At 47.5% G+C, this 72,089-nt stretch overlaps 4 non-coding genes across 4 annotated transcripts; all 4 read left to right on the forward strand.

Moving 5' to 3' along the window:
* The first annotated feature begins 13,596 nt into the window (after positions 1–13,596).
* On the forward strand, positions 13,597–13,794 carry LOC142255503 (U2 spliceosomal RNA). Its single transcript, XR_012727429.1, has one exon. It is a non-coding gene; the product is annotated as a U2 spliceosomal RNA (small nuclear RNA).
* A 5,991-nt stretch (positions 13,795–19,785) lies between these two features.
* Positions 19,786–19,985, forward strand: LOC142255502 (U2 spliceosomal RNA). Its single transcript, XR_012727428.1, has one exon. It is a non-coding gene; the product is annotated as a U2 spliceosomal RNA (small nuclear RNA).
* Positions 19,986–28,182: 8,197 nt separating this feature from the next.
* Positions 28,183–28,382, forward strand: LOC142255499 (U2 spliceosomal RNA). Its single transcript, XR_012727425.1, has one exon. It is a non-coding gene; the product is annotated as a U2 spliceosomal RNA (small nuclear RNA).
* Positions 28,383–52,874: 24,492 nt separating this feature from the next.
* Positions 52,875–53,074, forward strand: LOC142255500 (U2 spliceosomal RNA). The gene has a single exon (XR_012727426.1). It is a non-coding gene; the product is annotated as a U2 spliceosomal RNA (small nuclear RNA).
* The last annotated feature ends 19,015 nt before the right edge of the window (positions 53,075–72,089 follow it).

A 72,089-nucleotide genomic window follows, 5' to 3' on the forward strand; every position in this document is an offset into this window, starting at 1 on the left:
CGAATGTGTTCAGATTGCTTTTATATTGCATTTGGCACATGGTGACGATTATCTCGAGAGTGCAAAGTAGCCAAATGAAACTTTTACTGGATTTCCACTTACTTTATCAAATCTCATCTCCACCACACAGGACAAGTTTGCATCTGTTATAGTTTTGGAGAAAATTGTGGTCATTTTTATTTATGCGCGAATGTGTTCAGATTGCTTTTATATTGCATTTGGCACATGGTGACGATTATCTCGAGAGTGCAAAGTAGCCAAATGAAACTTTTACTGGATTTCCACTTACTTTATCAAATCTCATCTCCACCACACAGGACAAGTTTGCATCTGTTATAGTTTTGGAGAAAATTGTGGTCATTTCATTTATGCGCGAATGTGTTCAGATTGCTTTTCTATTGCATTTGGCACATGGTGACGATTATCTCGAGAGTGCAAAGTAGCCAAATGAAACTTTTACTGGATTTCCACTTACTTTATTAAATCTCATCTCCACCACACAGGACAAGTTTGAATCTGTTATAGTTTTGGAGAAAATTGTGGTCATTTCATTTATGCGCGAATGTGTTCAGATTGCTTTTCTATTGCATTTGGCACATGGTGACGATTATCTCGAGAGTGCAAAGTAGCCAAATGAAACTTTTACTGGATTTCCACTTACTTTATCAAATCTCATCTCCACCACACAGGACAAGTTTGCATCTGTTATAGTTTTGGAGAAAATTGTGGTCATTTCATTTTTGCGCGAATGTGTTCAGATTGCTTTTATATTGCATTTGGCACATGGTGACGATTATCTCGAGAGTGCAAAGTAGCCAAATGAAACTTTTACTGGATTTCCACTTACTTTATCAAATCTCATCTCCACCACACAGGACAAGTTTGCATCTGTTATAGTTTTGGAGAAAATTGTGGTCATTTTTATTTATGCACGAATGTGTTCAGATTGCTTTTCTATTGCATTTGGCACATGGTGACGATTATCTCGAGAGTGCAAAGTAGCCAAATGAAACTTTTACTGGATTTCCACTTACTTTATTAAATCTCATCTCCACCACACAGGACAAGTTTGAATCTGTTATAGTTTTGGAGAAAATTGTGGTCATTTCATTTATGCGCGAATGTGTTCAGATTGCTTTTCTATTGCATTTGGCACATGGTGACGATTATCTCGAGAGTGCAAAGTAGCCAAATGAAACTTTTACTGGATTTCCACTTACTTTATCAAATCTCATCTCCACCACACAGGACAAGTTTGCATCTGTTATAGTTTTGGAGAAAATTGTGGTCATTTCATTTTTGCGCGAATGTGTTCAGATTGCTTTTATATTGCATTTGGCACATGGTGACGATTATCTCGAGAGTGCAAAGTAGCCAAATGAAACTTTTACTGGATTTCCACTTACTTTATCAAATCTCATCTCCACCACACAGGACAAGTTTGCATCTGTTATAGTTTTGGAGAAAATTGTGGTCATTTTTATTTATGCACGAATGTGTTCAGATTGCTTTTCTATTGCATTTGGCACATGGTGACGATTATCTCGAGAGTGCAAAGTAGCCAAATGAAACTTTTACTGGATTTCCACTTACTTTATCAAATCTCATCTCCACCACACAGGACAAGTTTGCATCTGTTATAGTTTTGGAGAAAATTGTGGTCATTTTTATTTATGCACGAATGTGTTCAGATTGCTTTTCTATTGCATTTGGCACATGGTGACGATTATCTCGAGAGTGCAAAGTAGCCAAATGAAACTTTTACTGGATTTCCACTTACTTTATCAAATCTCATCTCCACCACACAGGACAAGTTTGTATCTGTTATAGTTTTGGAGAAAATTGTGGTCATTTCATTTATGCGCGAATGTGTTCAGATTGCTTTTCTATTGCATTTGGCACATGGTGACGATTATCTCGAGAGTGCAAAGTAGCCAAATGAAACTTTTACTGGATTTCCACGTACTTTATCAAATCTCATCTCGACCACACAGGACAAGTTTGCATCTGTTATAGTTTTGGAGAAAATTGTGGTCATTTCATTTATGCGCGAATGTGTTCAGATTGCTTTTCTATTGCATTTGGCACATGGTGACGATTATCTCGAGAGTGCAAAGTAGCCAAATGAAACTTTTACTGGATTTCCACTTAGTTTATCAAATCTCATCTCCACCACACAGGACAAGTTTGCATCTGTTATAATTTTGGAGAAAATTGTGGTCATTTTATTTATGCGCGAATGTGTTCAGATTGCTTTTCTATTGCATTTGGCACATGGTGACGATTATCTCGAGAGTGCAAAGTAGCCAAATGAAACTTTTACTGGATTTCCACGTACTTTATCAAATCTCATCTCCACCACACTGGACAAGTTTGCATCTGTTATAGTTTTGGAGAAAATTGTGGTCATTTCATTTATGCGCGAATGTGTTCAGATTGCTTTTCTATTGCATTTGGCACATGGTGACGATTATCTCGAGAGTGCAAAGTAGCCAAATGAAACTTTTAATGGATTTCCACTTACTTTATCAAATCTCATCTCCACCACACAGGACAAGTTTGCATCTGTTATAGATTTGGAGAAAATTGTGGTCATTTCATTTTTGCGCGAATCTGTTCAGATTGCTTTTATATTGCATTTGGCACATGGAGACGATTATCTCGAGAGTGCAAAGTAGCCAAATGAAACTTTTACTGGATTTCCACTTACTTTATCAAATCTCATCTCCACCACACAGGACAAGTTTGCATCTGTTATAGTTTTGGAGAAAATTGTGGTCATTTCATTTATGCGCGAATGTGTTCAGATTGCTTTTCTATTGCATTTGGCACATGTTGACGATTATCTCGAGAGTGCAAAGTAGCCAAATGAAACTTTTACTGGATTTCCACTTACTTTATCAAATCTCTTCTCCACCACACAGGACAAGTTTGCATCTGCTATAGTTTTGGAGAAAATTGTGGTCATTTCATTTATGCGCGAATGTCTTCAGATTGCTTTTCTATTGCATTTGGCACATGTTGACGATTATCTCGAGAGTGCAAAGTAGCCAAATGAAACTTTTACTGGATTTCCACTTACTTTATCAAATCTCTTCTCCACCACACAGGACAAGTTTGCATCTGCTATAGTTTTGGAGAAAATTGTGGTCATTTCATTTATGCGCGAATGTCTTCAGATTGCTTTTCTATTGCATTTGGCACATGGTGACGATTATCTCGAGAGTGCAAAGTAGCCAAATGAAACTTTTACTGGATTTCCACTTACTTTATCAAATCTCATCTCCACCACGCAGGACAAGTTTGCATCTGCTATAGTTTTGGAGAAAATTGTGGTCATTTCATTTATGCGCGAATGTGTTCAGATTGCTTTTATATTGCATTTGGCACATGGTGACGATTATCTCGAGAGTGCAAAGTAGCCAACTGAAACTTTTACTGGATTTCCACTTACTTTATCAAATCTCATCTCCACCACACAGGACAAGTTTGCATCTGTTATAGTTTTGGAGAAAATTGTGGTCATTTCATTTATGCGCGAATGTGTTCAGATTGCTTTTATATTGTATTTGGCACATGGTGACGATTATCTCGAGAGTGCAAAGTAGCCAAATGAAACTTTTACTGGATTTCCACTTACTTTATCAAATCTCATCTCCACCACACAGGACAAGTTTGCGTCTGTTATAGTTTTGGAGAAAATTGTAGTCATTTCATTTATGCGCGAATGTGTTCAGATTGCTTTTCTATTGCATTTGGCACATGGTGACAATTATCTCGAGAGTGCAAAGTAGCCAAATGAAACTTTTACTGGATTTCCACGTACTTTATCAAATCTCATCTCCACCACACAGGACAAGTTTGCATCTGTTATAGTTTTGGAAAAAATTGTGGTCATTTCATTTATGCGCGAATGTGTTCAGATTGCTTTTCTATTGCATTTTGCACATGGTGACGATTATCTCGAGAGTGCAAAGTAGCCAAATGAAACTTTTACTGGATTTCCACTTAGTTTATCAAATCTCATCTCCACCACACAGGACAAGTTTGCATCTGTTATAATTTTGGAGAAAATTGTGGTCATTTTATTTATGCGCGAATGTGTTCAGATTGCTTTTCTATTGCATTTGGCACATAGTGACGATTATCTCGAGAGTGCAAAGTAGCCAAATGAAACTTTTACTGGATTTCCACGTACTTTATCAAATCTCATCTCCACCACACAGGACAAGTTTGCATCTGTTATAGTTTTGGAGAAAATTGTGGTCATTTCATTTATGCGCGAATGTGTTCAGATTGCTTTTCTATTGCATTTGGCACATGGTGACGATTATCTCGAGAGTGCAAAGTAGCCAAATGAAACTTTTACTGGATTTCCACTTACTTTATCAAATCTCATCTCCACCACACAGGACAAGTTTGCATCTGTTATAGATTTGGAAAAAATTGTGGTCATTTCATTTTTGCGCGAATCTGTTCAGATTGCTTTTATATTGCATTTGGCACATGGGGACGATTATCTCGAGAGTGCAAAGTAGCCAAATGAAACTTTTACTGGATTTCCACTTACTTTATCAAATCTCATCTCCACCACACAGGACAAGTTTGCATCTGTTATAGTTTTGGAGAAAATTGTGGTCATTTTTATTTATGCGCGAATGTGTTCAGATTGCATTTATATTGCATTTGGCACATGGTGACGATTATCTCGAGAGTGCAAAGTAGCCAAATGAAACTTTTACTGGATTTCCACTTACTTTATCAAATCTCATCTCCACCACACAGAACAAGTTTGCATCTGTTATAGTTTTGGAGAAAATTGTGGTCATTTTATTTATGCGCGAATGTGTTCAGATTGCTTTTTTATTGCATTTGGCACATGGTGACGATTATCTCGAGAGTGCAAAGTAGCCAAATGAAACTTTTACTGGATTTCCACGTACTTTATCAAATCTCATCTCCACCACACAGGACAAGTTTGCATCTGTTATAGTTTTGGAGAAAATTGTGGTCATTTCATTTATGCGCGAATGTGTTCAGATTGCTTTTCTATTGTATTTGGCACATGGTGACGATTATCTCGAGAGTGCAAAGTAGCCAAATGAAACTTTTACTGGATTTCCACTTACTTTATCAAATCTCATCTCCACCACACAGGACAAGTTTGCATCTGTTATAGTTTTGGAGAAAATTGTGGTCATTTCATTTTTGCGCGAATGTGTTCAGATTGCTTTTATATTGCATTTGGCACATGGTGACGATTATCTCGAGAGTGCAAAGTTGCCAAATGAAACTTTTACTGGATTTCCACTTACTTTATCAAATCTCATCTCCACCACACAGGACAAGTTTGCATCTGTTATAGTTTTGGAGAAAATTGTGGTCATTTTTATTTATGCACGAATGTGTTCAGATTGCATTTATATTGCATTTGGCACATGGTGACGATTATCTCGAGAGTGCAAAGTAGCCAAATGAAACTTTTACTGGATTTCCACTTACTTTATCAAATCTCATCTCCACCAAACAGAACAAGTTTGCATCTGTTATAGTTTTGGAGAAAATTGTGGTCATTTCATTTATGCGCGAATGTGTTCAGATTGCTTTTCTATTGCATTTGGCACATGGTGACGATTATCTCGAGAGTGCAAAGTAGCCAAATGAAACTTTTACTGGATTTCCACTTACTTTATCAAATCTCATCTCCACCACACAGGACAAGTTTGTATCTGTTATAGTTTTGGAGAAAATTGTGGTCATTTCATTTATGCGCGAATGTGTTCAGATTGCTTTTCTATTGCATTTGGCACATGGTGACGATTATCTCGAGAGTGCAAAGTAGCCAAATGAAACTTTTACTGGATTTCCACTTACTTTATCAAATCTCATCTCCACCACACAGGACAAGTTTGCATCTGTTATAGTTTTGGAGAAAATTGTGGTCATTTCATTTATGCGCGAATGTGTTCAGATTGCTTTTCTATTGCATTTGGCACATGGTGACGATTACCTCGAGAGTGCAAAGTAGCCAAATGAAACTTTTACTGGATTTCCACTTACTTTATCAAATCTCATCTCCACCACACAAGACAAGTTTGCATCTGTTATAGTTTTGGAGAAAATTGTGGTCATTTGATTTATGCGCGAATGTGTTCAGATTGCTTTTATATTGCATTTGGCACATGGTGACGATTATCTCGAGAGTGCAAAGTAGCCAAATGAAACTTTTACTGGATTTCCACTTACTTTATCAAATCTCATCTCCACCACACAGGACAAGTTTGCATCTGTTATAGTTTTGGAGAAAATTGTGGTCATTTTTATTTATGCGCGAATGTGTTCAGATTGCTTTTATATTGCATTTGGCACATGGTGACGATTATCTCGAGAGTGCAAAGTAGCCAAATGAAACTTTTACTGGATTTCCACTTACTTTATCAAATCTCATCTCCACCACACAGGACAAGTTTGCATCTGTTATAGTTTTGGAGAAAATTGTGGTCATTTCATTTATGCGCGAATGTGTTCAGATTGCTTTTCTATTGCATTTGGCACATGGTGACGATTATCTCGAGAGTGCAAAGTAGCCAAATGAAACTTTTACTGGATTTCCACTTACTTTATTAAATCTCATCTCCACCACACAGGACAAGTTTGAATCTGTTATAGTTTTGGAGAAAATTGTGGTCATTTCATTTATGCGCGAATGTGTTCAGATTGCTTTTCTATTGCATTTGGCACATGGTGACGATTATCTCGAGAGTGCAAAGTAGCCAAATGAAACTTTTACTGGATTTCCACTTACTTTATCAAATCTCATCTCCACCACACAGGACAAGTTTGCATCTGTTATAGTTTTGGAGAAAATTGTGGTCATTTCATTTATGCGCGAATGTGTTCAGATTGCTTTTCTATTGCATTTGGCACATGGTGACGATTACCTCGAGAGTGCAAAGTAGCCAAATGAAACTTTTACTGGATTTCCACTTACTTTATCAAATCTCATCTCCACCACACAAGACAAGTTTGCATCTGTTATAGTTTTGGAGAAAATTGTGGTCATTTTTATTTATGCGCGAATGTGTTCAGATTGCTTTTATATTGCATTTGGCACATGGTGACGATTATCTCGAGAGTGCAAAGTAGCCAAATGAAACTTTTACTGGATTTCCACTTATTTTATCAAATCTCATCTCCACCACACAGGACAAGTTTGCATCTGTTATAGTTTTGGAGAAAATTGTGGTCATTTCATTTATGCGCGAATGTGTTCAGATTGCTTTTCTATTGCATTTGGCACATGGTGACGATTATCTCGAGAGTGCAAAGTAGCCAAATGAAACTTTTACTGGATTTCCACTTACTTTATTAAATCTCATCTCCACCACACAGGACAAGTTTGAATCTGTTATAGTTTTGGAGAAAATTGTGGTCATTTCATTTATGCGCGAATGTGTTCAGATTGCTTTTCTATTGCATTTGGCACATGGTGACGATTATCTCGAGAGTGCAAAGTAGCCAAATTAAACTTTTACTGGATTTCCACTTACTTTATCAAATCTCATCTCCACCACACAGGACAAGTTTGCATCTGTTATAGTTTTGGAGAAAATTGTGGTCATTTCATTTATGCGCGAATGTGTTCAGATTGCTTTTATATTGCATTTGGCACATGGTGACGATTATCTCGAGAGTGCAAAGTAGCCAAATGAAACTTTTACTGGATTTCCACTTACTTTATCAAATCTCATCTCCACCACACAGGACAAGTTTGCATCTGTTATAGTTTTGGTTATAGTTTTGGAGAAAATTGTGGTCATTTCATTTATGCGCGAATGTGTTCAGATTGCTTTTATATTGCATTTGGCACATGGTGACGATTATCTCGAGAGTGCAAAGTAGCCAAATGAAACTTTTACTGGATTTCCACTTACTTTATCAAATCTCATCTCCACCACACAGGACAAGTTTGCATCTGTTATAGTTTTGGAGAAAATTGTGGTCATTTCATTTATGCGCGAATGTGTTCAGATTGCTTTTATATTGCATTTGGCACATGGTGACGATTATCTCGAGAGTGCAAAGTAGCCAAATGAAACTTTTACTGGATTTCCACTTACTTTATCAAATCTCATCTCCACCACACAGGACAAGTTTGCATCTGTTATAGTTTTGGAGAAAATTGTGGTCATTTCATTTATGCGCAAATGTGTTCAGATTGCTTTTATATTGCATTTGGCACATGGTGACGATTATCTCGAGAGTGCAAAGTAGCCAAATGAAACTTTTACTGGATTTCCATTTACTTTATCAAATCTCATCTCCACCACACAGGACAAGTTTGCATCTGTTATAGTTTTGGAGAAAATTGTGGTCATTTCATTTATGCGCGAATGTGTTCAGATTGCTTTTATATTGCATTTGGCACATGGTGACGATTATCTCGAGAGTGCAAAGTAGCCAAATGAAACTTTTACTGGATTTCCACTTACTTTATCAAATCTCATCTCCACCACACAGTACAAGTTTGCATCTGTTATAGTTTTGGAGAAAATTGTGGTCATTTCATTTATGCGCGAATGTGTTCAGATTGCTTAATATGAAGTACAGACTTGAATCATAGGGCCGTGCATGGACATAATAGACATAATTCTAGTAGGCAGGACAGGTAATAAGGAGCACAAGGGATATGCTAAAATGTGTTGTGTGACAAAACAGACACAGGAAAGGACAGGATAACAGGTGTAGGGACCAACAAGGTGAGACAAGGGGTATCAGGATAAGGTCAAGTAGGTATGAATGTAGTAATGGGGCAGGCATAGGGAATTGTATGTGAATCTGAATTACAATAAGTCACTAAGGAATGGAATATGTGCGTGTGTGCCTAATGTAAACTAATATTGTACTGGCAAAATTATAGATGGAAAGGGAGAAGGGGAGGGGGGAGAGGGGAGGCTGTAATTGACTACAAGGGTATGAGTTATGAGTGATCATAGGGATAGAGTTACATAAGTGTAAAAACCTATGGAGGACCGGATGTGTAAGCGCATACCTTATACAAACCTATAGAGTGCTGACGGGTGAGAGTGTGATGTTAGATATAAGACATCCTATAGTGAATAGTAAGCCGTAATCAAATGCAACAGGGATATTTCACATGACTATGGGAACCTGGAAGGTAAAGAAAGGGGAGAAAAAACTGTTAGACAAGGTAATCAGACATAAGGTAACCAGTTGATCAGACATGACAAACATGACAAATAAAAAACAAGGAAAAATGGAACTCCATACATAGTGGAGCCATATATAGTGTGAACACGAAAAAGAACCGGGCGTTAGAAAAAATGTGCACGGCCCAATGAATCAAGTCTGTTCTTCATATTCATGGTTTAAGCCCTTGGGTTCCAACGTGCCCAGAGTATATATCCAGAAAGATTCCCTTTCTTTGAGCGTCCTAATTTTATCGCCTCCTCATCTCCACTCAACTTGACCAACTCTGCTATGTCCCGTGCAGTATCTTGTTCTCAGTCTTCTCGCGGGCGGAGGAGGTGCGCTGCGCTCACCCACTGCTCGGGTCCGGCTGCTACTGCTACTGCTGCTCGGTGGTGGCTCGAGCGGTGGGCCGGATCCCGGGGCCTCGAGCGGCGCTCCTCGCCCGTAAGTGAAAAGGGGGTTTGATTGTGGGATTTGGATATTGTCTGTGATGCCACCCACGGTTGTGGTGAGATTAGTGACACCACCGCTGCCTGCTCTGGACGGGGATCCAGGGAGCGATGACAGGGAGCAGCTTGGATGTTATTTCTCCCCTCCGTGGGTAGGGGGTTGGTTGTCCCGGGGCCCGGTGATGGGGTAGGGATGGATGACAGGCGGGTTGCGGGGCCTGGTAAGGTGCAGGGTCGCAGGGGCAGCGCTGTGCCGCACGGCACGGTGGTACTCACTCAGCCAATGATGAGGGCACAGTTTTCGGTAAAACACACGGCTGGATGGACGGGTCCCACAGGCGGCTGCGGTGTTGTTTCTCCTGGCAAGTTGATGGTGACTGCCTTTCCCTGCACCTACGTAGTGTAACGGTTCCGATGGGTTCCCACCGGTAACCCGCTCCCCGTCTTGGATTTGAGCTGGAGGAGCCCCTTTTGCCCGCAGGCTCTGGCCCTGGAAACGGTAGCCTTGGCGGTGGCTGTGTCTCCCTTTCACGGTTGGACTGTTGCCTTCTGTTGGGACTTCGCTGCTGGGAAACCCAGGAGGTTCCCTTCGCTAATGGATTTGACAAATTCACGGCGACTCCTAGCCTTGTCAGGGTCCGTAAACCCCTGCCGGGTGGTGCTGGCTTCTCTTTGCATACCGGTCCAGTACCGCCGGGCCACCACCCGTCCACGGTCCTTACAGTCTGCTCCAATAGGCCACTCCTGCAGACGGTCACCACCGTCTGCCAACCTTTCTGTTCCGTCCGGGCCACACACCCGGACCAACTTTAGTCTGCTCTACTACCACTTCCTTGCTCTCACTTTCTCCTCCAAAGCTTATCTGACTGTTTTCCCGCCTCCAGGACTGTGAACTCCTCGGTGGGTGGAGACCAACCGCCTGGCTCCACCCCCTGGTGTGGACATCAGCCCCTGGAGGAAGGCAACAAGGGTTTTTGTCTGACTTTGGTGTGCCTGACCGGGAGTGTGGGGTGTGTTGGTGTTGTTCTCTGTGGCCCCTGGCTTGTCCAGGGCGCCACATTCCCCCTTGGTAAAATGCAGACCGCCCGCGGGTGCCCGTCCATCACCGGTTTTATTTTCACAAACTGGAAAAGATAAAACGGTAACACATTACAAATATTATAACATCTTCCCACATCGGGAGGTACTCTTACCTTAACGTTTTGTAACAGTAATGGCTTCCGCTCTCTCCCACCCAAGATACCTGGCCCTGATGCTGCCCCTTCCCTGATCTCTGCCTTCTTCCTTTCTCTTTCTGCAATCACCGGGCCCAGCGGTGTCGGCTCCCTATCCCAGTACGCTGCTGCTGCGAGCTCCGGCGCACGGGTCGGGCCCCGCGAGACCTTCTGGACACTGCCCACCGCTGGCGTTCTGGGTGGAAGGTCTCGCGGTGACTTGGCCTGGGGTGCTGCCTTGCAGCGGCAACCCGGCGCAACCTCAGCCGAGGTGTGGGGAATGGGCATAGGGGTCTTCCTCCGCTAGGCCTTCGGCACGGAGCGGTCTGTCGGCTCCGGCTCGGGGAGTTTCTCGGGGGATGCCTCCGGCTCAGGCTTCTGCACCTTCCAGGGCAGCTGAAGTACAGACTTGATTCATTAGGCCGTGCACATTTTTTCTAACGCCCGGTTCTTTTTTGTGTTCACACTATATGTGGTTCCACTATGTATGGAGTTCCATTCGTCCTTGTTTTTTATTTGTGATGTTTGTCATGTCTGATCAACTGGTTACAATAGTCACGTGAAATATCCCTGCTGCAATTGATTACGGCACACTATTCACTATAGGATGTCTCCATTGAAGCCCCATTACAGCCAATAATCACCCGCCAACCGCTGGAACTCGTTGCTCTAGATCATGTCAAATTCACACCAAGCAGGAATGGATACACGTATGCACTTACGATGGTGGACAACTACTCGAGATTTATGGTTGCGGTACAAGTCAAAGATCTAATGGCCCATACTGCAGCGAAGGTCTTCCAAGCACACTTATGCAGAAATCATGGCTACCCAGAGAGAGTCCTCACAGATCAAGGCCCTGCCTTTGAAGCCTCCTTTTTTATACACCCTAAAATCTGGCTTGCTTTAGAATAAACAACAACATCATAAAGGTATAGCAGTACCGTTTCAAAGTTTCGGTGTCCCAAGCAGCATTGCATCAGTCTCTGGAAGGTTCCTGGCAAATTGCACAGCTCGAAGGGCATGCTTTTGAACTCGCAGAGACCCATCGGGGTGGCAAAGGCGGTCTTCTCCCGGTCTGCCTCAGCAACGGACACTTGCCAATAGCGACTAGAGAGATCAAGGGAAGAAAAATAATTTGCAGTTCTCAATGCAGCTAGCTATTCCTCAATACAGGGGAGTGGTGCTGTCCTTCTTCTTTAACAGGACCAACGGAGCTGCCCAGAGGCTACAACTGTCACGGATAACCCCAGCCTCCATCATGTTGCTCAACATGTCCTTTGTACACTGGTAATGTGCAGGTAGTATTGGCTTATATCTCTCTTTGATGGGTGGGTGTGCACTTGTGGGGATGTAGTGTTTGACCCCTTTTATTCTTCAAAAGTCTAGCGGATGTTTGCTGAAGACTTGCTCGTATTCTTGCACTAGCCTGTAGACCCCCTTCTTGTGATGTGAAGGTGTGGAGTCAGTGCCTACGTGTAATTCCTTACACCACTCCTCTGGCTGACTTGGTGAGCTGTCACTGAATGGGTGGGCTGAAGCAATGGTGGATGCTGCTGTTTGGACGGCATGTGTAGCTACTGTGAACAGCTTATCAATGGTGGCAAATCGGGGCAGCTTAATCTCTTGCTCTCCGCAGTTCAACACTCTCATGGGCACTCTTCCCTTCCGTATTAATGAATAAAACTATGATGTAAATAGCATATAGATGCCCCACAAATGCAGATAAAGGTAGGTTATGGGAAAAGGGGGAAGAGAGAAACAGGAAAATAGTGGAATAAAGTATACCTTCCAGGTGGGAGAGGAAATGGCAGCACAGCCAGTGGAGGTGAAGCAAGGGGAGCCTGCAACTAAAGAGTTGAGAGCGTTATCACATGGTGACTGAGCCTGATTGTAACGGGAGCATAGAGGTGCCGATCCTGTCTTACCTGCGTTGGTGTAGAAGTGGGTGTCCTGTGGTGGAGTCAGCTGTGTGCAGTGGTGGCCGTGGGTTCTTTTATGTGCGACCGTAGTAATAGCTGCGCACACTTCCTGTATGGGAGTGGGAGTGGAATGCAGTGAGGCTAATGGAACGCACGCCTGCGCCTGCGCATTTGTGTTTAACGTCGCGCATGTGCAGAACGGAGAAAAGGCTGCGCTCACTTCCTAATGAAAGGGAGTGAGACGCAGCTTGGAAGGGAAGGGAAAAGATTAGGGTTTGGGGATGATGAAAGGGCTTTCTACGGGTAAGAATGGCAAAGGGTGGCAGTGACGGAAAGTCAGGCAGCCTGTCCTGTCCTGTCCGTCCGTCTTTTTGTATCATGAATTGGAAAGACTGCAAGGGGGAGGGGAGGTGCTTGTGCCCAAAAGGAGGAGTTATTCAGATTCATTGCAGTGGGCGGCGGCTGACAAAAGCACCATTCTGCTTGTTTTTGCTCTGCAAAACAGCCTTTTCAAGGGTTGGCTTGGGTGACAAAATGTCTTCTGTAGGCGTGGGTTTGTCTCCCTCTCCCTAAGATGTGTCCGGTATAGGCCAGGGTGCCACTCAAGGCCGTTACCAATTCGGGTTATAGCTTCTCGGCCTTTTGGCTAAGATCAAGTGTAGTTTCGGAGGACGCTACCTTGGTTGGTACTGGAAGGTGCCTGGGATTGTACGACTGCCGGCCTTGGGGGAGTGTGTGTGCCTTCTGATGACACATAGCCCTCTTGTGCCTGGACGGTTCCCAGGCAATGGGAGGCGATTACCTTTGTTATTTTGAAGTCCTACTGATAAACAGAAAAAAAAAAAAATCTGTTCTTAGTTTAATATCTGATACGTCCCCTATCTGGGGACCATATATTAAATGGATTTTTAGAACAAGGAGATGGAATAAATCCTGCTCTGTCCAATCCACGCATTGACCTGATATTGCAGTACCTCCAGGACCGGTGCACCCCTTCTTAACCCAGTTTCCAAAAGCAGAACTCAATTCACCTGATTCAAATGAGCCCCATTAGTGAATTGAAAGAAAGCAAAAAACTTTATATGCACCTCAATTTGGCCAATTCACTTTTCACACTTTCACCCTTTTTTTTATCTTTCACACCTTTTATTTGCTTTATTCATCCAAAAGCTGCGCCAGGTGTTAGAAGATGCAGATTTGGCATCAGGTGCTGTCTATCAGATTCCACTCCAATTAAAGGTTCCATGTTTATTCCTACCATGCATTGTTTTTCGGTGTTTTCTTTGAGCAATGATGATGTCTTTAGTGATCTGTTGGCTCCCTCTCCTGGAGGAAGAGTTTGCTTGCTCTTGGACTTTCAAAAAGAGAGGTCATGATAGACATTTAGCTTCTGAGCCCAATTGGGGACAGTCATGGGTGATGAATGTTTTGCAACCATGGCACATGGTGACGATTATCTCGAGAGTGCAAAGTAGCCAAATTAAACTTTTACTGGATTTCCACTTACTTTATCAAATCTCATCTCCACCACACAGGACAAGTTTGCATCTGTTATAGTTTTGGAGAAAATTGTGGTCATTTCATTTATGCGCAAATGTGTTCAGATTGCTTTTATATTGCATTTGGCACATGGTGACGATTATCTCGAGAGTGCAAAGTAGCCAAATGAAACTTTTACTGGATTTCCATTTACTTTATCAAATCTCATCTCCACCACACAGGACAAGTTTGCATCTGTTATAGTTTTGGAGAAAATTGTGGTAATTTCATTTATGCACGAATGTGTTCAGATTGCTTTTATATTGCATTTGGCACATGGTGACGATTATCTCGAGAGTGCAAAGTGGCCAAATGAAACTTTTACTGGATTTCCACTTACTTTATCAAATCTCATCTCCACCACACAGGACAAGTTTGCATCTGTTATAGTTTTGGAGAAAATTGTGGTCATTTCATTTATGCGCGAATGTGTTCAGATTGCTTAATATGAAGTACAGACTTGAATCATAGGGCCGTGCATGGACATAATAGACATAATTCTAGTAGGCAGGACAGGTAATAAGGAGCACAAGGGATATGCTAAAATGTGTTGTGTGACAAGACAGACACAGGAAAGGACAGGATAACAGGTGTAGGGACCAACAAGGTGAGACAAGGGGTATCAGGATAAGGTCAAGTAGGTATGAATGTAGTAATGGGGCAGGCATAGGGAATTGTATGTGAATCTGAATTACAATAAGTCACTAAGGAATGGAATATGTGAGTGTGTGCCTAATGTAAACTAATATTGTACTGGCAAAATTATAGATGGAAAGGTAGAAGGGGAGGGGGGAGAGGGGAGGCTGTAATTGACTACAAGGGTATGAGTTATGAGTGATCATAGGGATAGAGTTACATAAGTGTAAAAACCTATGGAGGACCGGATGTGTAAGCGCATACCTTATACAAACCTATAGAGTGCTGACGGGTGAGAGTGTGATGTTAGATATAAGACATCCTATAGTGAATAGTAAGCCGTAATCAAGTGCAACAGGGATATTTCACATGACTATGGGAACCTGGAAGGTAAAGAAAGGGGAGAAAAAACTGTTAGACAAGGTAATCAGACATAAGGTAACCAGTTGATCAGACATGACAAACATGACAAATAAAAAACAAGGAAAAATGGAACTCCATACATAGTGGAGCCATATATAGTGTGAACACGAAAAAGAACCGGGCGTTAGAAAAAATGTGCACGGCCCAATGAATCAAGTCTGTTCTTCATATTCATGGTTTAAGCCCTTGGGTTCCAACGTGCCCAGAGTATATATCCAGAAAGATTCCCTTTCTTTGAGCGTCCTAATTTTATCGCCTCCTCATCTCCACTCAACTTGACCAACTCTGCTATGTCCCGTGCAGTATCTTGTTCTCAGTCTTCTCGCGGGCGGAGGAGGTGCGCTGCGCTCACCCACTGCTCGGGTCCGGCTGCTACTGCTACTGCTGCTCGGTGGTGGCTCGAGCGGTGGGCCGGATCCCGGGGCCTCGAGCGGCGCTCCTCGCCCGTAAGTGAAAAGGGGGTTTGATTGTGGGATTTGGATATTGTCTGTGATGTCACCCACGGTTGTGGTGAGATTAGTGACACCACCGCTGCCTGCTCTGGACGGGGATCCAGGGAGTGATGACAGGGAGCAGCTTGGATGTTATTTCTCCCCTCCGTGGGTAGGGGGTTGGTTGTCCCGGGGCCCGGTGATGGGGTAGGGATGGATGACAGGCGGGTTGCGGGGCCTGGTAAGGTGCAGGGTTGCAGGGGCAGCGCTGTGCCGCACGGCACGGTGGTACTCACTCAGCCAATGAATAGGGCACAGTTTTCGGTAAAACACACGGCTGGATGGACGGGTCCCACAGGCGGCTGCGGTGTTGTTTCTCCTGGCAAGTTGATGGTGACTGCCTTTCCCTGCACCTACGTAGTGTAACGGTTCCGATGGGTTCCCACCGGTAACCCGCTCCCCGTCTTGGATTTGAGCTGGAGGAGCCCCTTTTGCCTGCAGGCTCTGGCCCTGGAAACGGTAGCCTTGGCGGTGGCTGTGTCTCCCTTTCACGGTTGGACTGTTGCCTTCTGTTGGGACTTCGCTGCTGGGAAACCCAGGAGGTTCCCTTCGCTAATGGATTTGACAAATTCACGGCGACTCCTAGCCTTCTCAGGGTCCGTAAACCCCTGCCGGGTGGTGCTGGCTTCTCTTTGCATACCGGTCCAGTACCGCCGGGCTACCACCCGTCCACGGTCCTTACAGTCTGCTCCAATAGGCCACTCCTGCAGACGGTCACCACCGTCTGCCAACCTTTCTGTTCCGTCCGGGCCACACACCCGGACCAACTTTAGTCTGCTCTACTACCACTTCCTTGCTCTCACTTTCTCCTCCAAAGCTTATCTGACTGTTTTCCCGCCTCCAGGACTGTGAACTCCTCGGTGGGTGGAGACCAACCGCCTGGCTCCACCCCCTGGTGTGGACATCAGCCCCTGGAGGAAGGCAACAAGGGTTTTTGTCTGACTTTGGTGTGCCTGACCGGGAGTGTGGGGTGTGTTGGTGTTGTTCTCTGTGGCCCCTGGCTTGTCCAGGGCGCCACATTCCCCCTTGGTAAAATGCAGACCGCCCGCGGGTGCCCGTCCATCACCGGTTTTATTTTCACAAACTGGAAAAGATAAAACGGTAACACATTACAAATATTATAACATCTTCCCACATCGGGAGGTACTCTTACCTTAACGTTTTGTAACAGTAATGGCTTCCGCTCTCTCCCACCCAAGATACCTGGCCCTGATGCTGCCCCTTCCCTGATCTCTGCCTTCTTCCTTTCTCTTTCTGCAATCACCGGGCCCAGCGGTGTCGGCTCCCTATCCCAGTACGCTGCTGCTGCGAGCTCCGGCGCACGGGTCGGGCCCCGCGAGACCTTCTGGACACTGCCCACCGCTGGCGTTCTGGGTGGAAGGTCTCGCGGTGACTTGGCCTGGGGTGCTGCCTTGCAGCGGCAACCCGGCGCAACCTCAGCCGAGGTGTGGGGAATGGGCATAGGGGTTTTCCTCCGCTAGGCCTTCGGCACGGAGCGGTCTGTCGGCTCCGGCTCGGGGAGTTTCTCGGGGGATGCCTCCGGCTCAGGCTTCTGCACCTTCCAGGGCAGCTGAAGTACAGACTTGATTCATTAGGCCGTGCACATTTTTTCTAACGCCCGGTTCTTTTTTGTGTTCACACTATATGTGGTTCCACTATGTATGGAGTTCCATTCGTCCTTGTTTTTTATTTGTGATGTTTGTCATGTCTGATCAACTGGTTACAATAGTCACGTGAAATATCCCTGCTGCAATTGATTACGGCACACTATTCACTATAGGATGTCTCCATTGAAGCCCCATTACAGCCAATAATCACCCGCCAACCGCTGGAACTCGTTGCTCTAGATCATGTCAAATTCACACCAAGCAGGAATGGATACACGTATGCACTTACGATGGTGGACAACTACTCGAGATTTATGGTTGCGGTACAAGTCAAAGATCTAATGGCCCATACTGCAGCGAAGGTCTTCCAAGCACACTTATGCAGAAATCATGGCTACCCAGAGAGAGTCCTCACAGATCAAGGCCCTGCCTTTGAAGCCTCCTTTTTTATACACCCTTAAATTTGGCTTGCTTTAGAATAAACAACAACATCATAAAGGTATAGCAGTACCGTTTCAAAGTTTCGGTGTCCCAAGCAGCATTGCATCAGTCTCTGGAAGGTTCCTGGCAAATTGCACAGCTCGAAGGGCATGCTTTTGAACTCGCAGAGACCCATCGGGGTGGCAAAGGCGGTCTTCTCCCGGTCTGCCTCAGCAACGGACACTTGCCAATAGCGACTAGAGAGATCAAGGGAAGAAAAATAATTTGCAGTTCTCAATGCAGCTAGCTATTCCTCAATACAGGGGAGTGGTGCTGTCCTTCTTCTTTAACAGGACCAACGGAGCTGCCCAGAGGCTACAACTGTCACGGATAACCCCAGCCTCCATCATGTTGCTCAACATGTCCTTTGTACACTGGTAATGTGCAGGTAGTATTGGCTTATATCTCTCTTTGATGGGTGGGTGTGCACTTGTGGGGATGTAGTGTTTGACCCCTTTTATTCTTCAAAAGTCTAGCGGATGTTTGCTGAAGACTTGCTCGTATTCTTGCACTAGCCTGTAGACCCCCTTCTTGTGATGTGAAGGTGTGGAGTCAGTGCCTACGTGTAATTCCTTACACCACTCCTCTGGCTGACTTGGTGAGCTGTCACTGAATGGGTGGGCTGAAGCAATGGTGGATGCTGCTGTTTGGATGGCATGTGTAGCTACTGTGAACAGCTTATCAATGGTGGCAAATCGGGGCAGCTTAATCTCTTGCTCTCCGCAGTTCAACACTCTCATGGGCACTCTTCCCTTCCGTATTAATGAATAAAACTATGATGTAAATAGCATATAGATGCCCCACAAATGCAGATAAAGGTAGGTTATGGGAAAAGGGGGAAGAGAGAAACAGGAAAATAGTGGAATAAAGTATACCTTCCAGGTGGGAGAGGAAATGGCAGCACAGCCAGTGGAGGTGAAGCAAGGGGAGCCTGCAACTAAAGAGTTGAGAGCGTTATCACATGGTGACTGAGCCTGATTGTAACGGGAGCATAGAGGTGCCGATCCTGTCTTACCTGCGTTGGTGTAGAAGTGGGTGTCCTGTGGTGGAGTCAGCTGTGTGCAGTGGTGGCCGTGGGTTCTTTTATGTGCGACCGTAGTAATAGCTGCGCCCACTTCCTGTATGGGAGTGGGAGTGGAATGCAGTGAGGCTAATGGAACGCACGCCTGCGCCTGCGCATTTGTGTTTAACGTCGCGCATGTGCAGAACGGAGAAAAGGCTGCGCTCACTTCCTAATGAAAGGGAGTGAGACGCAGCTTGGAAGGGAAGGGAAAAGATTAGGGTTTGGGGATGATGAAAGGGCTTTCTACGGGTAAGGATGGCAAAGGGTGGCAGTGACGGAAAGTCAGGCAGCCTGTCCTGTCCTGTCCTGTCCGTCCGTCTTTTTGTATCATGAATTGGAAAGACTGCAAGGGGGAGGGGAGGTGCTTGTGCCCAAAAGGAGGAGTTATTCAGATTCATTGCAGTGGGCGGCGGCTGACAAAAGCACCATTCTGCTTGTTTTTGCTCTGCAAAACAGCCTTTTCAAGGGTTGGCTTGGGTGACAAAATGTCTTCTGTAGGCGTGGGTTTGTCTCCCTCTCCCTAAGATGTGTCCGGTATAGGCCAGGGTGCCACTCAAGGCCGTTACCAATTCGGGTTATAGCTTCTCGGCCTTTTGGCTAAGATCAAGTGTAGTTTCGGAGGACGCTACCTTGGTTGGTACTGGAAGGTGCCTGGGATTGTACGACTGCCGGCCTTGGGGGAGTGTGTGTGCCTTCTGATGACACATAGCCCTCTTGTGCCTGGACGGTTCCCAGGCAATGGGAGGCGATCACCTTTGTTATTTTGAAGTCCTACTGATAAACAGAAAAAAAAAAAAAATCTGTTCTTAGTTTAATATCTGATACGTCCCCTATCTGGGGACCATATATTAAATGGATTTTTAGAACAAGGAGATGGAATAAATCCTGCTCTGTCCAATCCACGCATTGACCTGATATTGCAGTACCTCCAGGACCGGTGCACCCCTTCTTAACCCAGTTTCCAAAAGCAGAACTCAATTCACCTGATTCAAATGAGCCCCATTAGTGAATTGAAAGAAAGCAAAAAACTTTATATGCACCTCAATTTGGCCAATTCACTTTTCACACTTTCACCCTTTTTTTTATCTTTCACACCTTTTATTTGCTTTATTCATCCAAAAGCTGCGCCAGGTGTTAGAAGATGCAGATTTGGCATCAGGTGCTGTCTATCAGATTCCACTCCAATTAAAGGTTCCATGTTTATTCCTACCATGCATTGTTTTTCGGTGTTTTCTTTGAGCAATGATGATGTCTTTAGTGATCTGTTGGCTCCCTCTCCTGGAGGAAGAGTTTGCTTGCTCTTGGACTTTCAAAAATAGAGGTCATGATAGACATTTAGCTTCTGAGCCCAATTGGGGACAGTCATGGGTGATGAATGTTTTGCAACCATGGCACATGGTGACGATTATCTCGAGAGTGCAAAGTAGCCAAATGAAACTTTTACTGGATTTCCACTTACTTTATCAAATCTCATCTCCACCACACAGGACAAGTTTGCATCTGTTATAGTTTTGGAGAAAATTGTGGTCATTTCATTTATGCGCGAATGTGTTCAGATTGCTTTTATATTGCATTTGGCACATGGTGACGATTATCTCGAGAGTGCAAAGTGGCCAAATGAAACTTTTACTGGATTTCCACTTACTTTATCAAATCTCATCTCCACCACACAGGACAAGTTTGCATCTGTTATAGTTTTGGAGAAAATTGTGGTCATTTCATTTATGCGCGAATGTGTTCAGATTGCTTAATATGAAGTACAGACTTGAATCATAGGGCCGTGCATGGACATAATAGACATAATTCTAGTAGGCAGGACAGGTAATAAGGAGCACAAGAGATATGCTAAAATGTGTTGTGTGACAAGACAGACACAGGAAAGGACAGGATAACAGGTGTAGGGACCAACAAGGTGAGACAAGGGGTATCAGGATAAGGTCAAGTAGGTATGAATGTAGTAATGGGGCAGGCATAGGGAATTGTATGTGAATCTGAATTACAATAAGTCACTAAGGAATGGAATATGTGAGTGTGTGCCTAATGTAAACTAATATTGTACTGGCAAAATTATAGATGGAAAGGGAGAAGGGGAGGGGGGAGAGGGGAGGCTGTAATTGACTACAAGGGTATGAGTTATGAGTGATCATAGGGATAGAGTTACATAAGTGTAAAAACCTATGGAGGACCGGATGTGTAAGCGCATACCTTATACAAACCTATAGAGTGCTGACGGGTGAGAGTGTGATGTTAGATATAAGACATCCTATAGTGAATAGTAAGCCGTAATCAAGTGCAACAGGGATATTTCACATGACTATGGGAACCTGGAAGGTAAAGAAAGGGGAGAAAAAACTGTTAGACGAGGTAATCAGACATAAGGTAACCAGTTGATCAGACATGACAAACATGACAAATAAAAAACAAGGAAAAATGGAACTCCATACATAGTGGAGCCATATATAGTGTGAACACGAAAAAGAACCGGGCGTTAGAAAAAATGTGCACGGCCCAATGAATCAAGTCTGTTCTTCATATTCATGGTTTAAGCCCTTGGGTTCCAACGTGCCCAGAGTATATATCCAGAAAGATTCCCTTTCTTTGAGCGTCCTAATTTTATCGCCTCCTCATCTCCACTCAACTTGACCAACTCTGCTATGTCCCGTGCAGTATCTTGTTCTCAGTCTTCTCGCGGGCGGAGGAGGTGCGCTGCGCTCACCCACTGCTCGGGTCTGGCTGCTACTGCTACTGCTGCTCGGTGGTGGCTCGAGCGGTGGGCCGGATCCCGGGGCCTCGAGCGGCGCTCCTCGCCCGTAAGTGAAAAGGGGGTTTGATTGTGGGATTTGGATATTGTCTGTGATGCCACCCACGGTTGTGGTGAGATTAGTGACACCACCGCTGCCTGCTCTGGACGGGGATCCAGGGAGCGATGACAGGGAGCAGCTTGGATGTTATTTCTCCCCTCCGTGGGTAGGGGGTTGGTTGTCCCGGGGCCCGGTGATGGGGTAGGGATGGATGACAGGCGGGTTGCGGGGCCTGGTAAGGTGCAGGGTCGCAGGGGCAGCGCTGTGCCGCACGGCACGGTGGTACTCACTCAGCCAATGATGAGGGCACAGTTTTCGGTAAAACACACGGCTGGATGGACGGGTCCCACAGGCGGCTGCGGTGTTGTTTCTCCTGGCAAGTTGATGGTGACTGCCTTTCCCTGCACCTACGTAGTGTAACGGTTCCGATGGGTTCCCACCGGTAACCCGCTCCCCGTCTTGGATTTGAGCTGGAGGAGCCCCTTTTGCCCGCAGGCTCTGGCCCTGGAAACGGTAGCCTTGGCGGTGGCTGTGTCTCCCTTTCACGGTTGGACTGTTGCCTTCTGTTGGGACTTCGCTGCTGGGAAACCCAGGAGGTTCCCTTCGCTAATGGATTTGACAAATTCACGGCGACTCCTAGCCTTGTCAGGGTCCGTAAACCCCTGCCGGGTGGTGCTGGCTTCTCTTTGCATACCGGTCCAGTACCGCCGGGCCACCACCCGTCCACGGTCCTTACAGTCTGCTCCAATAGGCCACTCCTGCAGACGGTCACCACCGTCTGCCAACCTTTCTGTTCCGTCCGGGCCACACACCCGGACCAACTTTAGTCTGCTCTACTACCACTTCCTTGCTCTCACTTTCTCCTCCAAAGCTTATCTGACTGTTTTCCCGCCTCCAGGACTGTGAACTCCTCGGTGGGTGGAGACCAACCGCCTGGCTCCACCCCCTGGTGTGGACATCAGCCCCTGGAGGAAGGCAACAAGGGTTTTTGTCTGACTTTGGTGTGCCTGACCGGGAGTGTGGGGTGTGTTGGTGTTGTTCTCTGTGGCCCCTGGCTTGTCCAGGGCGCCACATTCCCCCTTGGTAAAATGCAGACCGCCCGCGGGTGCCCGTCCATCACCGGTTTTATTTTCACAAACTGGAAAAGATAAAACGGTAACACATTACAAATATTATAACATCTTCCCACATCGGGAGGTACTCTTACCTTAACGTTTTGTAACAGTAATGGCTTCCGCTCTCTCCCACCCAAGATACCTGGCCCTGATGCTGCCCCTTCCCTGATCTCTGCCTTCTTCCTTTCTCTTTCTGCAATCACCGGGCCCAGCGGTGTCGGCTCCCTATCCCAGTACGCTGCTGCTGCGAGCTCCGGCGCACGGGTCGGGCCCCGCTAGACCTTCTGGACACTGCCCACCGCTGGCGTTCTGGGTGGAAGGTCTCGCGGTGACTTGGCCTGGGGTGCTGCCTTGCAGCGGCAACCCGGCGCAACCTCAGCCGAGGTGTGGGGAATGGGCATAGGGGTCTTCCTCCGCTAGGCCTTCGGCACGGAGCGGTCTGTCGGCTCCGGCTCGGGGAGTTTCTCGGGGGATGCCTCCGGCTCAGGCTTCTGCACCTTCCAGGGCAGCTGAAGTACAGACTTGATTCATTAGGCCGTGCACATTTTTTCTAACGCCCGGTTCTTTTTTGTGTTCACACTATATGTGGTTCCACTATGTATGGAGTTCCATTCGTCCTTGTTTTTTATTTGTGATGTTTGTCATGTCTGATCAACTGGTTACAATAGTCACGTGAAATATCCCTGCTGCAATTGATTACGGCACACTATTCACTATAGGATGTCTCCATTGAAGCCCCATTACAGCCAATAATCACCCGCCAACCGCTGGAACTCGTTGCTCTAGATCAGGGGTCAGGAACCTTTTTGGCTAAGAGAGCCGTAAACGCCACATATTTTGAAATATAATTCCGCGAGAGCCGTACAATATGTTTAAAGGGCCATTGACAGATCAATCGCTCCAATGTTCACTTAGTACAGCAAGGAATGCTCCTCCCTGCTGTATAAAGCCACAACTGGACTGAAACAATGGTAATTAGCAGTAAAAAAAATCAAATAAATAACTTACATTGTGAACTTGCGATGCATGACATCAGTCCAGCAGTCTGGCTTCTTCTTTTTCCTGCGCATGACTGGAAGCTGGCATTCTTCCCACCTGATGTTGAGAGAATGCCAGCTTTGAGGCATTCGCAGAAGAAAGAAGCTGGAATATTGGACATGTCACACAACGCATTGTCAGTTATGTCAATTATCTATTTTATTATTTTACAGCGAATTATTGTTTAGGTCCAGCGGTGGCTTAGTGCAGCAGAGAGGAACACTCCTTTGTGTACTAAGTGACCGCTGGAGCAATTGTATCTGTCAGTGGCCCAGACACCCTGCTTCCCATACAGCCTGCACCCCCCATATCACACACACACACTGCTCCCCATACGGCCTGCACCCCCCATATCCCACACACACACACACACTGCTTCCCATACAGCCTGCACCCCCCATATCCCACACACACACACTGCTTCCCATACAGCCTGCACCCCCCATATCACACACACACACTGCTCCCCATACAGCCTGCACCCCCCATATCCCACACACACACACTGCTTCCCATACAGCCTGCACCCCCCAGATCTCACACACTACACCCCCATATGTCACATACCCTGCTTCCCATACAGCCTGCACCCCCCCATATCACACACACACACTGCTCCCCATACAGCCTGCACCCCCCATATCACACACACACACTGCTCCCCATACAGCCTGCACCCCCCAGATCTCACACACTACACCCCCATATGTCACATACCCTGCTTCCCATACAGCCTGCACCCCCCCATATCACACACACACACTGCTCCCCATACAGCCTGCACCCCCCATATCACACACACACACTGCTCCCCATACAACCTGCACCCCCCATATCACACACACACACACTGCTCCCCATACAGCCTGCACCCCCCATATCCCACACACTACACCCCCATATGTCGCATACCCTGCTCCCCATACAGCCTGCACCCCCATATCACACACACTACACCCCCATATCTCACACACCCTGCTTCCCATACAGCCTACACCCCCATATCTCTCACACCCTGCTTCCCATACAGCCTGCACCCCCCATATCACACACACACACACTGCTCCCCATACGGCCTGCACCCCCCATATCACACACACACACACTGCTCCCCATACGGCCTGCACCCCCCATATCACACACACACACACACACTGCTCCCCATACGGCCTGCACCCCCCATATCCCACACACACACACACACTGCTTCCCATACAGCCTGCACCCCCCAGATCTCACACACTACACCCCCATATGTCACATACCCTGCTTCCCATACAGCCTGCACCCCCCATATCACACACAATACACCCCCATATCTCACACACCCTGCTCACATATCTCACCCTGCCTGTACCCCAACTTACCCCTCTCAAACACTCTGCACCCCTTCACATCCTTCTGTCAGTCTGCAGCCCTCATATGCCCCTCACCCTGCAGCCCCTCCCCTCATGTCCCCTCTTTTCTTATTACCAGTCATCATGTGTCCAAATCTCCTTCAGGATTCAGTTCTCTTGCTTTCTGCCCGGCATCCTGTGTCTCCTCCCACACAGTCACATGGGCGTGACATCATCGCAGGTCCTGCAGGATGGAGATTCTGTCTGCTGTGCAGGTCAGGACTAGCACTCCTGCAGCTCAGACATGGCTGGTGGCCTCTCCAGGTCAGGGGCCCCTCTACTGACACTGGGCTCCCCTGACTCACAGTTCGGCCACTACACAGCAGCACTACACATAGACGCAGAGCGGCTGCCGGGCCCCTATGTGTACTAGTGCCGCTGTGTAGTGGCCGGCCTGTGAGTCAGGGGAGCCCAGTGTCAGTAGAGGGGCGGCTCACTCGTTCCCCCGCTGATCCGGTCTCCTCGGCGCATCGTCCATTGCTGTCGCTCGCTGACCTCTCAGCAGGCGCGCAGTGATGACGTCACCGCGCTTGCTGCAGAGCTGTCAGAAGAACGCCGACAGTCACAACGGGGAGAATGATAAGACAGAGCGCCGCTCACTCTCTCATCATTGCTCTCAATTGTGCTGGCGCCGGCCCTGATCCTTCCCATAGACAGGTAGGAGCCCTGTCTGCGAGCCAGATACGGCCATCGAAAGAGCCATATCTGGCTCGCGAGCCATAGGTTCCCGACCCCTGCTCTAGATCATGTCAAACTCACACCAAGCAGGAATGGATACACGTATGCATTTACGATGGTGGACAACTACTCGAGATTTATGGTTGCGGTACAAGTCAAAGATCTAATGGCCCATACTGCAGCGAAGGTCTTCCAAGCACACTTATGCAGAAATCATGGCTACCCAGAGAGAGTCCTCACAGATCAAGGCCCTGCCTTTGAAGCCTCCTTTTTTATACACCCTAAAATCTGGCTTGCTTTAGAATAAACAACAACATCATAAAGGTATAGCAGTACCGTTTCAAAGTTTCGGTGTCCCAAGCAGCATTGCATCAGTCTCTGGAAGGTTCCTGGCAAATTGCACAGCTTGAAGGGCATGCTTTTGAACTCGCAGAGACCCATCGGGGTGGCAAAGGCGGTCTTCTCCCGGTCTGCCTCAGCAACGGACACTTGCCAATAGCGACTAGAGAGATCAAGGGAAGAAAAATAATTTGCAGTTCTCAATGCAGCTAGCTATTCCTCAATACAGGGGAGTGGTGCTGTCCTTCTTCTTTAACAGGACCAACGGAGCTGCCCAGAGGCTACAACTGTCACGGATAACCCCAGCCTCCATCATGTTGCTCAACATGTCCTTGGTACACTGGTAATGTGCAGGTAGTATTGGCTTATATCTCTCTTTGATGGGTGGGTGTGCACTTGTGGGGATGTAGTGTTTGACCCCTTTTATTCTTCAAAAGTCTAGCGGATGTTTGCTGAAGACTTGCTCGTATTCTTGCACTAGCCTGTAGACCCTCTTCTTGTGATGTGAAGGTGTGGAGTCAGTGCCTACGTGTAATTCCTTACACCACTCCTCTGGCTGACTTGGTGAGCTGTCACTGAATGGGTGGGCTGAAGCAATGGTGGATGCTGCTGTTTGGACGGCATGTGTAGCTACTGTGAACAGCTTATCAATGGTGGCAAATCGGGGCAGCTTAATCTCTTGCTCTCCGCAGTTCAACACTCTCATGGGCACTCTTCCCTTCCGTATTAATGAATAAAGCTATGATGTAAATAGCATATAGATGCCCCACAAATGCAGATAAAGGTAGGTTATGGGAAAAGGGGGAAGAGAGAAACAGGAAAATAGTGGAATAAAGTATACCTTCCAGGTGGGAGAGGAAATGGCAGCACAGCCAGTGGAGGTGAAGCAAGGGGAGCCTGCAACTAAAGAGTTGAGAGCGTTATCACATGGTGACTGAGCCTGATTGTAACGGGAGCATAGAGGTGCTGATCCTGTCTTACCTGCGTTGGTGTAGAAGTCGGTGTCCTGTGGTGGAGTCAGCTGTGTGCAGTGGTGGCCGTGGGTTCTTTTATGTGCGACCGTAGTAATAGCTGCGCCCACTTCCTGTATGGGAGTGGGAGTGGAATGCAGTGAGGCTAATGGAACGCACGCCTGCGCCTGCGCATTTGTGTTTAACGTCGCGCATGTGCAGAACGGAGAAAAGGCTGCGCTCACTTCCTAATGAAAGGGAGTGAGACGCAGCTTGGAAGGGAAGGGAAAAGATTAGGGTTTGGGGATGATGAAAGGGCTTTCTACGGGTAAGGATGGCAAAGGGTGGCAGTGACGGAAAGTCAGGCAGCCTGTCCTGTCCTGTCCTGTCCGTCCGTCTTTTTGTATCATGAATTGGAAAGACTGCAAGGGGGAGGGGAGGTGCTTGTGCCTAAAAGGAGGAGTTATTCAGATTCATTGCAGTGGGCGGCGGCTGAAAAAAGCACCATTCTGCTTGTTTTTGCTCTGCAAAACAGCCTTTTCAAGGGTTGGCTTGGGTGACAAAATGTCTTCTGTAGGCGTGGGTTTGTCTCCCTCTCCCTAAGATTTGTCCGGTATAGGCCAGGGTGCCACTCAAGGCCGTTACCAATTCGGGTTATAGCTTCTCGGCCTTTTGGCTAAGATCAAGTGTAGTTTCGGAGGACGCTACCTTGGTTGGTACTGGAAGGTGCCTGGGATTGTACGACTGCCGGCCTTGGGGGAGTGTGTGCGCCTTCTGATGACACATAGCCCTCTTGTGCCTGGACGGTTCCCAGGCAATGGGAGGCGATCACCTTTGTTATTTTGAAGTCCTACTGATAAACAGAAAAAAAAAAAAAATCTGTTCTTAGTTTAATATCTGATACGTCCCCTATCTGGGGACCATATATTAAATTGATTTTTAGAACAAGGAAATGGAATAAATCCTGCTCTGTCCAATCCACGCATTGACCTGATATTGCAGTACCTCCAGGATCGGTGCACCCCTTCTTAACCCAGTTTCCAAAAGCAGAACTCAATTCCCCTGATTCAAATGAGCCCCATTAGTGAATTGAAAGAAAGCAAAAAACTTTATATGCACCTCAATTTGGCCAATTCACTTTTCACACTTTCACCCTTTTTTTTATCTTTCACACCTTTTATTTGCTTTATTCATCCAAAAGCTGCGCCAAATAGCAAACTCATCTCCACTCAACTTGACCAACTCTGCTATGTCCCGTGCAGTATCTTATTCTCAGTCTTATCTAGATCATTTGCAATTGAATAGAATAGATCCCTTTTGGATACATTGGATTCAGCTGCTGCAGTGACTGCAGGTGTTAGAAGATGCAGATTTGGCATCAGGTGCTGTCTATCAGATTCCACTCCAATTAAAGGTTCCATGTTTATTCCTACCATGCATTGTTTTTCGGTGTTTTCTTTGAGCAATGATGATGTCTTTAGTGATCTGTTGGCTCCCTCTCCTGGAGGAAGAGTTTGCTTGCTCTTGGACTTTCAAAAAGAGAGGTCATGATAGACATTTAGCTTCTGAGCCCAATTGGGGACAGTCATGGGTGATGAATGTTTTGTAACCTGCTGCGAAGCCTGATACCGCAATATAAGGAACGTCAAATACTACGAATGGGCGGCCTATGAAAGAATTAGTACTTTCATTAAGCCTACTTAAACGGCTAATTGGGAATAGACAAACTGTAAAAAGCCCTCTGAGAAAGCCCCTCTCTAATCTTTGTTAGTAAGCTTTTCTGTAGTCTGCCTGTTGATGTATTTTCCGTTTGAACAGTGCACAACATGAAGTGACGGAACACTGGCTTGTCACAATGTCCCCCGCTGACATCACAATAGCGCTGCTGCCTAGAAAGCCAGCTGCGCAGCAGAAGTTTCTCTTTGGGTGGGATGGTGGGCTAATGTATCTATTCCTGCTTGGTGTGAGTTTGACACGATCTAGAGCAACGAGTTCCAGCGGCTAGCAGTTGATTATTGGCTGTAATGGGGCTTTCTGGCTGGTGCCAGCCTTTCTTCTTAGCACACAGGAACCACAATCCCTACACCATGCTTCGATGGATTCTCTCATCCCATTCTCTCATCTCTCATCCCAGTATGTAAAACTACATATTTCACACAGTTATAAGCAGCCCATGGGCATTCACCTGGATTAAAACCCATAACAGCTCATAGACCAAACAATCAATCTACCACTGGACCAAAGACAGGAAGCTAAATCCACTGCCTGCGGTAACTAACTTAATCCTATAGGCTACTCACACAACAAACCCAAGAGAAAGGAAAAAAACATGGCTTCGATTATCCATCCAATGAAAACGCATAACCATTGTGAGCCATTGGACAATGCAATTGCACACATGGTGACATGGTGCACGGCCCAATGAATCAAGTCTGTACTTCATATTCACGGTTTAAGCCCTTGGGTGTCCAGAGTACATATCCAGAAAGATTCCCTTTCTTTGTGCTAAGCACAAGTCAACAATACGTTGTAAGCAGATTCTATTACCAGTCCCACACCATTTTGTGACGCATAATCACACAGTGGCCCAATTAAGATTCCAAGTCATCGAACATGTCCCAGCCATACGCAGAGGAGGCGATAGAATTAGGAAGCTCAAAGAAAGGGAATCTTTCTGGATATATACTCTGGGCACGTTGGAACCCAAGGGCTTAAACCATGAATATGAAGAACAGACTTGATTCATTGGGCCGTGCACATTTTTTCTAACGCCCGGGTACGAATCGAGGTACGCCTCGGCCGTGAACCGCGTCTCTCCCGGTGTCACTTGAACAGTCCACGTAACCGGGTCTGAGAGAGTCCCAGCACCTAGGGTGGCCTCTCCTACCAACCCTAGGCTTTGGAGTTTCCCGGCCTCTCTGGACAGGAGCGTAGAAGGTGTGTGCCCTCTCCGCAGTAGAAGCAGAGCTTGGCGAGCCGTTCTGCTCGGCGTTGTTCGGACTGCCGCAAACGGTCAATCTGCATGGGCTCGTGGACAGAGACACCAGACGACGCTGACTGAAGTACGGCGGGCTTTTGCGGAGGAGAGGAATACCGTATCGGACGTCTCTCACGGGACACCTCTTTGGATCGTTCCTGGAATCTGAGGTCCACGCGGGTGGCTAGTGCGATCAGGGCATCCAGGGTGGAAGGAACATCGCGGCCTGCCAGCTCGTCCTTAATACGGCTGGAGAGTCCTTCCCAGAAGGCGGCGGTGAGGGCTTCATTGTTCCCTCCCAATTCTGAGGCCAAAGTGCGGAAGCGGATGGCATACTGCCCTACCGTCATAGTCCCCTGACGTAGCCTGAGGAGTGATGAGGCGGATGCAGCGGCACGGCCAGGTTCGTCGAAGGTGCTTCTAAATGCCTGCAGGAAGTCCTGGATGTTGGTAGTCACAGGGTCCTCCTTTTCCCACAAGGGGTTCATCCAGGCCAGTGCCTCACCCTCTAGATGGGACATCACAAACGCCACCTTGGCTTGGTCGGAGGCAAACAAGTGCGGAAGCAGCTTGAAATGAAGGGAGCACTGGTTTAGGAATCCTCTGCAGGTCTTGGGATCTCAGGCATATCGGGGTGGAGAGGCCAAGTGAAGTTTAGAAGCTTCCGAGGTAGCCGCCACAGGAACCGTGGCCGTGGACTGTGCAGTAGCAACCTGAGACGCCAGGGACGTGGCAGATGCTTGCAGCGTGTTCAGGCGGGTATCCACCGAGGACATGAAGGACAGCATGCGGGTCTGGGTCTCGCGCTGTCGTACGAGTTCCTGCTGCAGGGTGCCCAGCTGGGCCGCTAGTGCTTCGGCAGGATCCATGGCCTGTTCTTACTGTTAGGGCCAGGTGGACGGGCAGACCCAGGAGCTGGATCCACTGGGCTGAACACCTCACCAAGGGCAAGGTGCCCAGTAGCCGGAGCACAAGCAGGACAGTCCGTTCAGAGGAGTGGAGTGAAGAAGTCCCTGGGACCACGGAGTCTCTGATGGTAGTCCGGGTGACGGAGCTCAGGTTCGGAGGCCGAGATATCGTCAGGCAGAGTCTGGAACCAATGGAGCGAGAAGGCGGGTCACCACAGGGATCGGAGATGGCAGGAACCAATGGGATGGCAGGCTGTCACCGTTCGGGGTTCAGGTATCGTCAGGACCGGGTGCCAAGGCAGGAGCGGCTCTACGAGAGAGATAGGTGAGTATATCACAGACACAAGGAGACCTGACTCCTAGCTTAGAAAACACGAAGAACAGGCCCCGCCCAGTTGGAAAGGATCCCCCTATATACCCAGTACCTAATCCTTCAATATCCTGTTGGAGAACACTGGCCCTTTAAGAAAGGGTCAATGACCGCGCACGCGCCCTAATGCGCATGCGCGCAGCCCGGGTGCCAGAAGCCAGGGCTGGGAGCGGTGAACAGGAGGCAGGAGAGCCGGCCTGGAGCACAGCTGCCGACGGGCGCCGGGAGCGGGGACCGGGCCGCCTGGGGACCACAAGCGATGGGGCCTGGAGGCTGTGGAGCGGGGGACGCCTGACAGAGGAGCCGGGGAGCGAGGCAGGGAAGCCGGGGAGCGTGGCCGGTGAGCCGAGGAGCGTGGCAGGGGAGCCGGGAAGCAAGGCAGGGGACCCGGGGAGCGTGACAGATGATGTTATTGTTTATTCTAAAGCAAACAAGATTTTAGAGTGAATAAAAAGAGAGATTAGATCCCGTGATCCCGAAGTATTGTTACACTTCTATAAATCACTTGTAAGGACACATCTTGAATATGGGCTATAGTTTTAAGAAGGTTGATGACCATTGGTTTGGGTATGGGCGTTTGGGCGTATCTTCCTGCATCGGTACAAGCTGCAGAACTCCTTGAAGGTTTCCACTTCGAAGGCAGGGCCTTGATCTGTGAGGACTCTCTCTGGGTAGCCATTAGGTCTGCAGAAGTGTGCTTGGAAGACTTTCACTGCAGTATGGGCCATTAGATCTTTGACGGGTACCACGACCATAAATCTTGAGTAGTTGTCTACCATCGTAAGTGCATACGTGTATCCATTCCTGCTTGGTGTGAGTTTGACATGATCTAGAGCAACGAGTTCCAGCGGCTGGCGGGTGATTTTTAGCTGTAATGGGGCTTTCTGGCTGGTGCCAGCCTTTCTTCTTAGCACACAGGAACCACAATCCCTACACCATGCTTCGATGGATTCTCTCATCCCAGCCCAGTAAAACTACATATTTCACACAGTCATAGGCAGCCCATGGGCATTCACCTGGATTCAAACCCATAACAGCTCATAGACCAAACAATCAATCTACCACTGGACCAAAGACAGGAAGCTAAATCCACTGCCTGCGGTAACTAACTTAATCCTATAGGCTACTCACACAACAAACCCAAGAGAAAGGAAAAAAACATGGCTTCGATTATCCATCCAATGAAAACGCATAACCATTGTGAGCCATATATATATATATATATATATCTCTTTGATGGGTAGGTGTGCACCTGTGGGCATGTAGTGTTGGACCCCTTTTATTCTCCCACAGTCTAGCGGATGTTTTCTTAAGACTTGCTCGTATTCTTGTGTCGCGGGCGTTGGTTCCGCGCTCGCTACGCTCGGGTCCGGTGTCTCTGCTGGGTGCTGCTCGGTGGCTCGAGCAGTGGGCCGGACCTGGGGACTCTAGCAGCGCTACTCGTCCGGCGAGTGAAAGGGCGGTGGTTTGGTTTGGGGAGTTCGTTCGTGACGCCACCCACGGGTCGCGATGATGATGGGCACCACCGCTGCTGGTGACGGGGATCCCGGGAGCGATGGCAGGGAGCAGCTAGGATGTTGGTTCCCCCTCCGTGGGTAGGGGTTAGTGACCCCGGGGCCCGGTGGTGGATATGGGGAGGCTGGATGGCTGGGGTTTCGCAGGATTGCAGGGGCAGCGCGGCGCAATGACGGATGGCACTGTGGTACTCACTCAGGTACAAAGTAACAGAGTCTCTGGTAAACCAAACGGCTGGGTGGACGGGTCCCGCAGCCGGCTGCAGTGTCGTTGCTCTCCCCGGACAGGTGATGGTGGCTGTCTTTCCCTGCACCTGTGTAACTGTGTTGACTCCGATGGCTTCCCAACGGTAGTCCGCTCCCCGGCGTATAGGTACCATAGGAGCCCATTTTGCCCGCAGGCGCTGGCCCTTGGATCTCTAGCCTCTGGCGGTGGCTGTATATCCTCACGGTGTGGACGGTTGCCTTCTGTCAGGTCTTGGGTGTTAGGAAACCCCTGGGGTTCCGGTCACTGTCGGATTTGACCTTTGTCGGCAGCTCCAAGCCTAGTCGGGGTCCGATAGCCCTGCCTTTGTGCTGAGCTTCACTCCGCTCCCTCGGTTCAGTACCGGCGGGCCACCGCCCGACCCCGGTCCTACGGTTTCGCGTTGATCCTTAACTCCTGCAGACGGCCACCACCGTCTGCCAACCTTGCTGACAGTGCCTGGGCTCCGACCCAGACACTAGCAGTTTCACACTCCTGCCCACAACTGGGCTCCTCACTGAACTCACTACCTCCACGGCTCAACTCTAAACTGAACTCCAACTAACTGACTGCTTTTCCCGCCTCCAGGCATTTTGAACACTTCAGTGGGTGAAGCCAACCACCTGGCTCCGCCCCACCTAGTGTGGACATCAGCCCCTGGAGGAAGGCAACAAGGGTTTTGTGTCTGACTAGTGTAACTATCCGGGGGAGGGGGTGTGTGTGTTATGTCTGTGACTACCTGGCTAGTCCAGGGCGTCACACTTGCACTAACCTGTAGACCCCCTTTTTGTGTTGTGAAGGTGTGGAGTCAGTGCCTACGTGTAATTCCTGACACCACTCCTCTGGCTGACTTGGTGAGCTGTCACTGACTGGGTGGGGTGCAGTAATGGTGGATGCTGCTGCTGCCTGAATAGTATGTGTATCTACTCTGAACAGCTTATCAATGGTGGAAAATCGAGGCAGCTTAACCTCTTGCTCTCCGTAGTTCAACACTCTCACGGGCACTCTTCCCTGGAAAAACCTAAGAAGGACCGGATGTGTAAGTGCATACCTTATACATACCTATAGAGTATAGGGCGGTACAGTAGTAATGGGGCAGGCATAGGGAATTGTATGCAAATGTGAATTACAAAAAGTCACTAAGGAATGGAATATGGGAGTGTGTGCCTAATGTAAACTAATATTATACTGGCAAAATTATTGATGGAAAGGGAGAAGGGGAGGGGGGAGGCTGTATTTGACTACAATGGTATTAGTTATGAGTATGAGGTATGAGTGATCATATACACATAGATAGAGATAGTGTTACATAAGTGGAGAAACCTATGGAGGACCGAATGTGTAAGTGCATACCTTATACAAACCTATAGAGTGCTGACGAGTGAGAGTGTGATGATAGATACAAGACATCCTATAGTGAATAGTGAGCCGTAATCAAGTGCAGCATTGGGCCGTGCACATTTTTTCTAACGCCCGGTTCTTTTCTGTGTTCACACTATATGTGGTTCCACTTTGTATAGAGTTCCATTATTCCTTGTTTTTTATTTGTCATGTCTGATCAACTGGTTACATTTTGTCTGATTACCCTGTCAATCCTTTTTTTCTCCCCTTTCTTTACCTTCGAGGTTCCCATAGTCACATTAAATATCCCTGCTGCACTTGATTACAACTCACTACTCACTATAGGATGTCTTGTATCTAACATCACACTCTCACCCGTCAGCACTCTATAGGGTTGTATATGGTATGCTCTTACACATCCGATCCTCCATAGGTTTTTCCACTTATGTATCACTATCCCTATGATCACTCATAACTCATACCCTTGTAGTCAATTACAGCCTCCCCCCTCCCCTTCTCCCTTTCCATCTATAATTTTGCCAGTACACTATTAGTTTACATTAGGCACACACTCACATATTCCATTCCTTAGTGACTTATTGTAATTCACATTCGCATACAATTCAGTATGCCTGCCCCATTACTACATTCATACTTATTTGACCCTATCCTGATACCCCTTGTCTCACCTTGTTGGTCCCTACACCTGTTATCCTGTCCTTTCCTGTGTCTGTCTTGTCACATAACACATTTTAGCATATCCCTTGTGCTCCTTATTACCTGTCCTGCGTTTTAGAATTATGTCCATTTATGCCAATGTAATCATACTGTTGCACACATATCCATTTCTTATACCTATACAGCTCCTGGCGCTTATCGCCTGTGTTTATTATCAACCCCTCCTGTTGTTGCGTCAGCGTGCATTCACCGCTGCCTAGCTGCGTCTTACTCCCTTTCATTAGGAAGGGAGTGCAGCCTTTTCTCCGTTCTGCGCATGCGCGACGTTAAACACAAATGCGCATGCACATGCGTGCGTTCTATTAGCATCACTGCGTTCCACTCCCATACAGGAAGTGGGCGCAGCTATTACTACGGTCGCACATAAAGGAACCCACGGCCACCACTGCACACAGCTGACTCCACCACAGGGGACCCACTTCTACACCAACATAGGTAAGACAGGATCGACACCTCTATGCTCCCTTTACAATCAGGCTCAGTCACCATGTGATAACGCTCTCAACTCTTTCGTTGCAGGCTTCCTTTTGCTTCACCACCACTGGGCTGTGCTGCCATTTCCTCTCCCCCCTGGAAGGTATACTTTATTACACTATTTTCCTGTTTCCCTCTTCCCCCTTTTCTCATAACCTACCTTTATGTACAATTGTGGGGTATCTCTATGCTATTTACATCATAGTTTTATTCATTAATACGGGAAGGGAAGAGTGCCCATGAGAGTGTTGAACTGCGGAGAGCAAGAGGTTAAGCTGCCCCAATTTGCCACCATTGATAAACTGTTCACAGTAGATACACATGCTATCCAAGCAGCAGCATCCACCATTATTGCACCCCACCCAGTCAGTGACAGCTCACCTAGTCAGAGAGAGGAGTGGTGTCAGGAATTAAACATATGCACTGACTCCGCACCTTCACATCACAAGAAGGGTTTTTCCCACTTATGTAACACTATCCCTATGATCACTCAGAACTTATACCCTTGTAGTCAATTACAGCCCCCACCTCCCCTTCTACCTTTCCATCTATAATTTTGCCAGTACAATATTAGTTTACATTAGGCACACACTCACATATTCCATTCCGTAGTGACTTATTGTAATTCACATTCGCATACAATTCCCTATGCCTGACCCATTACTACATTCATACCTACTTAACCCTATCCTGATACCCCTTGTCTCACCTTGTTGGTCCCTACACCTGTTTTCCTGTCCTTTCCTGTGTCTGTCTTGTCACACAACACATTTTAGCATATCCCTTGTGCTCCTTATTACCTGTCCTGCCTTTTAGAATTATGTCCATTTATGCCAATGTAATCATACTGTTGCACACATATCCATTTTTTATACCTATACAGCTCCTGACGCTTATCGCCTGTGTTTATTACAACCCCTCCTGTTGTTGCGTCAGCGTGCATTCACTGCTGCCTAGCTGCATCTCACTCCCTTTCATTAGGAAGTGAACGCAGCCTTTTCTCCGTTCTGTGCATGCGCGACGTTAAACACAAATGCGCATGCTCAGGCGTGCGTTCCATTAGCCTCACTGCATTCCATTCCCATACAGGAAGTGGGCGCAGCTATTAATACGGTCGCACATAAAAGAACGTATGGCCATCACTGCACACAGCTGACTCCCCCACAGGAGACCCACTTCTACACCAACGCAGGTAAGACAGGATCGGCACCTCTATGCTCCCTTTACAATCAGGCTCAGTCACCATGTGATAACGCTCTCAACTCTTTAGTTGCAGGCTTCCTTTTGCTTCACCTCCACTGGCTGTGCTGCCATTTCCTCTCCCCCCTGGAAGGTATACTTTATTACACTATTTTCCTGTTTCCCTCTTCCCCCTTTTCCCATAACCTACCTTTATTTACAATTGTGGGGTATCTATATGCTATTTACATCATAGTTTTATTCATTAATACGGAAGGGAAGAGTGCCCGTGAGAGTGTTGAACTGCGGAGAGCAAGAGGTTAAGCTGCCCCGATTTGCCACCATTGATAAGTTGTTCACAGTAGATACATATGCTATCCAAGCAGCAGCATCCACCATTACTGCAACCCACCCAGTCAGTGACTGCTCACCAAGTCAGCCAGAGGAGTGGTATCAGGAATTACACATAGGCACTGACTCCACACCTTCACATCACAAGAAGGGGGTCTACAGGGTAGTGCAAGTGTGACGCCCTGGGCAAGCCAGGGGTCACAGGTCATCACACCACCACACCCTACACCCCAGTTAGGAACACCAAAGCTAACCCAAAATCCTTGTTGCCTTCCTCCAGGGGCTGGTGTCCACACCAGGGGGTGGGCCAGGCGGTTGGCTGCGCCCACCGAGGAGTTCACAGCCCTGGAGGCGGGAAGAACCAGGTAGTAAAAGTCTAGCTGAGGGCTAGAGTGGAGTCAGCTCAGGGAAGAGCTAGAGATAGAGTTTGGAAGTGAAAGTAGAAGGAAGTGAAGTAGTAGAGGAGCTTAGGAGAAAAGCTGAAGTAAAGTAAAAAGTGACAGTTTGCAAAGCCTGAAGTTGGTCCGGGTGTGTGCCCTAGGCTGAGAGACAGCAAGGTCAGCAGACGGCGGTGATTGTCCGCAGGGGTGACTGCTCGGAGGTTACTGGAAGGACCGCGGACGGGTGGTGACCCGGCGGTCTGGAGCAGTGTACAAGGAACAGTCAGCACCAGGGCAGGGGCCTTTCGGATCCCGGCAAGGCTAGGAGTCACCATAATTTGCCAAATCCGTCAGTGAAGGGGACGACTGTCTCCCAACAACCAAGTCCCGATAGAAGGCAACAGTCCGACCATAACGGAGAGACACCGCCACCGCCAGGGCGCCAGTTTCTCAGGGCCAGCGCCTGCGGGCAAAGTAGGGCTCCTCCGGCCCATATCCAAGCCGGGGAGCGGGTTACCGGTGGGAACCCATCGCAACCATCATCATCTTAGGTGCAGGACAAAGGGACCGTCACCATCAACTACTGGGGAAAAGCAAGTGCAGCCGTCCGTGGGAACCGTCTTTCCAGCCGTGTGTTTTTACCGAGAACTGTGTCATCGTCTCAGGCTGAGTGAGTACCACAGTGCTTCCCCCGCGTACCTGCGCCCACCAAGCCCTGCATCTTCCCACCACATCACTGGGCCCCGGGATCACCAACCCCTACCCACGGAGGAGCAACCCAACAACTTGCTGCTCCACACCATCACTCCCGGGATCCCCATACAGAGCAGCGGTGGTGTCAACAAATCACCACAACCGTGGGTGGCGTCACGGACAATAAATAATCCCCACAATCAAACCCCTTTCACTCACGGGCGAGGAGCGCCGCTCGAGACCCCCGGGATCCGGCCCACCACTCGAGCCACCACTGAGCAGCAGCAGCCGGACCCGAGAAGAGGGGTGAGCGCAGTGCTGACACCCTCCTCCCCGCCCGCGACACAAGAATACGAGCAAGTCTTCAGCAAACATCCGCTAGACTTTGGGGGAATAAAAGGGGTCCAACACTACATCCCCACAGGTGCACACCCACCCATCAAAGAGAGATATAAGCCAATACCACCTGCACATTACCAGTGTACCAAGGACATGTTGAGCAACATGAAGAAGGCTGGGGTTATCGGTGACAGTTGTAGCATTTGGGCAGCTCCATTGGTCCTGTTAAAGAAGAAGAAGAATACGGCACTACTCCTCCGTATTGAGGATTCGCTAGCTGCATTGAGAACGGCAAATTATTTTTCTACCCTTGATCTCACTAGTCGCTATTGGCAAGTGTCCGTTGCTGAGGCAGACCGGGAGAAGACCGCCTTCGCCACCCCGATGGGTCTCTGCGAGTTCAAAAGCATGTCCCTCGAGCTGTGAAATGTGCCAGGAACCTTCCAGAGGCTGATGGAATGCTGCCTCGGACACCGTAACTTTGAAACGGTACTGCTATACCTAGATGATGTTATTGTTTATTCTAAAGCAAACAAGATTTTAGGGTGTATAAAAAGGAAGATTAGATCCCGTGATCCCAACGTATTGTTACACCTCTATAAATCACTTGTAAGGCCACATCTGCTCGGGGAAGACGCTCGAGCAGGAAATTTTCGCGCCCAAGATGGCGATTCTTCCAATTTTTTGGACGGACGCCGCCAGCGGAGACTACAAGGCGCACTTCCACGGGTAAGTGGAATGGCTCGATCCTGTTCATGATGCCAAGTTGTCGCGGGCGGCGGGGAGCATGCTCGCTACGCTCGGGTCCGGTACTTCTGCCGGTGCTGCTTGGTGGATCGAGCGGTGGTGCCGGACCTGGGGACTCGAGCTGCGCTCCTCGCCTGTGAGTGAAAAGGGGTGGTGTTTGGGGGGTAATGGTTAGTTTGTGACGCCACCCACGGGTCGTGGTGATAGTGGGCACCACCGCTGCTTGGTGACGGGGATCCCGGGAGTGTTGGTAGCGAGCAGCTGGGATGTTGATTCCCCCTCCGTGGGCAGGGGTTGGTGGTCCTGGGGCCTGGTGGTTGATACGGGGAGGCAGGGTTGCTGGGGTGCAGGGTCGCAGGGACAGTGTGGCGCGGTGCCGGATGGCACTGGTGTACTCACTCCGATACAAAGGCACAAAGTCACTGGATGGAGGGGTCCCGCAGCCGGCTGCTGCTTCTGTGGTCTCTCCAGACAGGTGATGGAAGAAAGGACTGTGGAAAAAAAGCACAAATAGGGTCTTACCCCAATATATAGGGTAGGGAGCGGGGAGTAACACTCACCAGATGTAGTTGTGAGAGTCACAACTACTATAACCGCATGTGATGTCGATCCACGGCTGCAGCCACCAAAACAGCAGATAACAGAAAGTAAAGGAGAGAAGGTGTTCACTTGCCGCGCCAACGGATCACTTAGACAGATGTTCAGCTCAATGTCACTTTATTTTCATATAGGTCGACGCGTTTCCGGAGCTTCTGCCCCCTTCATCAGGACCATCAGGAACCAAATAACATCAAATCTCATTGAACATCTGTCTAAGTGATCCGTTGGCGCGGCAAGTGAACACCTTCTCTCCTTTACTTTCTGTTATCGGACAGGTGATGGAGGCTGTCTTTCCCTGCACCTTTGAACTGACTTGACTATGATGGTTTCCCAACGGTAGTCCATTTCCTGGTGATACGCCCTAGGGAGCACTCGTTGCCCGCAGGCGCTGGCCCTTTGGATCTCTAGCCCTTGGCGGTGGCTCAATATCCTAACGGGTTGGGCGGTTGCCTTCTGACGGGACTTGGTAGTTAGGGAACCCCGGGGGTTCTGGTCACACTCGGATTTGACCTTTTCCGGCGGCTTCTAGCCTGGTTGGGGTCCGATGGCCCTGCCCTTTTGTGCTGGTACAGGTTCTGCTTCCCGGTTCGGTACCGGCAGGTCACCACCCCTCTCTGGTCCTTCGGTTTCACCGACCTGCACCTACTCCTTCAGACAGCCACCACCGTCTGCCAACCTTGTGCACGGTGCCTGGGCTCCTTCCCAGACACTGGCAGTCCAGCATCTCCACTTAACTCCACTCTCCTCTGTCTCCAACCCTCTCTCACTACTCACTGACTGCCCTTTTCCCGCCTCCTGGACTGTGAACTCCTCGGTGGGTGGGGCCAACCGCCTGGCTCCACCTCACCTGGTGTGGACATCAGCCCCTGGAGGGGGCAACAAGGGTTTTGTGTTTGACTGATCTAACTGCCCGGGGGAGGGGGTGTGGGCGATGTTGAGCCTGTGAATACCTGGCTAGTCCAGGGTGTCACAGAACCAAATATAGTGTGAACACGGAAAAGAACCGGGCGTTAGAAAAAATGTGCACGGCCCAATGAATCAAGTCTGTACTTCATATTCATGGTTTAAGCCCTTAGGTTCTAACGTGCCCAGAGTATATCATAGTATCATAGTATCATCATAGTTTTAAGGTTGAAGGGAGACTCTAAGGCGGGCTTTGCACATTGCGACATCGGTAACAATGTGTTACCGATGCTGCAGCGATAGTCCCCGCCCCCGTCGCGAATATTATCGCTACGGCAGCTTTACATGCACTCACCTGTTCAGCGACGTCGATCTGGCCGGTGACCCACCTCCTTCCTAAGGGGGCGGGTCATGCAGCGTCACAGCGACGTCACACGGCAGGCGGCCAATAGCAGCGGAGGGGCGGAGATGAGCACGATGTAAACATCCCACCCACCTCCGTCCTTCTGCATTGCAGCCGGGATGCAGGTAGGAAATGTTCCTCGCTCCTGTGGCGTCATACACAGCGATGTGCGCTTCCGCAGGAACGAGGAACAACATCGTACCTGTCGCTGCACCGGCATTATGGAAATGTCGGACACTGCACCGATGATATGATAACGACGCTTTTGCGCTCGTTAATCATATCCAAAAGGATTTGCACACTGCGATATTGACTGCGAGGCCGGATGTGCGTAACTTTCGATTTGACCCCATCGACATCGCACCTGCGATATCGCAACATGCAAAACCGCCCGTAGTCCATCTAGTTCAACCCGTAGCCTAACATGTTGATCCAGAGGAAGGCAAAATAAACCCAATGTGGCAAACAAGCTCCAATGGGGAAAAAAATCCTTCCTGACTCCATATATGGCAATCAGACTAGTTCCCTGTCATAAAATCTAATATACATAACTGGTAATATTAAATTTTTCAAGAAAGGCATTCAGGCTCTGCTTAAATGTTAGTAGTGAATCACTCATTACAACATCATGCGGCAGAGAGTTCCATAGTTTCACTGCTCGTACAGTAAAGAATCCTCGTCTGTGATTATGATTAAACCTTCTTTCCTCAAGACGTAGCGGATGCCCCCATGTTCCAGTCGCAGGCCTAGGTGTAAAAAGATCTTTGGAAAGGTCTCTGTACTGTCCCCTCATATATTTATACATTGTGATTAGATCCCCCTAAGCCGTCGTTTTTCTAAACTAAATAACCCCAAGTTTAATAACCTGTCTTGGTATTGCAGCCCACCCATTCCTCTAATAACATTGGTTGCTCTTCTCTGCACCCTCTCCAGTTCAGCTATGTCCTTCTTATATATCGGTGACCAGAATTGTACACAGTATTCTAAGTGCGGTCGCACTAGTGACTTGTACAGGGGTAGAACTATATTTTTTTCATGAACACGTATACCTCTTTTAATACATCCCATTATTTTATTAGCCCTGGCAGCTGTTGCCTGACATTGTCCAATAAAGTTAAGTTTAACATCCACCCATACACCCAAGTCTTTTTCTGTGTCTGTTTTACCCAGTGTTCTACAATTAAGTACATAATCATAAATTTTATTTCCTCTACCCAAGTGCATGACCTTACATTTATCTACATTAAAATTCAATTGCCACTTCTCAGCCCAATCCTCCAATTTACATAAATCTCCCTGTAATATAAAATTATCCTCCTCTGTATTGATTACCCTGCAGAGTTTAGTATCATCTGCAAATATTGAAATTCTACTCCGCATGCCCCCAACAAGGTCATTAATAAATATGTTGAAAAGAAGTGGGCCCAATACTGACCCCTGTGGTACCCCATTATGAACTGAGACCCAGTCTGAGTAGGTACCATTAATAACCACCCTTTGTTTCCTATCACTGAGCCAGTTTTTAACCCAGTTACACATATTTTCCCCTATCCCCATTATTCTCATTTTATGTACCAACCTTTTGTGTAGCACTGTATCAAAAGCTTTTGAAAAGTCCATATACACAACATCCACTGCATTTCCCTGGTCCAGGCCCTGGTCCCTTTCTTTGAGCTCCCTAATTCTACCACCTCCTTTGCGTATGGGTGGGACATGTTCGATGACTTAGAATCTTAATTGGGCCACTGTGTGATTATGCATCACAAAATGGTGTGGGACTGGTAATAGAATCTGCTTACAATGTATTGTTGACTTATGCTTAGCTCAAAGAAAGGGAATCTTTCTGGATATGTACTCTGGGCACATTAGAACCCAAGGGCTTAAACCGTGAATATGAAGTACAGACTTGATTCATTGGGCCGTGCACCATGTCACCATGTGTGCATTTGCGTTGTCCAATGGCTCACAATGGTTATGCGTTTTCATTGGATGGATAATCGAAGCCATGTTTTTTTCCTTTCTCTTGGGTTTGTTGTGTGAGTAGCCTATAGGATTAAGTTAGTTACCGCAGGCATTGGATTTAGCTTCCTGTCTTTGGTCCAGTGGTAGATTGATTGTTTGGTCTATGAGCTGTTATGGGTTTTAATCCAGGTGAATGCCCATAGGCTGCTTATGACTATGTGAAATATGTAGTTTTACTGGGCTGGGATGAGAGAATCTATCCTGTGTGCTAAGAAGAAACATCCAATGAAAACACATAACCATTGTGAGCCATTGGACAATGCAATTGCACACATGGTGACATGGTGCACGGCCCAATGAATCAAGTCTGTACTTCATATTGACGGTTTAAGCCCTTGGGTTCTAATGTGCCCAGAGTACATATCCAGAAAGATTCCCTTTCTTTGAGCTAAGTACAAGTCAACAACACGTTGTAAGCAGATTCTATTAACAGTCCCACACCATTTTGTGACGCATAATCACACAGTTGCCCAATTAAGATTCCAAGTCATCGAACATGTCAAAGCCATACGCAGAGGAGGCGATAGAATTAGGACGCTCAAAGAAAGGGAATCTTTCTGGATATATACTCTGGGCACGTTGGAACCCAAGGGTTTAAACCATGAATATGAAGAACAGACTTGATTCATTGAGCCGTGCACATTTTTTCTAACGCCCGGGTTTTTTTCGTGTTCACACTATATATGGTTCCACTATGTATGGAGTTCCATTTTTCCTTGTTTTTTATTTGTCATATTTGTCATGTCTGATCAACTGGTTACATTATGTCTGATTACCTTGTCTAACAGTTTTTTCTCCCCTTTCTTTACCTTCCAGGTTCCCATAGTCACGTGAAATATCCCTGTTGCACTTGATTACGGCTCACTATTCACTATAGGATGTCTTATATCTAACATCACACTCTCACCCGTCAGCACTCTATAGGTTTGTATAAGGTATGCGCTTACACATCCGGTCCTCCATAGGTTTTTCCACTTATGTAACTCTATCCCTATGATCACTCATAACTCATACCCTTGTAGTCAATTACAGCCTCCCCTTCCCCTCCCCTTCTCCCTTTCCATCTATAATTTTGCCAGTACAATATTAGTTTACATTAGGCACACACTCACATATTCCATTCCTTAGTGACTTATTGTAATTCAGATTCGCATACAATTCCCTATGCCTGCCCCATTACTACATTCATACCTACTTGACCCTTCATACCCCTTTTTTTGAGCTTCCTAATTCTATCGCCTCCTCTGTGTATGGCTAGGACATGTTCGATGACTTGGAATCTTAATTGGGCAACTGTGTGATTATGCGTCACAAAATGGTGTGGGACTGGTAATAGAATCTGCTTACAATGTATTGTTGACTTGTACTTAGCTCAATGAAAGGGAATCTTTCTGGATAAGTACTCTGGGCACATTAGAACCCAAGGGCTTAAGCCGTGAATATGAAGTACAGACTTGATTCATTGGGCCGTGCACCATGTCACCATGTGTCCAATTGCATTGTCCAATGGCTCACAATGGTTATGCGTTTTCATTGGATGGATAATCGAAGCCATGTTTTTTTTCCTTTCTCTTGGGTTTGTTGTGTGAGTAGCTTATAGGATTAAGTTAGTTACCGCAGGCAGTGGATTTAGCTTCCTGTCTTTGGTCCAGTGGTAGATTGATTGTTTGGTCTATGAGCTGTTATTGGTTTGAATCCAGGTGAATTCCCATGGGCTGCTTATGACTGTGTGAAATATGTAGTTTTACTGGGCTGGGATGAGAGAATCCATTGAATTGTGTAGGGATTGTGGTTACTGTGTGCTAAGAAGAGAGGCTGGCACCAGCCAGAAAGCCCCATTACAGCCAATAATCACTTAATAATTTTTTCAACCTGTCATCATATGGGAGGCCTTCCATTCCTTGTAGTAGTCTAGTTGACCGCCTTTGAACTGACTCCAACTTCTGAATGTCCTTTTTAAAATGTGGAGCCCAAAACTGGTTCCCATATTCCAGATGTGGCCTTACAAGTGATTTATAGAAGTGTAACAATACGTTAGGATCACGGAATCTAATCTCCCTTTTTATACACCCTAAAGTCTTGTTTGCTTTAGAATAAACAATAACATCATCTAGGTATAGCAGTACCATTTCAAAGTTACGGTGTCCCAAACAGCATTCCATCAGCCTCTGGAAGGTTCCTGGTGCATTGCACAGCTCGAAGGGCATGCTTTTGAACTCCCAGACACCCATCGGGGTGGCGAAGGCGGTCTTCTCCCAGTCGGCCTCAGCAACGGACACTTGCCAATAGCGACTAGTGAGATCATGGGTAGAAAAATAATTTGCAGTTCTCAATGCCGCTAGCGATTCCTCAATACAGGGGAGTGTTGCCGTCCTTCTTTAACAGGACCAACGGAGCTGCCCAGAGGCATAATCACACAGTGGCCCAATTAAGATTCCAAGTCATTGAACATGTCCCAGCCATATGCAGAGTAGGCGATAGAATTAGGAAGCTCAAAGAAAGGGAACAGGACCAACGGAGCTGCCCAGAGGCTACAACTGTCACGGATAACCCCAGCCTCCTTCATGTTGCTCAACATGTCCTTGGTACACTGGTAATGTGCTGGTGGTATTGGCGTATATCTCTTTGATGGGTGGGTGTGCACTTGTAGGGATGTAGTGTTGGACCCCTTTTATTCTCCCAAAGTCTAGCGGATGTTTGCTGAAGACTTGCTCGTATTCTTGCACGACCCTGTAGACTCCCTTCTTGTGATGTGAAGGTGTGGAGTCAGTGCCTACGTGTAATTCCTTACACCACTCCTCTGGCTGACTTGGTGTGCTGTCACAGAATGGGTGGGGTAAAGTAATGGTGGATGCTGCTGTATGGATAGCATGTGTATCTACTGTGAACAGCTTATCAATGGTGGCAAATCGGGGCAGCTTAACCTTTTGCTCTCCGCAGTTCAGCACTCTCACGGGCACTCTTCCCTTCCATATTAATGAATAAAACTATGATGTAAATAGCATATAGATACCCGACAAATGCAGATAAAGGTAGGTTATGGGAAAAGGGGGAAGAGAGAAACAGGAAAATAGTGTAATAAAGTATACCTTCCAGGGGGGGAAAGGAAATGGCAGCACAGCCAGTGGAGGTGAAGCAAGGGGAGCCTACAACTAAGGAGTTGAGAGCGTTATCACAGGGTGACTGAGCCTGATTGTAACGGGAGCATAGAGGTGCCGATCCTGTCTTACCTGCATTGGTGTAGAAGTGGGTTTCCAGTGGTGGAGTCAGCTGTGTGCAGTGGTGGCTGTGGGAGTGGAATGCAGTGAGGCTAATGGAACACACGCCTGCGACTGCGCATTTGTGAAGAAGGGGAGGGGGCAGGGGGGAGGCTGTAATTGACTACAAGGGTATGAGTTATGAGTGATCATAGGGATAGTGTTACATAAGTGGAAAAACCTATGGAGGACCGGATGTGTAAGTGCATACCTTATACAAACCTATAGAGTGATGACGGGTGAGAGTGTGATGTTAGATACAAGACATCCTATAGTGAAAAGTGAGCCGTAATCAAGTGCAGCAGGGATATTTCATGTGACTATGGGAACCTGGAAAGTAAAGAAAGGGGAGAAAAAAAGGTTAGACAAGGAAATCAGACATAATGTAACCAGTTGATCAGACATGACAAATAAAAAACAAGGAATAATGGAACTCCATACATAGTGGAACCACACATAGTGTGAACACGGAAAAGAACTGGGAGTTAGAAAAAATGTGCACGGCCCAATGCTGCACTTGATTACGGCTCACTATTCACTATAAGATGTCTTGTATCTAACATCCCACTCTCACTCATCAGCACTCTATAGGTTTGTGTAAGGTATGCACTTACACATCCGGTCCTCCATAGATTTTTCCACTTATGTAACATTATCACTATCTATGTGTATATTATCTCTCATAACTCATACCCTTGTAGTCAAATACAGCCTCCCCCCTCCCCCCTCCCCTTCTCCCTTTCCATCAATAATTTTGCCAGTACAAAATTAGTTTACATTAGGCCAGTTGATCAGACATGACAAATATCATAGTATCATAGTATTATAGTTTTTAATGTTGAAGGGAGACTCTAAGTCCATCTAGTTCAACCCGTAGCCTAACATGTTGATCCAGAGGAAGGCAAAAAAAAACCAATGTGGCAAACAAGTTCTAATGGGGAAAAAATTTCCTTCCTGACTCCACATCCGGCAATCAGACTAGTTCCCTGGATCAATACCCTGTCATAAAATCTAATATACATAACTGGTAATATTAAATTTTTCAAGAAAAGAAATATGACAAATAAAAAACAAGGAAGAATGGAACTCCATACATAGTGGAACCACATATAGTGCGAACACGGAAAAGAACCGGGCGTTAGAAAAAATGTGCACGGCCCAATGAATCAAGTCTGTACTTCATATTCATGGTTTAAGCCCTTGGGTTCCAACGTGCCCAGAGTATTTATCCAAAAAGATTCCCTTTCTTTGAGCTTCCTAATTCTATCGCCTACTCTGCGTATGGCTGGGACATGTTCGATGACTTGGAATCTTAATTGGGCCACTGTGTGATTATGCCTCTGGGCAGGTCCGTTGGTCCTGTTAAAGAAGGACGGCAACACTCCCCTGTATTGAGGAATCGCTAGCGGCATTGAGAACTGCAAATTATTTTTCTACCCATGATCTCACTAGTCGCTATTGGCAAGTGTCCGTTGCGGAGGCAGACCGGGAGAAGACCGCCTTCGCCACCCCGATGGGTCTCTGGGAGTTCAAAAGCATGCCCTTCGAGCTGTGCAATGCGCCAGGAACCTTCCAGAGGCTGATGGAATGCTGTTTGGGACACCGTAACTTTGAAATGGTACTGCTATACCTAGATGATGTTATTGTTTATTCTAAAGCAAACAAGACTTTAGGGTGTATAAAAAGGGAGATTAGATCCCGTGATCCCAACGTATTGTTACACTTCAATAAATCACTTGTAAGGCCACATCTGGAATATGGGAACCAGTTTTGGGCTCCACATTTTAAAAAGGACATTCAGAAGTTAGAGTCAGTTCAAAGGCGGTCAACTAGACTACTACAAGGAATGGAAGGCCTCCCATATGATGACAGGTTGAAAAAATTATTAAGTGATTATTGGCTGTAATGGGGCTTTCTGGCTGGTGCCAGCCTCTCTTCTTAGCACACAGGAACCACAATCCCTACACCATTCAATGGATTCTCTCATCCCAGCCCAGTAAAACTACATATTTCACACAGTCATAAGCAGCCCATGGGCATTCACCTGGATTCAAACCAATAACAGCTCATAGACCAAACAATCAATCTACCACTGGACCAAAGACAGGAAGCTAAAAAGCTAAATCCACTGCCTGCGGTAACTAACTTAATCCTATAGGCTACTCACACAACAAACCCAAGAGAAAGGAAAAAAACATGGCTTCGATTATCCATCCAATGAAAACGCATAACCATTGTGAGCCATTGGACAATGCAATTGGACACATGGTGACATGGTGCACGGCCCAATGAATCAAGTCTGTACTTCATATTCACGGTTTAAGCCCTTGGGTTCTAATGTGCCCAGAGTACGTATCCAGAAAGATTCCCTTTCTTTGAGCTAAGTACAAGTCAACAATACATTGTAAGCAGATTCTATTACCAGTCCCACACCATTTTGTGCCGCATAATCACACAGTGACCCAATTAAGATTCAAAGTCATCGAACATGTCCTAGCCATACACAGAGGAGGCGATAGAATTAGGAAGCTCAAAAAAAGGGAATCTTTCTGGATATACTGTATATTCTGGGCATATTGGAACCCAAGGGCTTAAACCATGAATATGAAGTACAGACTTGAATCATAGGGCCGTGCATGGACATAATAGACATAATTCTAATAGGCAGGACAGGTAATAAGGAGCACAAGGGATATGCTAAAATGTGTTGTGTGACAAGACAGACACAGGAAAGGACAGGATAACAGGTGTAGGGACCAACAAGGTGAGACAAGGGGTATCAGGATAAGGTCAAGTAGATATGAATGTAGTAATGGGGCAGGCATAGGGAATTGTATGCGAATCTGAATTACAATAAGTCACTAAGGAATGGAATATGTGAGTGTGTGCCTAATGTAAACTAATATTGTACTGGCAAAATTATAGATGGAAAGGGAGAAGGGAAGGGGGGAGAGGGGAGGCTGTAATTGACTACAAGGGTATGAGTTATGAGTGATCATAGGGATAGAGTTACATAAGTGTAAAAACCTATGGAGGACCGGATGTGTAAGCGGATACCTTATACAAACCTATAGAGTGCTGACGGGTGAGAGTGTGATGTTAGATATAAGACATCCTATAGTGAATAGTGAGCCGTAATCAAGTGCAACAGGGATATTTCACATGACTATGGGAACCTGGAAGGTAAAGAAAGGGGAGAAAAAACTGTTAGACAAGGTATTCAGACATAATGTAACCAGTTGATCAGACATGACAAACATGACAAATAAAAAACATGGAAAAATTGAACTCCATACATAGTGGAACCATATATAGTGTGAACACGAAAAATAACCGGGCGTTAGAAAAAATGTGCACGGCTCAATGAATCAAGTCTGTTCTTCATATTCATGGTTTAAGCCCTTGGGTTCCAACGTGCCCAGAGTATATATCCAGAAAGATTCCCTTTCTTTGAGCGTCCTAATTCTATCGCCTCCTCTGCGTATGGCTGGGACATGTTCGATGACTTGGAATCTTAATTGGGCAACTGTGTGATTATGCGTCACAAAATGGTGTGGGACTGTTAATAGAATCTGCTTACAACGTATTGTTGACTTGTACTTATCTCAAAGAAATGGAATCTTTCTGGATATGTACTCTGGGCACATTAAAACCCAAGGGCTTAAACTGTGAATATGAAGTACAGACTTGATTCATTGGGCCGTGCACCATGTCACCATGTGTGCAATTGCATTGTCCAATGGCTCACAATGGTTATGTGTTTTCATTGGATGGATAATCGAAGCCATGTTTTTTTCCTTTCTCTTGGGTTTGTTGTGTGAGTAGTCAATAGGAATAAGTTAGTTACCGCAGGCAGTGGATTTAGCTTCCTGTCTTTGGTCCAGTGGTAGATTGACTGTTTGGTCTATGAGCTGTTATGGGTTTTAATCCAGGTGAATGCCCATAGGCTGCTTATGACTATGTGAAATATGTAGTTTTACTGGGCTGGGATGAGAGAATCCATCGAAGCATGGTGTAGGGATTGTGGTTCCTGTGTGCTAAGAAGAAAGGCTGGTACCAGCCAGAAAGCCCCATTACAGCCAATAATCAACCGCGAGCAGCTGGAACTCGTTGCTCTAGATCATGTCAAACTCACACCAAGCAGGTATAGATACACGTATGCACTTACGATGGTAGACAACTACTCAAGATTTATGGTTGTGGTACAAGTTAAAGATCTAATGGCACATACTGCAGCGTAGTTCGTCCAAGCACACTTATGCAGACCTCATGGCTACCCAGAGAGAGTCCTCACAGATCAAGGCCCTGCCTTTGAAGCGAAAATCTTCAAGGAGTTCTGCAGCTTTTACCGATGCAGGAAGATATGCACTACACCCTACCATGCCCAAACCAATGGTCATCAACCTGCTCAAGACTCTACCCCATATTCCAGATGTGGCCCTACAAGTGATTTATAGATGGGTAACAATACGTTGGGATCACGGGATCTAATCTCTCTTTTTATACACCCTAAAATCTTGTTTGCTTTAGAATAAACAATAACAACATCAAGGTATAGCAGTACCGTTTCAAAGTTTCGGTGTCCCAAGCAGCATTCCATCAGCCTCTGGAAGGTTCCTTGCAAATTGCACAGCTCGAAGGGCATGCTTTTGAACTCGCAAATACCCATCGGGGTGGCAAAGGCCGTCTTCTCCCGGTTTGCCTCAGCAACGGACAGTTGCCAATAGCGACTAGTGAGATCAAGTCTAGCGGATGTTTGCTGAAGACTTGCTCGTATTCTTGCAGTAGCCTGTAGACCCCCTTCTTGTGATGTGAAGGTGTGGAGTCAGTGCCTACGTGTAATTCCTTACACCACTCCTCTGGCTGACTTGGTGAGCTGTCACTGAATGGGTGGGCTGAAGCAATGGTGGATGCTGCTGTTTGGACGGCATGTGTAGCTACTGTGAACAGCTTATCAATGGTGGCAAATCGGGGCAGCTTAATCTCTTGCTCTCCGCAGTTCAACACTCTCATGGGCACTCTTCCCTTCCGTATTAATGAATAAAACTATGATGTAAATAGCATATAGATGCCCCACAAATGCAGATAAAGGTAGGTTATGGGAAAAGGGGGAAGAGAGAAACAGGAAAATAGTGGAATAAAGTATACCTTCCAGGTGGGAGAGGAAATGGCAGCACAGCCAGTGGAGGTGAAGCAAGGGGAGCCTGCAACTAAAGAGTTGAGAGCGTTATCACATGGTGACTGAGCCTGACTGTAACGGAAGCATAGAGGTGCCGATCCTGCCTTACCTGCGTTGGTGTAGAAGTGGGTGTCCTGTGGTGGAGTCAGCTGTGTGCAGTGGTGGCCGTGGGTTCTTTTATGTGCGACCGTAGTAATAGCTGCGCCCACTTCCTGTATAGAAGTGGGAGTGGAATGCAGTGAGGCTATTGGAACGCACGCCTGCGCCTGCGCATTTGTGTTTAACGTCGCGCATGTGCAGAACGGAGAAAAGGCTGCGCTCACTTCCTAATGAAAGGGAGTGAGACGCAGCTGGGAAGGGAAGGGAAAAGATTAGGGTTTGGGGATGATGAAAGGGCTTTCTACGGGTAAGGATGGCAAAGGGTGGCAGTGACGGAAAGTCAGGCAGCCTGTCCTGTCCTGTCCGTCCGTCTTTTTGTATCATGAATTGGAAAGACTGCAAGGGGGAGGGGAGGTGCTTGTGCCCAAAAGGAGGAGTTATTTAGATTCATTGCAGTGGGCGGCGGCTGAAAAAAGCACCATTCTGCTTGTTTTTGCTCTGCAAAACAGCCTTTTCAAGGGTTGGCTTGGGTGACAAAATGTCTTCTGTAGGCGTGGGTTTGTCTCCCTCTCCCTAAGATGTGTCCGGTATAGGCCAGGGTGCCACTCAAGGCCGTAACCAATTCGGTTTATAGCTTCTCGGCCTTTTGGCTAAGATCAAGTATAGTTTCGGAGGACGCTACCTTGGTCGGTACTGGAAGGTGCCTGGGATTGTACGACTGCCGGCCTTGGGGGAGTGTGTGCGCCTTCTGATGACACATAGCCCTCTTGTGCCTGGACGGTTCCCAGGCAATGGGAGGCGATCACCTTTGTTATTTTGAAGTCCTACTGATAAACAGAAAAAAAAAAAAAATCTGTTCTTAGTTTAATATCTGATACGTCCCCTATCTGGGGACCATATATTAAATTGATTTTTAGAACAAGGAAATGGAATAAATCCTGCTCTGTCCAATCCACGCATTGACCTGATATTGCAGTACCTCCAGGATCGGTGCACCCCTTCTTAACCCAGTTTCCAAAAGCAGAACTCAATTCCCCTGATTCAAATGAGCCCCATTAGTGAATTGAAAGAAAGCAAAAAACTTTATATGCACCTCAATTTGGCCAATTCACTTTTCACACTTTCACCCTTTTTTTTATCTTTCACACCTTTTATTTGCTTTATTCATCCAAAAGCTGCGCCAAATAGCAAACTCATCTCCACTCAACTTGACCAACTCTGCTATGTCCCGTGCAGTATCTTATTCTCAGTCTTATCTAGATCATTTGCAATTGAATAGAATAGATCCCTTTTGGATACATTGGATTCAGCTGCTGCAGTGACTGCAGGTGTTAGAAGATGCAGATTTGGCATCAGGTGCTGTCTATCAGATTCCACTCCAATTAAAGGTTCCATGTTTATTCCTACCATGCATTGTTTTTCGGTGTTTTCTTTGAGCAATGATGATGTCTTTAGTGATCTGTTGGCTCCCTCTCCTGGAGGAAGAGTTTGCTTGCTCTTGGACTTTCAAAAAGAGAGGTCATGATAGACATTTAGCTTCTGAGCCCAAATGGGGACAGTCATGGGTCATGAATGTTTTGCAACCTGCTGCGAAGCCTGATACCGCAATATAAGGAACGTCAAATACTACAAATGGGCGGCCTATGAAAGAATTAGTACTTTCATTAAGCCTACTTAAACGGCTAATTGAGAATAGACAAACTGTAACAAGCTCTCTGAGAAAGCCCCTCTCTAATCTTTGTTAGTAAGCTTTTCTGTAGTCTGCCTGTTGATGTATTTTCCGTTTGAACAGTGCACAACATGAAGTGACGGAACACTGGCTTGTCACAATGTCCCCCGCTGACATCACAATAGCGCTGCTGCCTAGAAAGCCAGCTGCGCAGCAGAAGTTGCTCTTTGGGTGGGATGGTGGGCTAATGTATCTATTCCTGCTTGGTGTGAGTTTGACATGATCTAGAGCAACGAGTTCCAGCGGCTAGCGGTTGATTATTGGCTGTAATGGGGCTTTCTGGCTGGTGCCAGCCTTTCTTCTTAGCACACAGGAACCACAATCCCTACACCATGCTTCGATGGATTCTCTCTTCCCAGCCCAGTAAAACTACATATTTCACACAGTTATAAGCAGCCCATGAGCATTCACCTGGATTAAAACCCATAACAGCTCATAGACCAAACAATCAATCTACCATTGGACCAAAGACAGGAAGCTAAATCCACTGCCTGCGGTAACTAACTTAATCTCATAGGCTACTCACACAACAAACCCAAGAGAATGGAAAAAAACATGGCTTCGATTATCCATCCAATGAAAACGCATAACCATTGTGAGCCATTGGACAATGCAATTGCACACATGGTGACATGGTGCACGGCCCAATGAATCAAGTCTGTACTTTATATTCACGGTTTAAACCCTTGGGTGTCCAGAGTGCATATCCAGAAAGATTCCCTTTCTTTGTGCTAAGCACAAGTCAACAATACGTTGTAAGCAGATTCTATTACCAGTCCCACACCATTTTGTGACGCATAATCACACAGTGGCCCAATTAAGATTCCAAGTCATCGAACATGTCCCAGCCATACGCAGAGGAGGCGATAGAATTAGGAAGCTCAAAGAAAGGGAATCTTTCTGGATATATACTCTGGGCACGTTGTAACCCAAGGGCTTAAACCATGAATATGAAGAACAAACTTGATTCATTGGGCCGTGCACATTTTTTCTAACGCCCGGTTCTTTTTCGTGTTCACACTATATATGGTTCCACTATGTATGGAGTTCCATTCTTCCTTGTTTTTTATTTGTCATGTTTGTCATGTCTGATCAACTGGTTACATTATGTCTGATTACCTTGTCTAACAGTTTTTTCTCCCCTTTCTTTACCTTCCAGGTTCCCATAGTCACGTGAAATATCCCTGTTGCACTTGATTACGGCTCACTATTCACTATAAAATGTCTTATATCTAACATCACACTCTCACCCATCAGCACTCTATAGGTTTGTATAAGGTATGCGCTTACACATTCGGTCCTCCATAGGTATTTCCACTTATGTAACACTATTCCTATGATCACTCATAACTCATACCCTTGTAGTCAATTACAGCCTCCCCTCTCCCCCCTCCCCTTCTCCCTTTCCATCTATAATTTTGCCAGCACAATATTAGTTTACATTAGGCACACACTCACATATTCCTTTCCTTAGTGACTTATTGTAATTCACATTCGCATACAATTCTCTATGCCTGCCCCATTACTACATTCATACCTACTTGACCCTATCCTGATACCCCTTGTCTCACCTTGTTGGTCCCTACACCTGTTATCCTGTCCTTTCCTGTGTCTGTCTTGTCACACAACACATTTTAGCATATCCCTTGTGCTCCTTATTACCTGTCCTGCCTATTAGAATTATGTCCATTATGTCTATGCATGGCCCAATGAATCAAGTCTGTACTTCATATTCATGGTTTAAGCCTTTGGGTTCCAACGTGCCCAGAGTATATATCCAGAAATATTCCCTTTCTTTGAGCTTCCTAATTCTATTGCCTCCTCTGCGTATGGCTTGGGCATGTTCGATGACTTGGAATCTTAATTGGATCACTGTGTGATTATGCGTCACAAAATGGTGTGGGACTGGTAATAGAATCTGCTTACAATGTATTGTTGACTTGTGTTTAGCTCAAATAAAGAGAATCTTTCTGGATATGTACTCTGGGCACATTAGAACCAAAGGGCTTAAACCATGAATATGAAGTAAAGACTTGATTCATTGGGCCGTGCACCATCTCACCATGTGTCCAATTGCATTGTCCAATGGCTCACAATGGTTATGCGTTTTCATTGGATGGATAATCAAAGCCATGTTTTTTTCCTTTCTGTTGGGTTTGTTGTGTGAGTAGCCTATAGGATTAAGTTGGTTACCGCAGGCAGTGGATTTAACTTCCTGTCTTTGGTCCAGTGGTAGATGGATTGTCTGGTCTATGAGCTGTTATTGGTTTGAATGCAGGTGAATACCCATGGGCTGCTTATGACTGTGTAAAATATGTAGTTTTACTGGGCTGGGATGAGAGAATCCATTGAAGCATGGTGTAGGGATTGTGGTTCCTGTGTGCTAAGAAGAGAGGCTGGCACCAGCCAGAAAGCCCCATTACAGCCAATAATCACTTAATAACTTTTTCAACTTGTCATCATATGGGAGGCCTTCCATTCCTTGTAGTAGTCTAGTTGCCCACCTTTGAACTGACTCTAACTTCTGAATGTCCTTTTTTAAAATGTGGAGTCCAAAACTGGTTCCCATATTCCAGATGTGGCCTCACAAGTGATTTATAGAGGTGTAACAATACGTTGGGATCACGGGATCTAATCTCCCTTTTTATACACCCTAAAATCTTGTCCCAAGCAGCATTCCATCAGCCTCTGGAAGGTTCCTGGCACATTGCACAGCTCGAAGGGCTTGCTTTTGAACTCGCAGAGACCCATAGGGGTGGCGAAGGCGGTCTTCTCCCTTTCTGCCTCAGCAACGGACACTTGCCTATAGTGACTAGTGAGATCAAGTGTAGAAAAATAATTTGCAGTTCTCAATGCAGCTAGTGATTCCTCAATACGGGGGAGTGGTGCCGTCCTTCTTTTTTAACAGGACCAACGGAGCTGCCCAAAGGCTACAACTGTCACGGATATCCCCAGCCGCCTTCATGTTGCTCAACATGTCCTTGGTACACGGGTAATGTGAAGGTGGTATTGGCTTATAGCTCTCTTTGATGGGTGTGTGTGCACCTGTGGGGATGTAGTGTTGGACCCCTTTTATTCCCCCAAAGTCTAGCGGATGTTTGCTGAAGACTTGCTCGTATTCTTGCACTACCCTGTAGACCCCCTTCTTGTGATGTGAAGTCAGTGCCTACGTGTAATTCCTGACACCACTCCTCTGGCTGACTTGGTGAGCAGTCACTGACTGGGTGGGGTGCAGTAATGGTGGATGCTGCTACTTGGATAGCATGTGTATCTACTGTGAACAGCTTATCAATGGTGGCAAGTTGGGGCAGCTTAACCTCCTGCTCTTCGCAGTTCAACACTCTAACGGGCACTCTTCCCTTCCGCATTAATGAATAAAACTATGATGTAGATATCATATAGATACCCCACAATAGTAAATAAAGGTAGGTTATGGGAAAAGGGGGAACAGGGAAAGAGGAAAATAGTGTAATAAAGTATACCTTCCGGGGGTGAGAGGAAATGGCAGCACAGCCAGTGGAGGTGAAGCAAAAGGAAGCCTGCAACTAAAGAGTTGAGAGCGTTATCACATGGTGACTGAGCCTGATTGTAAAGGGAGCATAGAGTGGAGCATACTCTGGGCACGTTAGAACCCAAGTTCTACCATGAATATGGACCCCTTTTATTCTCCCAAAGTCTAGCGGATGTTTGCTGAAGACTTGCTCGTATTCTTGCACTACCCTGTGGACCCGCTTCTTGTGATGTGAAGGTGTGGAGTCAGTGCCTACGTGTAATTCCTTACACCACTCCTCTGGCTGACTTGGTAAGCTGTCACTGAATGGGTGTGGTGAAGTAACGGTGGATGCTGTGGCTTGGATATCATATTAAATATAGGGACCCCCATACAGTAGTATGAGAATTTTTTTTGTATTCAATGATCGGTATTACCTTCAGGGGCGCGGCACTGCGATGGGCGCGGTCTGCGCGCCTTTATACGCCAACCTCTTCCTAGGGTACTGGGAGTGGTTGGTTTTTGGTGACGGAGGTGCAGGGCCTGGCGCCCATGTGCAGTGCTGGCTAAGGTATATCAATGATATTTTGATTTTTTGGCAGGGCACTGTGGAGCAGCTCGAGACATTTATGGGGGAACTTAATAACAATACCTTTAACATCAGATTGACGCATAAGCATAGCAGCAGTTACGTTGACTTCCTGGATATTTAAATTTCAGTCGGTTCGGTGCGAATTGTTCAGACCGACGTTCATAGGAAGGAAACATCAGTCAACGCACTGCTGCATGCTTCTTCTGCTCATACCCCCTCCACCATCCGGTCCATACCGACTGGCCAGTTCGTCAGGATGAAGCGAATTTGTTCGTCAGACATTGCTTTTGAACAACAGTCTGTCGATCTCCAGCGCCGCTTCCGGGACCGAGGCTATAGCAATCGAGCCATCAAAAAGGGCTACCTTCGTGCTAGGAATACCCCTAGACCTCAGTTGCTCTCACATAAGTCCAAACGGGGTCCTTCTGAGCCTGAACTGCGTTTTATTGGCACTTTCAACTATGAATGGGGTACTGTGAGAGATATTTGAGCAACACTGGCCGGTGCTTCTATCGGATCCCGTGCTCTCGGACTTCCTCCCACAGACTCCGCTGGTTGCAGCATGTCGGGCCAAGAATTTGCGAGACATCCTGGTGGCGAGCCACTATGTCCCCCCTGCCCGTAATCCATTTGGTACCAGAGGCCCGACTGTGGGCTGTTATAAGTGTGGCCACTGCTTGGCCTGTAGAAACGTGGTTCGCAGTATGACATTCTTCTCGTCTGATGGAGCTCAGACATTTCAAATCAGAAAATACATCACGTGCGTCTCCACACACGTGGTGTACTTTGCTGTGTGCCCATGCTCCCTGATCTATGTGGGGCTCACTTCCCGTGAGCTCCGCATTAGGGTCAGGGAGCATTTCCATGACATCGAGACAGCTAAATCTATTACGGACAATACATTACTTAAAACGCTGCCTCGACACTTTAAGATCTACCATAATTGTAACTCTGCACTGATGGAGGTGCGGGGCATTGACATGGTGAGCAGCGGGTCCAGGGGTGGTAACCTTAAAAAAATGCTTCCCAATGTGAGGCACGTTGGATTCACCGCCTGGACACGCTGGTCCCAAAGGGACTCAACGAAACATTGTGCTTTGCCCGTTCCTCTGACATACATGAGTTTGCACACACTTTTCATCACCGGTGGCCAGTGTGCTTTGCACTCTCGAGATAATTGTCACCATGCGCCAAATGCAATTTGAAACCATTTTGAAGACATCCTATAGTGAATAGTGAGCCATAATCAAGTGCAGCAGGGATATTTCACGTGACTATGGGAACCTGGAGAGTAAAGAAAAGGAAGAAAAAAAGGTTAGACAAGGTAATCAGACATAATGTAACCAGTTGATCAGACATGACAAATAAAAAACAAGAAATAATGGAACTCCATACATAGTGGAACCACATATAGTGTGAACACGGAAAAGAACCGGGAGAAAAAATGTGCACGGCCCAATGCTGCACTTGATTACGGCTCACCATCATTCAGCTACAACCAATGGGAAGACACCACACCCTTTTTTATGCCCATCCTGTCTGCAGACCACTGCCAGACATAGCTATGACCTCTGGTTACTTTTACCCCCAGTTCAGTTTTATGATTTTGTGTGCTTGTTACCTGACTACTTTTCCTGCTTGCTTTTTATGTACCTTGTTGGCCGATCCGCATTTCACCTCTGCTTGTTTTCTGATTAAGTCCTGGCCGTCCCATTCTGTTCCTGTTCCTCAATTAATGTTTTGTCCCTGCCTGACTACTATTCTCTGGAACTGCAGCCTTCCACAGGTATTGATCACCTTGGGCCCTGTGTAATTCCTAATCCCTGTATAGGGGTTAAAGGGTTTCAGGGTTCTGGAGGTCCTACTTGGTGAGTGGCTTCCCTCTAGCCTATCCTTTACAGCCCATCTGAGTGTGTGGATTAAGGAAGGCGTTACACCGTGCCCTCTGCAGAAGGCCATGTAGGCCAGGATAGTGCTTTAAAAATTGCTGGACAACCAGGTTCAACACGTGAGCCACACAAGGCACGTGTGTCACATTGTCACGGCGAAGGGCCGCACCCATGTTTGCATCATTGTCACACCCGGCCTTACCTGGCTGCTGGTTGAGTGGAGACAACCATTGATGAAACTTGGTCTCCAGAGCTAACCGTCCACAACTTCTCAGCGGTGTGACTCACATTTCCCATGCATTTCAAAGTAAACATTTGACCGCATGATGGCATTGAGCTCTGCTGCCAGCATAGTAAGGAGGTGTGTGGTATTCCTTGTGCGCAGTTACAAGGAAGGGTGCCCTGACCACACGGGGTTTGGGCCGAGGTGAAGGACCCACACGAGGTTGAGGAGGGCAATTACAGCCTCCCCCCTCTCCCTCCCCTTCTTCACAAATGCGCAGGCGCAGACGTGCGTTCCATTAGCCTCACTGCATTCCACTCCCATACAGGAAGTGGGCGCAGCTATTACTACGGTCGCACATAAAAGAACCCACAGCTACCACTGCACACAGCTGACACCACCACTGGAAACCCACTTCTACACCAACGCAGGTAAGACAGGATCGGCACCTCTATGCTCCCGTTACAATCAGACTCAGTCACCATGTGATAACGCTCTCAACAATTTAGTTGCAGGCTTCCCGTTGCTTCACTTCCACTGCCTGTGCTGCCATTTCCTCTCCCCCCTGGAAGGTATACTTTATTACACTATTTTCCTGTTTCCCTCTTCTCCCTTTTCCAATAACCTACCTTTATCTGCATTTGTGGAGTATCTATATACTATTTATATCACAGTTTTATTCATTAATACGGAAGGGAAGAGTGCGCGTGAGAGTGTTGAATTGCGGAGAGCAAGAGGTTAAGCTGCCCCGATTTGCCACCATTGATAAGTTGTTCACAGTAGATACACATGCAATCCAAGCAGCAGCAGCGAGGAATGCCGCTCGAGACCCCGGGATCCGGCCCACCGCTCGAGCCACCACCGAGCAGCAGCAGCCGGACCCGAGCAGTGGGAGAGTGCAGCGTCCCCTCCTCCGCCCGCGACAAGAGTCTATGGGGCTGATCACAGATAGAGCCTGTACCTATGAGAGTCTATGGGGCTGATCACAGATAGAACCTGTACTTATGAGAGTCTATGGGGCTGATCACAGATAGAGCCTGTACCTATGAGAGTCTATTGGGCTGATCACAGATAGGGCCCGTACCTAAGAGAGTCTATGGGACTGATCACAGATAGATACCTGTACCTCTGACAGTTAGACTCTCATAAGTACAGGCTCTATCTGTGATCAGCCCCATAGACCCTCATAAGTACGAGCTGTATCTGTGATCAGCCCCATAGACTGTCATAGGTATGGGCCCTATCTGTGATCAGTCCCATAGACTCTCATAAGTACAGTCTCTATCTGTGATCAGCCCCATAGACTCTCATAGGTATGGGCTCTGTGATCAACCCCATAAACTCTCATAGGTACGGGCTTTATCTGTGATCAGCCCCATAGACTCTCATAGTTACGGGCTTTATCTGTGATCAGCCCCATAGACTCTCACAGGTAGGGGCCCTATCTGTGATCAGCCCCATAGACTCTCATAAGTACAGGCTCTATCTGTGATCAGCCCCATAAACTCTCATAAGTATGAGCTCTATCTGTGATCAGCCCCATAGACTGTCATAGGTATGGGCCCTATCTGTGATCAGTCCCATAGACTCTCATAGGTAGGGGCTCTATCTGTGAGAAACACGGATAAAACTCGGATGAGAAAACCAGACATCAAAATGTACAGTGATGATCTTTGTAAGGTCTAATCTTGTTCCCACTTATTGCGCTGCACAATCATCGCATGCCCTGCTAGAGTGCCCCCCATGCCCCATACAGACCACCATCCACATGATGTCTAATAACACATGGATAAAAGTACACAGGTAAATTTACATGCGAGGTACAGACAGGGAAACAACTGATGAGTCTGGCATTGACCATTTCACTGACATCACGAGGACAGTGCAGCAGCCAATCAGTGAGCTCAGCAGCTCTGAGTGGGGCGTTCGGTTTACACTGGCAGAGCTCACTGATTGGCTGCTGCACTGTCATCGTGACCAGTGAAATGGTCAATACCAGACACTAGCGGCAGAGACTGGCCAGTAGACCCATGGACGGGGAAGGGGGGGACAGCAGGGTTTGTATTTTCTTTTTTACACTGAAGTGAACTCTTGGACGAAGATTAAGTGAAAAATCTACTTTAGGGTCTGTGCGCACTGGGAAATTTGCTTTTCTTAAGAAAAATCTGCACCCTTTGGCAGAATTCCGCACCAGAGTCAAAAACGTACCCGGCACCCGCATGCTTTTTTTCCGCGAGTTGAAATTCTGCAGCAAAACGTATAGGAAGAAAAATGCAGTGAGCACACAGCATTTTGATTTTCCCATAGATTTTGCTGGGGAAGGACTGCAGAAAGGTTATGAACAAAAGCTGCACTTTTTTTGCAGCAAAATCTGCGGCAAATCCGCGCCAAATAACCGCAGTGTGCGCACAGAGCTTTAAGGTTGTGATGGGGTCACTATGACTGGTGGCATTGTCCTATGGTTACAGTTCAGTACAGTGTCTGGACAGGAGCACCGTGCAGCAGTGTCAGTGAACTGTGTCAGTGCAGGAGCACCGTGCAGCAGCGTCAGTGTACAGTGTCAGTACAGGAGCACCGTGCAGCAGCGTCAGTGTACAGTGTCAGTGCAGGAGCATCGTGCAGCAGTGTCAGTGTACAGTGTCAGGGCAGGAGCACCGTGCAGCAGTGTAAGTGTACAGTGTCAGGGCAGGAGCACCGTGCAGCAGTGTCAGTGTAGTGTCAGGGCAAGAGCACCGTGCAGCAGTGTCAGTGTACAGTTTCAGGGCAAGAGCACCGTGCAGCAGTGTAAGTGTACAGTGTCAGTGCAGGAGCACCGTGCAGCAGTGTCAGTGTACAGTGTCAGGGCAGGAGCACCTTGCAGCAGTGTAAATGTACAGTGTCAGGGCAGGAGCACCGTGCAGCACTGTAAGTGTACAGTGTCAGGGCAGGAGCACCGTGCAGCAGGCGTCAGTGTACAGTGTCAGGACAGGAGCACCGTGCAGCAGTGTCAGTGTACAGTGTCAGCGCAGGAGCACCGTGCAGCAGTGCTAGTGTATAGTTTCAGGGCAGGAGCACCGTACAGCAGTGTCAGTGTACAGTGTCAGGGCAGGAGCACCTGACACTGCCTGGTACGCCGGGTGCTGATGCCGACCCTGTTCAGAAGTTAGAGTCAGTTCAAAGGTGGTAACTAGCCCCTCCTGAGTTATATGTGCCCCTCCTGAGCTGTATGGGCCACTTAGAATTGAATGTCCCTTCATGAGCTGTATGTGCCCCCTAGAGCTGTGTATGCCTCCCTGAGCTCTATGGGCCCCTTATAGCTATATGTGCCCCCCACTAAGCTGTATGAGCTCCCAGAGCTGTATCCCACCCACCCCAGTAATGTGTTTGCCCTCCAGAGCTGTATGCCCCCAGTAATGTATATGCCCCACAGTAACGTGTATGACCCCAGTGCTGTCTGTGCCTTGGTTATATCTCACTGCTACAAAATATATATTTATATATATTGAGGCTTTGACTTCATCATTATTTATAATCATTTAGCCATCGGATTTTGCACATTATATTTGCCTGCTGCTATTTTCCCACTGAGTTGCCGCTTTGCTGCTATATTTATGTTGGGTGCTATATTTATCACCAAAGCCAGATCTCACTGGAGGCAACGCAAGAAGAACTCGTATTGGAGAAAGATTTTATTAAATTACCATCAGCAAAAGTATAAACCACATTTAAAAGACAAAAACAGATAAGCTGCCTGGCATCGCCTCTTCTTCTGAGCTTCTTGGAGGACAGGTTGCTCCTCTGTCGGCGGCCATGCTTGTTCTCTGAAGTCCAGGAGGCTCCTGAGGGTCGGTCTTCCCGGTCTGCAGCTCCTCTTGATTTGCTGAGAGATCAGAATGCCTTGGAGATATGACGCCTTCAGTTAAGGAAAGAAAAAGAGGAAAAAAATTGTGATTTACTAGCAAGAAAGCTAAAATTCGTATATGAAGTATCATGTAACCCTGCAAGCTGCACAAAAAGCACAATAACCTAAGTGTTGTAGTGTGTCGCCCTGGACAAGCCAGGGGCCACAGAGCACAACACCTACACACCCCACACTCCCTGCAGGCACATCAAGGTCAGACACAAAACCCTTGTTGCCTTCTTCCAGGGACGGGGATCCCGGGAGCGGTGACAAGGAGCAGCTTTGTTGTTATTTCTCCCCTCCGTGGCTAGGGGGTTGATTGTCCCGGGGCCTGGAAAACGGAGAGATTTGATTATTCTCTTTATGCTGCAAGAAAATCTGTCAAGTGTTCTCGTTCATTTTCAGCTGCTTCCTCTGAAATTTCTCTAGAAAGACATCTTTTGGTGGATGGCAGGCGGGTTGCGGGGCCTGGTGAGGTGCAGGGTCGCAGGGGCAGCGCTGTGCCGCACGGCATGGAGGTACTCACTCAGTCCAATGATGATGACACAGTTCACGGTAAAACAAGCGGCTGGATGGACGGGTCCCTCGGACGGCTGCAGTGTTGTTGTTCCTGCAGGTTAGTGATGACTGTCTCTCCCTGCACCTATGTTCTATGTTGATTCCGATGGGTTCCCACCGGTAACCCGCTCCCCGACCTGGATGTGGGCCGCAGGAGCCCCTTTTGCCCGCAGGCACTGGCCCTGGGAAACGGTTGCCCTTGGCGGTGGCGGTGTCTCCCCTTCACAGTTGGACGGTTGCCTTCTGTCGGGACTTGACTGTTTGGAAACCCGGAGGTCCCCTTCACTAACGGATTCGGCAACTTCACGGCGACTCCTAGCCTTGCTGGGGTCCGAAAAGCCCCTGCCAATGGTGCAAGCTTCTCCTTGTGTACCGGTCCGGTACCGCCGGGCCACCGCCCGTCCACGGTCTTTACGACAAACTCCGATAGGCCACTCCTGCAGACGGTCACCACTGTCTGCCAACCTTGCTGTTCTGTCCGGGCCACACACCCGGACCAACTTCAGGCTCTTTAGCTGTCACTTTACTCTTTCCACTTTCACTGTCAAAACTGAACTCTTTCCTCTCCAAACTCTATCTCTCTACTTCACCTCCTTCCACTTCCTCCTCCAAACTAGACTGCCTGTCTTTCCCGCCTCCAGGACTGTGAACTCCTCGGTGGGCGGAGACCAACCGCCTGGCTCCACCCCCTGGTGTGGACATCAGCCCCTGGAGGAAGGCAACAAGGATTTTGTGTCTGACCTTGATGTGCCTGCAGGGTGTGTAGGTGTTGTGCTCTGTGGCCCCTGGCTTGTCCAGGGCGACACATTCCCCCTTAGCAAAATGCAGACCGTTCTCGGGCTGCCCGTCCATCACCGGTTTTATTTTCACCAACTGGAAAATATAAAAATATAGAAAACTGTAACAGACATACAAGTATAATATCATCTTCCCACATCGGGAGGTACTTTTACTTAAACGTTACGGTAAACGGTTGCGGCTTCCGCTCTCTCCCACCCAAGCAACCTGGCCCTGATGCTGCCCCTAAGCAAACAGACAGCACCCCTTGACCCCAGTCCTGCACAAATTGCCCGAGCGGGTTCTGTCCTTTCCAGGGGACCCACGTCCATGGGGAACCCCTGAAACCCCCAGAGGATTGGCACCGGTTCCTCTGGTGGCTGGGCCCCAGCCTACTCCACTGCGGGCCCTTCCTCCAATCTGCCTCTCCGGAGGCGGCAACGGTGGAAGCTGCAACAACCATTTAATTACAGGCCACAAGTTTGTGGTTGCCTTGCAAGTTCTCAGGCATGCTCATAGAAGTTTCTGGTACTGTGAGAGGGATTTTGAGCAAGCACTGGCCGGTGCTTCTCTCGGATCCCGTGCTCTCGGACTTCCTCCCACAGACTCCGCTGGTTGCAGCATGTCGGGCCAAGAATTTGCGAGACATCCTGGTGGCGAGCCACTATGTCCCCCCTGCCCGTAATCCATTTGGTACCAGAGGCCCGACTGTGGGCTGTTATAAGTGTGGCCACTGCTTGGCCTGTAGAAACGTGGTTCGCAGTATGACATTCTTCTCGTCTGATGGAGCTCAGACATTTCAAATCAGAAAATACATCACGTGCGTCTCCACACACGTGGTGTACTTTGCTGTGTGCCCATGCTCCCTGATCTATGTGGGGCTCACTTCCCGTGAGCTCCGCATTAGGGTCAGGAAGCATTTCCATGACATCGAGGCAGCTAAATCTATTACAGACAAAACATTACTTAAAACGCTGCCTCGACACTTTAAGATCTACCATAATTGTAACTCTGCACTGATGGAGGTGCGGGGCATTGACATGGTGAGCAGCGGGTCCAGGGGTGGTAACCTTAAAAAAATGCTTGCCCAATGTGAGGCACGTTGGATTCACCGCCTGGACACGCTGGTCTCAAAGGGACTCAACGAAACATTGAGCTTTGCCCCGTTCCTCTGACATACATGAGTTTGCACACACTTTTCATCACCGGTGGCCAGTGTGCTTTGCACTCTCAAGATAATCGTCACCATGCACCAAATGCAATTTGAAACCAATTTGAAGACATCCTATAGTGAATAGTGAGCCATAATCAAGTGCAGCAGGGATATTTCACGTGACTATGGGAACCTGGAGAGTAAAGAAAAGGAAGAAAAAAAGGTTAGACAAGGTAATCAGACATAATGTAACCAGTTGATCAGACATGACAAATAAAAAACAAGAAATAATGGAACTCCATACATAGTGGAACCACATATAGTGTGAACACGGAAAAGAACCGGGAGAAAAAATGTGCACGGCCCAATGCTGCACTTGATTACGGCTCACCATCATTGAGCTACAACCAATGGGAAGACACCACACCCTTTTTTATGCCCATCCTGTCTGCAGACCACTGCCAGACATAGCTATGAACCTCTGGTTACTTTTACCCCCAGTTCAGTTTTATGATTTTCTGTGCTTGTTACATGACTTCTTTTCCTGCTTGCTGTTTATGTACCTTGTTGGCCGATCCGCATTTCACCTCTGCTTGTTTTCTGATTAAGTCCTGGCCGTCCCATTCTGTTCCTGTTCCTCAATTAATGTTTTGTCCCTGCCTGACTACTATTCTCTGGAACTGCAGCCTTCCACAGGTATTGATCACCTTGGGCCCTGTGTAATTCCTAATCCCTGTATAGGGGTTAAAGGGTTTCAGGGTTCTGGAGGTCCTGCTTGGTGAGTGGCTTCCCTCTAGCCTATCCTTTACAGCCCATCTGAGTGTGTGGATTAAGGAAGGCGTTACACCGTGCCCTCTGCAGAAGGCCATGTAGGCCAGGATAGTGCTTTAAAAATTGCTGGACAACCAGGTTCAACACGTGAGCCACACAAGGCACGTGTGTCACATTGTCACGGCGAAGGGCCGCACCCATGTTTGCATCATTGTCACACCCGGCCTTCCCTGGCTGCTGGTTGAGTGGAGACAACCATTGATGAAACTTGGTCTCCAGAGCTAACCGTCCACAACTTCTCAGCAGTGTGACTCACATTTCCCATGCGGCTGCTGCTGCTCGGTGGCTCGAGCGATGGGCCGGATCCCGGGGACTCGAGCGGCGCTCCTCGCCCGTGAGTGAAAAGGGGTGGTTTGGTTTTGGGGATATTGTCCGTGACGCCACCCACGGTTGTGGTGATTGTGTGGACACCACCGCTGCTCTGGACGAGGATCCCGGGAGCGGAGACAGGGAGCAGCTTTGTTGTTATTTCTCCCCTCCGTGGGTAGGGGGTTGGTTGTCCCGGGGCCCGGTGATGGGGTAGGAGTGGATGGCAGGCGGGTTGCGGGGCCTGGTGAGGTGCAGGGTCGCAGGGGCAGCGCTGTGCCGCACGGCACGGAGGTACTCACTCAGCCCAATGATGATGACACAGTTCACGGTAAAACAAGCGGCTGGATGGACGGGTCCCTCGGACGGCTGCGGTGTTGTTGTTCCCTGCAGGTTAGTGATGACTGTCTCTCCCTGCACCTATGTTCTATGTTGATTCCGATGGGTTCCCACCGGTAACCCGCTCCTCGACCTGGATGTGGGCCGGAGGAGCCCCTTTTGCCCGCAGGCGCTGGCCCTGGGAAACGGTTGCCCTTGGCGGTGGCGGTGTCTCCCCTTCACGGTTGGACGGTTGCCTTCTGTCGGAACTTGACTGTTTGGAAACCCGGAGGTCCCCTTCACTAACGGATTCGGCAACTTCACGGCGACTCCTAGCCTTGCCGGGGTCCGAAAAGCCCCTGCCAATGGTGCTAGCTTCTCCTTGTGTACCGGTCCGGTACCACCGGGCCACCGCCCGTCCACGGCCCTTACTGCAAACTCCGATAGGCCACTCCTGCAGACGGTCACCACCGTCTGCCAACCTTGCTGTTCTGTCCGGGCCACACACCCGGACCAACTTCAGGCTCTTTAGCTGTCACTTTACTCTTTCCACTTTCACTGTCAAAACTGAACTCTTTCCTCTCCAAACTCTATCTCTCTACTTCACCTCCTTCCACTTCTTCCTCCAAACTAGACTGCCTGTCTTTCCCGCCTCCAGGACTGTGAACTCCTCGGTGGGCGGAGACCAACCGCCTGGCTCCACCCCCTGGTGTGGACATCAGCCCCTGGAGGAAGGCAACAAGGGTTTTGTGTCTCACCTTGATGTGCCTGCAGGGAGTGTTTGGTGTGTAGGTGTTGTGCTCTGTGGCCCCTGGCTTGTCCAGGGCGACACACTACAACACTTAGGTTATTGTGCTTTTTGTGCAGCTTGCAGGGTTACATGATACTTCATATACGATTTTTAGCTTTCTTGTTAGTAAATCACATTTTTTTTCCTCTCTTTCTTTCCTTAACTGAAGGCGGCATATCTCCAAGGCATTCTGATCTCTCAGCAAATCAAGAGGAGCTGCAGACCGGGAAGACCGACCCTCAGGAGCCTCCTGGAATTCAGAGAACAAGCATGGCTGCCGACAGAGGAGCAACCTGTCCTCCAAGAAGCTCAGAAGAAGAGGCGATGCCCGGCAGCTTATCTGTTTTTGTCTTTTAAATGTGGTTTATACTTTTGCTGATGGTAATTTAATAAAATCTTTCTCCAATACGAGTTCTTCTTGCGTTGCCTCCAGTGAGTTCTGGCTTTGGTGATAAATATAGCACCCAACATAAATATAGCAGCAAAGCGGCAACTCAGTGGGAAAATAGCAGCAGGCAAATATAATGTGCAAAATCCGATGGCTAAATGATTATAAATAATGATGAAGTCAAAGCCTCAATATATATAAATATATATATTGTAACAGTGAGATATAACCAAGGCACAGACAGCACTGGGGTCATACACGTTACTGTGGGGCATATACATTACTGGGGGCATACAGCTCTGGAGGGCAAACACATTACTAGGGTGGGTGGGATACAGCTCTGGGAGCTGATACAGCTTAGTGGGGGGCACATATAGCTATGGGGGGCCCATAGAGCTCAGGGAGGCATACACAGCTCTAGGGGGCACATACAGCTCATGAGGGGACATTCAGTTCTAAGTGGCTCATACAGCTCAGGAGGGGCACATACAGCTCAGGAGGGGCTAGTTACCACCTTTGAACTGACTCTAACTTCTGAACAGGGTCGGCATCAGCACCCGGCGCACCAGGCAGTGTCAGGTGCTCCTGATCACAGATAGAGCCTGTACTTATGAGAGTCTAACTGTCAGAGGTACAGGTATCTATCTGTGATCAGTCCCATAGACTCTCATAGGTACGGGCCCTATCTGTGATCAGCCCAATAGACTCTCATAGGTACAGGCTCTATCTGTGATCAGCCCCATAGACTCTCATAAGTACAGGTTTTATCTGTGATCAGCCCCATAGACTCTCATAGGTACAGGCTCTATCTGTGATCAGCCCCATAGACTCTTGTCGCGGGCGGAGGAGGGGACGCTGCGCTCTCCCACTGCTCGGGTCCGGCTGCTGCTGCTGCTCGGTGGTGGCTCGAGCGCTGGGCCGGATCCCGGGGTCTCGAGCGGCGTTCCTCGCTGCTGCTGCTTGGATAGCATGTGTATCTATTGTGAACAGCTTATCAATGGTGGCAAATCGGGGCAGCTTAACCTCTTGCTCTCCGCAATTCAACACTCTCACGCGCACTCTTCCCTTCCGTATTAATGAATAAAACTGTGATATAAATAGTATATAGATACCCCACAAATGCAGATAAAGGTAGGTTATGGGAAAAGGGAGAAGAGGGAAACAGGAAAATAGTGTAATAAAGTATACCTTCCAGGGGGGAGAGGAAATGGCAGCACAGCCAGTGGAGGTGAAGCAAGGGGAAGCCTGCAACTAAAGAGAGCGTTATCACATGGTGACTGAGCCTGATTGTAACGGGAGCATAGAGGTGCCGATCCTGTCTTACCTGCGTTGGTGTAGAAGTGGGTTTCCAGTGGTGGAGTCAGCTGTGTGCAGTGGTGGCTGTGGGTTCTTTTATGTGCGACCGTAGTAATAGCTGTGCCCACGCCCACTTCCTGTATGGGAGTGGAATGCAGTGAGGCTAATGGAACGCACGTCTGCGCCTGAGCATTTGTGAAGAAGGGGAGGGAGAGGGGGGAGGCTGTAATTGGCCTCCTCAACCTCGTGTGGGTCCTTCACCTCGGCCCAAACCCTGTGTGGTCAGGGCACCCTTCCTTGTAACTGCGCACAAGGAATACCACACACCTTACTATGCTGGCAGCAGAGCTCAATGCCATCATGCGGTCAAATGTTTACTTTGAAATGCATGGGAAATGTGAGTCACACTGCTGAGAAGTTGTGGACGGTTAGCTCTGGAGACCAAGTTTCCACAATGGTTGTCTCCACTCAACCAGCAGCCAGTGAAGGCCGGGTGTGACAATGATGCAAACATGGGTGCGGCCCTTCGCCGTGACAATGTGACACACGTGCCTTGTGTGGCTCACGTGTTGAACCTGGTTGTCCAGCAATTTTTAAAGCACTATCCTGGCCTACATGGCCTTCTGCAGAGGGCACGGTGTAACGCCTTCCTTAATCCACACACTCAGATGGGCTGTAAAGGATAGGCTAGAGGGAAGCCACTCACCAAGCAGGACCTCCAGAACCCTGAAACCCTTTAACCCCTATACAGGGATTAGGAATTACACAGGGCCCAAGGTGATCAATACCTGTGGAATGCTGCAGTTCCAGAGAATAGTAGTCAGGCAGGGACAAAATATTAATTGAGGAACAGGAACAGAATGGGACGGCCAGGACTTAATCAGAAAACAAGCAGAGGTGAAATGCGGATCGGCCAACAAGGTACATAAACAGCAAGCAGGAAAAGTAGTCAGGTAACAAGCACACAAAATCATAAAACTGAACTGGGGGTAAAAGTAACCAGAGGTTCATAGCTATGTCTGGCAGTGGTCTGCAGACAGGATGGGCATAAAAAGGGTGTGGTGTCTACCCATTGGTTGTAGCTGAATGATGGTGAGCCGTAATCAAGTGCAGCATTGGGCCGTGCACATTTTTTCTCCCGGTTCTTTTCCATGTTCACACTATATGTGGTTCCACTATGTATGGAGTTCCATTATTTCTTGTTTTTTATTTGTCATGTCTGATCAACTGGTTACATTATGTCTGACTACCTTGTCTAACCTTTTTTTCTTCCTTTTCTTTACTCTCCAGGTTCCCATAGTCACGTGAAATATCCCTGCTGCACTTGACTATGGCTCACTATTCACTATAGGATGTCTTCAAATTGGTTTCAAATTGCATTTGGCGCATGGTGACGATTATCTCGAGAGTGCAAAGCACACTGGCCACCGGTGATGAAAAGTGTGTGCAAACTCATGTATGTCAGAGGAACGGGGCAAAGCTCAATGTTTTGTTGAGTCCCTTTGGGACCAGCGTGTCCAGGCGGTGAATCCAACGTGCCTCACATTGGGCAAGCATTTTTTTAAGGTTACCACCCCTGGACCCGCTGCTCACCATGTCAATGCCCCGCACCTCCATCAGTGCAGAGTTACAATTATGGTAGATCTTAAAGTGTCGAGGCAGCGTTTTAAGTAATGTATTGTCTGTAATAGATTTAGCTGCCTCGATGTCATGGAAATGCTTCCTGACCCTAATGCGGAGCTCACGGGAAGTGAGCCCCACATAGATCAGGGAGCATGGGCACACAGCAAAGTACA

This window comes from Anomaloglossus baeobatrachus, chromosome 10 (assembly GCF_048569485.1).
Source record: "Anomaloglossus baeobatrachus isolate aAnoBae1 chromosome 10, aAnoBae1.hap1, whole genome shotgun sequence".
In the NCBI taxonomy this organism is placed as follows: Eukaryota; Metazoa; Chordata; class Amphibia; order Anura; family Aromobatidae; genus Anomaloglossus; species Anomaloglossus baeobatrachus.